The sequence below is a fragment of the Loxodonta africana genome, chromosome 4 (genome assembly GCF_030014295.1).
Source record: "Loxodonta africana isolate mLoxAfr1 chromosome 4, mLoxAfr1.hap2, whole genome shotgun sequence".
NCBI lineage: Eukaryota > Metazoa > Chordata > Mammalia > Proboscidea > Elephantidae > Loxodonta > Loxodonta africana.
Genome location: NC_087345.1, coordinates 8,690,236 through 8,762,324, shown reverse-complemented (window position 1 = coordinate 8,762,324; position 72,089 = coordinate 8,690,236). Strand labels below are relative to the sequence as shown.

At 46.3% G+C, this 72,089-nt stretch overlaps 1 protein-coding gene across 1 annotated transcript; it reads left to right on the top strand.

The window, feature by feature from the left end:
• The first annotated feature begins 30,672 nt into the window (after positions 1 to 30,672).
• PNPLA3 (patatin like phospholipase domain containing 3) lies at positions 30,673 to 66,540 on the top strand. Its single transcript, XM_064284856.1, has 9 exons — positions 30,673 to 30,859; positions 33,565 to 33,797; positions 36,256 to 36,321; positions 43,264 to 43,473; positions 44,960 to 45,020; positions 49,186 to 49,407; positions 59,146 to 59,278; positions 64,434 to 64,538; positions 66,032 to 66,540. Exons 1-9 carry the CDS (start codon positions 30,673 to 30,675, stop codon positions 66,279 to 66,281), a joined length of 1,467 nt encoding a protein of 488 aa, XP_064140926.1. The 3' UTR covers positions 66,282 to 66,540.
• Positions 66,541 to 72,089: the final 5,549 nt, after the last annotated feature.

Sequence of the window (72,089 nt, the reverse complement as noted above, 5' to 3'; positions counted from 1 at the left end):
TCCATCTGTAAAATGGGAATATGCCTTGTCATAGACTGAATTATGTCCTCCCAAAAATGTGTGTATTAACTTGATTAGGCCATGATTCCCAGTATTCTGTTGTTGTCCTCCATCTTGTGATTGTAACTTTATGTTAAAGAGGATTAGGGTGGGAATGTAACACCCATACCAGGTCACATCCCTGATCCAATGTAAAGGGAATTTCCCTAGGGTGTGGCCTGCACCACCTTTCATCTCTCAAGAGATGAAAGGAAAGGGAAGCTGGCAGAGAGTGGGAACCTCATACCACCAAGCAAGCATCCTTTGGACCTGAGGTTCCTGAGCTGAGACGCTCCCAGACCAAGGGAAGACAGATGGCAAGGAATCTTTCTCCAGAGCTGACAGAGAGAGAAAGCCTTCCCCTGGAGCTGATGCCCTGAATTTGGACTTGTAGCCTACTATACAGCGAGAGAATAAATTTCTCTTTGTTAAAGCCATCCACTTGTGGTATTTCTTTTATAGGAGTACTAGATGACTAAGACAGTGGGGCTTGTTGTTTTTGTTGTTGTTAGGTGCAGCTGAGAATTCATATTGTCAGGAGGGATCAGAACCTGGAGAAGGACATCATGCTTGGCAGAGTACAGGTCAGCATGCTTGGTAAAGTGCATGGTCAGTGAAAAAGAGGAAGACCCTCAACGAGGTGGATTGACACAGTGGCTGCAACAATGAGCTCAAGCATAACAATGATTGTAAGGATGGTGCAGGACCAGGAATTGTTTCGTTCTGTTGTGCATAGGGTCGCTATGAGTCGGAACCGACTCGACGGCACCTAACAACAACAACAACAGGTGCAGTTGAGCTTGTTCTGACTCACAGCGATACTACGTGCAACAAACCAAAACATTGCCTGGTCCTGTGCCATCCTCACAATCATTGTTAGGCTTCAGCCCATCATTGTAGCCACTATGCCAATCCCTCTCATTGAGGGTCTTCCTCTTTTTCACTGAGCATCCACTTAACCAAGCATGCTGTCCTTCTCCAGGGCCTGATCCCTCCTGATAACATGTCCAAAGTACTCGAGAGGAAGTCTTCCCATCCTCACTTCTAAGGAGCATTCTGGCTGTACTTCTTCCAAGACAGAGTTGTATATTTTTCTGGCAGTCTTCGCCAACACCATAATTCAATTCTTCTTAGGTTTTCCTTATTCATTGTCCAGCTTTCACATGCATATGAGGCAATTGAAAATACCATGGCTTGGGTCAGGCACACCTTAATCCTCAAAGTGACATCTTTGCTTTTTAATACTCTAAACAGGTCTTTTGCAGCAGATTTGTCCAAAGCAATATGTCATTTGGTTTCTTGACTGCTGCTTCCATGGGCATTGATTATGGATCCAAGTAAAGTGAAATCCTTGACAACTTCAAGGATTTGTGGGGGTGGGATCATGCAAATAAGGTGTATGGAACCCTAATGAGGGGGATTGGTCAGTTTTGCCATCCTGTAAGTCTTAAAATGAGCCATCCCAGAGGCAAAAATGGGGAACTTCACTACCATCAAGAAGAAGAGATGGGAGTGGAGAATGGCCTTTGGACCTGGGGTCCCCGCACTGAGAATCTCCTAGACCCAGAGACAGATAAAGACAGCTGTAACACTGGAGATGGTGCAAGACAGTGAGAAGCTGTGGCAAGCATGGCAGAGAACTGGCAGCAGCAGAACCAAGAGACCAGCAGGAGATGGTGAGCTTCCAGGGCCATGGAGCAAGAAAGCTGAGTGCCTTTGGGCAAGAGGCTTGCTAGCAGAGTGGGGTGCCTCCAGGCACCTGGCGGAACTAGGCTTAGTGACCCATAGCGTTAGAGAGCTGAGCACCTTTGGGCTGAGGCTTACTGGCAGAGTGAGTTGCCTTTGGCCACTTATTGGCAGAGCTAACCAGCTTTGTAACACTTGCCCAAGCAAGACAGAGGCTGAGGGCCAGAGACAGGTCTGCCTTCAGGAATGGCTGAGGAGCTGTCCTGACAGAAGAACTGTGCCCTGAGTCATTCTCGGTCCTGAATTGTAACCTATTACTTCCCTAATAAACCCCATAATAGTGAGTATGGCCTACGAGTTGTGTGTGGCCGTTGCAACGAATTGTTGAACCCAGCAGAGAAGTAAAGAGTGCCATGGAATGACGGCTGGTGTCCGAATTAGTAAAAAGATTGGTGGGTAGAGGCATGCTTCACCTCTACCTCGGAGGAATCAGCCTTGGGCTGATGTCCATGCTGATGATTCTCCCCCATTGTGAAGCTAGATGAAGAGGGCAGACGTTGCCACCAAGCTATTTTTACAATTTGCTTCAGAAGTAGGATTCATTGCAATGGCTCCATACTCATGGAGGCATAGGACTTTGTAAGAGAAAGAATGAAGGGGCACGGGAAGGGAAACTCAGGATTCTTAGATGGTAACTTTGGTTGTTACCTGTAATGGCTGAAATTAAATTAAGAGACGTTATGCTAAAGGGTCGCTATGAGTTGGGGTCAAATCTACTGCAAAGGGTTTGGTTTGGTTTGGTTTTATACTCTAGCTGAAGAGCAAAAAGCCGCATCTGAAGTGGCCTGGGGCAAAAGCCAGGCCAGTTAAACAGGGTGATTGACAGGGGGCCAGGATCTTCCTGTTCCACTCAGCCAGAGGCTCACGGCCATATGCATATGAATGGCAAGACAGTCAAGGTGTGGAGAAGAGCTATGAAACTGGGATGTTTTAAAAAGCGTTTTGTGTTTATCTGAATGTACTATGGATATTGAATGTGTCTCCTACCTAGTGTTGCAAAACAAACCTAAATATATGATGGGAATGAATATGGGGTATTATAGATTACAGAGAGCATGTAATTCTGCTGCCAGCCAACACTTGATTGGATACGTTAAAAGAGGAACTAGGATTTGCTTGGAAGAAACACAGGCTGTTTGTTTCAATCCAGTAACCCTGTGTACAGGGTATTGGGATTTAGGTCGGAAACCTGAACCATACCTCAAACCTTCAGAGTCAGGAAATTTGCATTTGAAGAAAGGACCTGCAGAAAAAAAATGGCTGTTCTGCATTTTGAATTTTGAGAAAGCAAGCAGTTTGCCATTGGGTGCATCCACACAGGACAAGTCAGCGCCCATCAGAAGAACCCCTTCTGGAACTGAAAGTTAAAGGGAGTGTTGTGGATTGAATTGTGTCCTGCCAAAATATCCATCAACTTGCCTAGGCCATGATTCCCAGTACTGTGTGGTTGTCCTCCATTTTGTGATTGATTTTCCTAAATGTTGTGAATCCTAAGCTCTGCCTATGGTTAATGAGGCAAAATTTAAAAAATTAAAAAAATGTTGAAGACGATTAGGGTGGAATGTAACACCTTGCTCAAGTCACATCCCTGAGCCAATGTAAAGGGAGTTTCCCTGGAGTGTGGCCTGCACTACCTTTTATATTACAAGAGATAAAAGGAAAGGGAAGAGAGCAGAGAGTTGGGAAACTCATACTACTGAGAAAGCAGAGCCGGGAGCAGAGCACGTCCTTTGGACCTGGGGTTCCTGCACAGAGAAGCTCCTAGTCCAGGAGAAGATTGACAACAAGGACCTTCCTCCAGAGCCAACAGAGAGAGAAAGCCTTCCCCTGGAGATGATACCCTGAATTTGGACTTCTAGCCTACCAGACTGTGAGAGGATAAATTTCTCTTTGTTAAAGCCATCCACTTGTGGTGTTTCTGTTATAGAGGCCCTAGATGACTAAGACAGGGAGCCAGCGAGTAGACAGCCTGGTATGCTCACCTGAGGTGACCACCTGAGGCCATGAGATAAGTGGAAGTGGGAGCAGTGCAACAATGAAGACATGGGCTGAGTTTGAACATGTTCCATTGTTGCCCACTGACCCAGTCTATGGGGTCTAGGATGAGAGAGAGAGAAAAGAGCTGGCTGGTCTGAAGTGCTGGGAGGCGTGTGAATTTCTGAGCCTACTGGCGGTGCCTGCAGACTTAGCCCATGGGGGCTAGTAATGAGAAAGAGAGAGAGGAGTTGGCTGACTGAAGTGAAGGGAGGTGTGAGGACTGAGTCTATGGCTGGTGGCCATTGACCTTGCCCAAGGGGGCTAGGGATGAGCTGATCAGAACCCAACTGAATGAAAATAAAGAGAGAGAAAGAGAGATGTTTGACACTGTGACCTGGTGTAGGTTGCTGAAATTTGTTGGCTTGCCCTGGAATGGACTTTGTTTATGGATGCAGATGCTCAAAGTTCCAACTGGAATACCAGATTCTTCAGATCAAGGAACATGCTTGTCTCCTCAGAGTACTGGTATTATAAAAAAAAAAAAAATTTGGCACAGGCAATTTAAACATTGGCTATCTAAATGGGGGGAGGATACAGACATGAAGTGGCTCGCTTACACACTTTCATGAGAGTGCCTACATTAAATGAGGAGACAAGGGAGGATCCCCACTGAATAGATTCCTCTATTCCTGATGGGTCTGGGGAAGGAAGGTGGGGAAAGATGTTTATAGGAGTATATGATTCAGTTGTGACTATTGATTGTTAACAGCGTTAATTGTGATTGTAAAAGCTAATTGTAGAAGCTCTAACTGTGAAATAGCGGGCTAAGGGGGAGGCACTGCTGGGCTCCAGTACAGAGGCCAAACAAAAGTCCCTTAAAGGTTTTGCTATGCTGATACCTTGTGAGGCTGAGAGAAAGGAAAAAATTTTTTCAGTTAAAAATTTTTCAGAGGCCAGAAAGGGTGAAGACGAGACAAACTGCTGGAGAGCTTGACCAGATCATATGGATACCAGCAGCGGAGCTGAATGGCTGGTACCTGAGTAACCTCACCCTGAGGACTCTTAGCCCTATGGAAGGACTAACTGTTAGTGACTGCTTTGGATTGGTAAAATGATTGGGAGGGGGAAGTTATCCTCCAAGTATAAAAGAACCATGGCTAGGAAAGCCAGGCGGTGGCCTGCTATGTGATGGATCACTTTTATATGGCCTTTCTTGCCATGGTCTTATTAAAAAAAAAAAAAAAAAAACCCACTGCCATCGAGTCAATTCTGACTCGTAGCGACCCTATAGGACAGAGTAGAACCGCCCCATAGAGTTTCCAAGGAACGCCTGGCAGATTTGAACTGCCAACCTCTACTCCCACCAAGTGACTGGGTGGGGCTATGCAAATAAGCTGCAGGGGCTGAGGAACCCAAGACCCACAGGTCAGATGGCAGGCTGCTGGCTTATGGCTGCAAGGGCTGATGTATCCAAGGTCAGCAGATGAGATGACAGGGTGCTGACCCAAGTCCCAAGAACTGGAGGTCAGATGCTGACCAGCTGAATGCATGATAAAAACAGAGCAAAAGCCAGATTCACCAGAAAATTCACATACATTGGATGCAGACTACAGCCCCAAGGAAACTCCCTTTCAACTGATTGGCTACTCACAGCAGATCTCATCATGGAGGTGATTACATTATATCTCATCATGGAGATGATCACATCATTACATGACTGCCAAACTACAACACAATTGCCAAATCACTGAGTCACGGCCCAGCCAAGGAGATACACAACCTCAATGATCACGCCTTCAAAAAATAAAATACCCCATTGCCCTTTCCTAGGTTTGGGATTCAGACAGTGTTGAATGGGCCACAGAGGCATTTGCTACCATCCACCACCTGCTGGCATTTATAACCCAACTCTCTTGAGTCCTCTCCCTTTGGGGCTCATTCTTCTCTCATTTAATCCTCATAACAACCCTGGGAGGTCAGGTGCTCAAAAGATCTACACTTTACACTGGGGCACAAACAGGTGAAGTAACTTGCCCAAGGTCACACAGCTAGAAAGTAGCCGTGCCACGGATTGAACCCAGGTCATCTGGCTCCAGGGGTCCCTGGGTGATGCAAATGGTTGATCACCTGCAAATGACTGGTTGATCACTTGTCTACTAACCAAAAGCCTGGGAGTTTGATTCCATCCAGAGATGCCTTGAAAGAAGGCCTGGCAATCTAGATCTGAAAGGTCAAAGCCATTGAAAACCCTACGGAGTGACGAAGTCAACATGTCGAAGTAGACAGATACTTCCGGTGAGCCCTCTTACCAACAAAGACCCCCCAAAAACAAGGGAAACGAGTATATTTATGACAAGCTAGGAGCCCTGAGCATCAAAGGCAAGCTTAGAAAACAAACTGAGGGGCAGGGGGAAGAAGAGACGGTTCAGGAGCAGAGAGGTGTTACCGGACCTGAATCGCAAGGAGCCCTCAGGTGCCATTCTGAGAGTGGCAGTGGCGGGCTGATACTAGCGTTTGGCCGCAGTTTCCTCAGGGAGAAGCAGCCAGCCACACAGCCTACTCACACCTCTGGAACCAGAGAAGAACAGTGCTCTCGGCAAAAGCTAAATACTTGAGTATATTTTACCGTGCCTCCCCCCCCCACCCCCGCTCCCAAGCTGGCTTCAGCCGCTGACTTCCCTGGGCCTGAGACAGGCCTGGTTGAGTGCCTAGAGCCATCCTCCCAGCCTTGGTGAAGGAAAAAAATTGCAGCTGGGGGAAAAGATAATTTGCCAGCTCCACTAGCCAGGGGAGCTCAGGACAGAAGTGGCTCCTGCCAGGCATAAATGGTCTGTGCACTTTGAGTACCTATTCCCTCTGCATGGACCTGTGTGGGCCTATTTCAGGAGAATAGGCCCTGTCTGCAGACTCCAACTGTTTCAGCTGTGCAGTGGAGAGGAGGGTGTTTGATCTTCAACATTGCTTTGCCTATTAAGCAAGGTCCTCACCTACCCACATCAGGGGCCTAAGGACTGGTAGCTCCACTCAGGTCACACAGCAACCCATCACAGGGGTCCAAGGATAACTGAAACCTCCCAGTCCTTACAACCAAAAACATTGGTTGCCCATGTTCCACCTCCAGAACAAACCCACCTGCACACTCTAGGGATCAGGGACACAGTTTCCTCAGAGACACATGGGGGACAATTCTCAGCCGCCTGCCTTCTTCACAGTGTGACCCCCTGCTGCAATCAGATACCAGTACATACACCAATCACGCCTGCCCCTCTAAGACTGTAGGACAGAGCCTGCACCACACACTTGATGATCAGCTACCTGGACACCTGAGCTGAATTCATACAAGAAAACTGAATGGACTCCTAGACTGATACACCTGATAACAGCTCTAGCCATCTGGGGACAGGACGTCAGAGCTCCAAAGGTGAAAATAATCAAGCTAGCTCACTCAAGCAGCCCATTTGGGCATATCAAAACAAAAAAAGCAAGAAGCTACGACACAGTAAGCAAACAAAGTAAACTAATACAATAACTTATAGATGGCTAGGAGACAACAGTCAATATCAAGTCACATAAAGAAACAGACTATGATTGCCTCAACAAGCTCTCAAAACAAAGAATCAAGGGATATTCTAGATGAAAGTGCATTCCTGGAATTACCAGAGGCAGACTACAAAAGATTAATATACAGAACCCTTCAAGAAATCAGGAAGGAAATGAGGCAATACACAGAATAAGCCAAGAAACACAGATAAAGCAATTGAAGAAATTAAAAAGATTATTCAGGAACATAATGAAAAATTTAATAAGCTGGAAAAATCCATAGACAGACAGCAATCAGAAATTCAGAAGATTAACTATAAAATTACAGAAGTAGACAACTCAATAGAAAGTCACAGGAGCAGAATTGAGCAGGTGGAAGGCAGAATTTCTGAACTTGAAGATAAATCACTTGGCACTAATATACTTGTAGAAAAATCAGATAAAAGAATTTAAAAAAATGAAGAAACCTTAAAAATCATGTGGGATTCTATCAAGAGAAATAACCTACAAGTGATTGGAGTACCATAACAGGGAGGGATAACAGAAAATTCAGAGAGAATTGTTGAAGATTTGTTGGCAGAAAACTTCCCTGATATCGTGAAAGATGAGAAGATATCTATCCAAGATGCTCACCAAACTCCACATAAGGCAGATGTTAAAAGAAAGTCACCAAGACATATTATAATCAAACTTGCCAAAACCAAAGATAAAGAGAGAATTTTAAGAGCAGCTAGGGATAAACAAAAAGTCACCTATAAAGGAGAGCCAATAAGAATAAGCTCAGACTACTCGGCAGAAACCATGAAGGCAAGAAGGCAATGGGATGACTTATTTAAAAAATTGAAGGAAAAAAATTGCCAGCCAAGAATCATATATCCAGCAAAACTGATTCTTAAATATGAAGGTGAAATTAGGACATTTCCAGATAAACAGAAGTTTAGGGAATTCATAAAAACTAAACCAAAACTACAAGAAATACTGAAGGGAGTTATTTGGTTAGAAAATCAATAATATCAGCTATCAGTCCAAGACTAGAACACTGGGCGGAGCAATCAGAAGTCAACCCAGACAGGGAAATAAAAAAAACAAAGCAAGATTAAAAAAAAAAAAAAAAAAAACCCTCAAAACAGGGTAATAGCCATGCTATTATGTACAAGAAGACAACATTAAAACAATAAAGAGGGACTAAGAAATGTAGCCATAGACCTTCTATATGGAGAGGAAGACAAGGTGATACAAAGAAATAAAAGTCAGGTTTAAATTTAGAAAAATAGAGTGAATAATAAGGTAACCACAAAGGAGACAAACTATCCTACACGTCAAAATAAAATACAAGAAAAAAATAGAGACTCAGCAGAAACGAAATCAACAACAATGAATATGAGGAAAGGACAATATATAATCTACTCAGCACATAAAATTAAGTGGGAAAAAGAACTGTCAACAAGACACAAAAAAAGACATCAAAATGATGGCACAAAATTCATACTTAGCCATAATTACGCTGAATGTAAATGGACTAAATGCACCAATAAAGAGACAGAAAGTGTCAGAATGGATTAAAAAACAAGATCTGTCTATATGCTGCCTACAAGAGACACATCTTAGACTTAGAGATACAAAGAAACTAAAACTCGATGGATGGAAAAAAGTATATCAAGCAAACAACAATCAAAAAAGAGCAGGAGTGGCAATATTAATTTCTGACAAAACAGACTTTAAAGTTGAATCCATCGTAAAGGATAAGGAAGGATACTATATAATGATTGAGGGGACAATATACCAAGAAGATATAACCATATTAAATATTTATGCACCCAATGACAGGGCTACAAGATACATAAAACAAACTCTATCAACATTGAAAAGTGAGATGAGATAGACGACTCCACAATAATAGTAGGAGACTTCAACACACCACTTTCAGTGGAGGACAGGACATCCAGAAAGGAGCTCAATAAAGACACAGAATATTTAAATTCCACAATCAACCAACTTGAACTCATAGACGTGTAAAGAACACTCTACCCAACAGCAACCAAGTATACTTTCTTTTCTAGTGCACATAAAACACTCTCTAGAATAAACAGCATATTAGGTCATAGAGCAAGCCTTAGCAGAATCTAAAACACTAAAATATTACAAAGCATCTTCTCTGATCATAAGGCCATAAAAGTGGAAATGAATAACAGAAAAAGTAGGGAAAAGAAATCGAACACTTGGAAACAGAGCAATACCGTGCTCAAAAAAGACTGGATTATAGAAGACATTAAGGATGGAATAAAGAAATTCATAGAATCCAATGAGAATGAAAACACTTCCTATCAGAACCTTTGGGACACAGCAAAAGCAGTGCTCAGAGGTCAGTTTATATCAACAAATGCACACATACAAAAAGAAAAAAGGGCTAAAATCAAAGAATTATCCCTACAACTTGAACAAATAGAAAGAGAGCAACAAAAGAAACCCTCAGGCACCAAAAGAAAACAAATAATAAAAATTAGAGCAGGACTAAATGAAATAGAATACAGAAAAGCAATTGAAAGAATTTACAAGACCGAAAGTTGGTTCTTTGAAAAAATCAACAAAGTTGATAGACCATTGGCCAAACCAACAAAAGAAAAACAGGAAAGGAAGCAAATAACTCGAATAAGAAATGAGATGGGCCATATTACAACAGACCCAACTGAAATTAAAAGAATCATATCAGATTACTATGAAAAATTGTACTCTAACAAATTTGAAAACCAAGAAGAAATGGATGAATTCCTACAAACACTCTACTTACCTAAACTACCACAAACGGAGGTTATTGTTGTTAGGTGCCATTGAGTCCGTTCCGACTCATAGCAACCCTGTGCACAACGGAACGAAACATTCCCCGGTCCTGAGCCATCCCTACAATCGTTGCTGTGCTTGAGCTCATTGTTGCAGCCACTGTGTCAATCTACCTCATTGAGGATTTTCCTCTTTTCCGCTGACCCTCTACTCTGCCAAATATGATGTTCTTCTCCAGGGACTGATCCCTCCTGACAACATGTCCCAAGTATGTAAGATGCAGTCTCACCATCCTTGCTTCTAAGGAGCATTCTGGTTGTACTTCTTCTAAAACAGATTTGTGTGTTCCTCTGGCAGTCCATGATATATTCAATATTCTTCCCCAACACCACAATTCAAAGGTGTCAATTCTTCTTCGGTCTTCCTTATTCATTGTCCAGCTTTCACATGCATATGATGTGATTGAAAATACCATGGCTTGGGTCAGGCGCACCTTAGAGTCTTCAAGGTGACATCATTGTTCTTCAACACTTTGAAGACGTCCTTTGCAGAAGGTTTACCCAATGCAATGCATCTTTTGATTTATTGACTGCTGCTTCCATGGCTGTGGATTGTGGATCCAAGTAAAATGTAATCCTTAAGAACTTCAATCTTTTCTCTGTTTATCATGATGTTGCACGTTGGTCCAGTTGTTAGGATTTTTGTTTTCTTTATGTTGAGGTGCAATCCATACTGAAGTCTGTGGTTTTGGTCTTCATCAGTAAGTGCTTCAAGTCTTCTTCGCTTTTAGCAAGCAAGGTTGTGTCATCTGCATAACGCAGGTTGTTAATGAGTCTTCCTCCAGTCCTGATGCCCCACTCTTCTTCATATAGTCCAGCTTCTTGGATTATTTGCTCAGCATACACCTTTCCTGACTTTAAATCAATCAGCATCCCCTTGTTCTGGCTGAACAACTGCCTCTTGATCTATGTAAAGATTCCACATGAGCACAATTAAGTGTTCTGGAATTCCCATTCTTCGCAGTGTTATCCCTAATTTGTTATGATCCACACAGTCAAAAGCCTTTGCATAGTCAATAAAACACAGGTAAACACCTTTCTGGTATTCTCTGCTTTCAGCCGGGATCCATCTGACATCAACAATGATATCCCTGGTTCCACCTCCTCTTCTGAATCCGGCCTGAATTTCTGGCAGTTACCTGTTGATATACTGCTGCAGCTGTCTTTGAATGACCTTCAGCAAAATTTTGCTTGTGTGTGATATTAATGATATTGTTCTATAATTTCCACATTCAGTTGGATCACCTTTCTTGGGAATAGGCATAAATATGGATCTCTTGCATTCATCATCAAAAAGAACGTTTCAAGATCTATCCTGAAATACAACGCTGTCAGTGATAGGATAATATCTATACGCCTACAAGGAAGACCAGTTAATATGACTATTATTCAAATTTACTCACCAACCACTAGGGCCAAAGATGAAGAAATAGAAGACTTTTATCAGCTGCTGCAGTCTGAAATTGATTGAACATGCAATCAAGATGCATTGGTAATTCCTGGCAATTGGAATGCAAAAGTTGAAAACAAAGAAGAAGGATCAGCAGTTGGAATATATGGCCTTGGTGATAGAAATGACGCTGGAGATCGAATGATAGAATTTTGCAAGACCAACGACTTCTTCATTGCAAATACCTTCTTTCACCAACATAAACGGCGACTATACACATGGACCTTGCCAAATGGAACACACAGAAATCAAATTGACTATATCTGTGGAAAGAAACGATGGAAAAGCTCAATATCATCAGTCAGAACAAGGTCAGGGGCCGACTGTGGACAGACCATCAACTGCTCGTATGCAAGTTCAAGCTGAAACTGAAGAAAATCAGAGCAAGTCCACGAGAGCCAAAATATGGCCTTGAGTACATCCCACCTGAATTTAGAGACCATCTGAAGAATAGATTTGACGCAATGAACACTAGTGACCGAGGACCAGACAAATTATGGAATGACATCAAGGTCATCACACATGAAGAAAGCAAGAGGTCATTGAAAAGACAGGAAAGAAAGAAAAGTCCAAGATGTATGTCAGAGGAGACTCTGAAATTTGCTCTTGAACGTCGAGCAGCTAAAGCAAAAGGAAGAATTCAGGAAGTAAAAGAAGTGAACAGAAGATTTCAAAGGGTGTCTCAAGAAGACAAAGTAAAGTATTATAATGATATGTGCAAAGAGCTGGAGATGGAAAACCAAAAGGGAAGAACATGCTCTGTGTTTCTCAAGCTGAAAGAACTGAAGAAAAAAATTCAAGCCTCCAGTTGCAATAGTGAAGGATTCTATGCGGAAAATATTAAACAACACAGGAAGCTTCAAAAGAAGATGGAAGGAATACACAGAGTCCTTACACCAAAAAGAATTAGTCAGTGTTCAACCATTTCAAGAGGTGGCATGTGATCAGGAACCGATGGTACTGGAGGAAGGAGTCCAAGCTGCTCCAAAGCATTGGCGAAAAACAAGGCTCCAGGAATTGAAGGAATATCAATTGAGATGTTTCAACAAACAGATGTAGTGCTGGAGGTGCTCACTCGTCTATGCCAAGAAATATGGAAGACAGCTTCCTGGCCAACTGACTGGAAGAGATCCAAACAGAGGTAGAACAACTAAATAGACCCATAACAATAGAAGAGGTTGAAAAGGTAATCAAAAAACTCCCAACAAATAAAAGCCCTGGTCCGGACGGCTTCGCTGCAGAGTTCTACCAAACTTTCAGAGAGGAGTTAACACCAATTCTACTAAAGGTATTTCAGAGCATAGAAAAGGACAGAATACTACCAAACTCATTCTATGAAGCCACCATATCCCTGATACCAAAACCAGGTAAAGACACCACAAAAAAAAGAAAATTATAGACTTATATCCCTCATGAACTTAGATGCAAAAATCCTCAACAAAATTCTAGCCAATAGAATTCAACAACATATCAAAAAATTAATTCACCATGACCAAGTGGGATTCATACCAGGTATGCAGGGATGTTTCAACATTAGAAAAACAATTAATGTAATCCATCACATAAATAAAAGACAAGAATCACATGATTTTATCAATTGATGCAGAAAAGGCATTTGACAAAGTCCAACACTTATTCATGATAAAAACTCTCCGCAAAATAGGAATAGAAGGAAAATTCCTCAACATAATAAAAGGCATTTGTACAAAGCCAATAGCCAACATCATCCTAAATGGAGAGAGCCTGAAAGCTTTCCCCTTGAGAACAGGAACCAGACAAGGATGTCCTTTATCACCACTCTTATTCAACATTGTCTTGGAGGTCCTAGACAGAGAAATTAGGCTAGATAAAGAAATAAAGGGCATCCAGATTGCCAAGGAAGAAGTCAAAGTATCTCCATTTGCAGATGACATGATCTTATACACAGAAAACCCTAAGGAGTCCTCAACAAAACTACTGAAACTAATAGAAGGGTTCAGCAGAGTATCGGGATACAAGACAAACATACAAAAATCAGTTAGATTCCTCTACATCAACAAAAAGAACATCGAAGAGGAAATCACCAAATCAATACCATTTACAATAGCCCCCAAGAAGATAAAATACTTACGAATAAATCTTACCAGAGATGTAAAAGACTTATACAAAGAAAACTACAAAACACTTCTGCAAGAAAACAAAAGAGACCTACATAAGTGGAAAAACATACCTTGCTCATGGATAGGAGGACTTGACATTATAAAAATGTCTATTCTACCAAAAGCAATCTATAGATTTAATGCAATTCCGATCCAAATTCCAAAGACATTCTTTAATGAGATGGAGAAACAAATCACCAACTTCATATGGAAGGGAAAGTTGCCCCGGTTAAGTAAAGCATTACTGAAAAAGAAGACAAAGTGGGAGGCCTTACTCTACCTGATTTTAGAACCTATTATACCGCCACAGTAGTCAAAACAGCCTGGTACTGTTACGACAACAGATATATAGACCAATGGAACAGAATTGAGAATCCAGACATAAGTCCATCTACATATGAGCAGTTGATATTTGACAAAGGCCCCAAAACAGTTAAATGGGGAAAAGACTGTCTTTTTAACAAATGGTGCTGGCAAAACTAGATATCCATCTGCAAAAAAAAATGAAACAAGAACCATACCTCTTCCATGTACAAAAACTAACTCAAAATGGATCAAAGACCTAAATATAAAATCTAAAACAATAAAGATCATGGAAGAAAAAATAGGGACAATGTTAGGGTCCCTAATACATGACATAAACAGTATACAAAACATTACTAACAATACAGAAGAAAAACTATAAAACTGGGAGCTCCTAAAAATCAAACACCTATGCTCATCCAAAGACTTCACCAAAAGAGTAAGATTACCTACAGACTAGGAAAAAGTTTTTAGCTATGACATTTCTGATCAGCACCTGTTCTCTAAAATCTACTTGATACTGCAAAAACTCAACAACAGAAAGACAAATAACCCAATTAAAAAATGTGCAAAAGATATGAACAGACACTTCACTACAGAAGACATTCAGGTGGCTAACAGATTCATGAGGAAATGCTCACGATCATTAGCCATTAGAAAAATGCAAATCAAAACTACAATGAGATTTCATCTCACTCCAACAAGGCTGGCATTAATCCAAAAAAAAAAAAACGCAGAACAATAAATGTTGGGAGAGGCTGTGGAGAGACTGGAACACTTATACACCGCTGGTGGGAATGTAAAATGGTACAATCACTTTGGAAATCGATTTGGCTCTTCCTTAAAAACCTGCAAATAGAGCTACCATATGATCCAGAAATCCCACTCCTTGGAATATATCCTAGAGAAATAAGAGCCTTTACACGAACAGATATATGCACACCCATGTTCACTGCAGCACTGTTTATAATAGCAAAAAGATGGAAGCAACCAAAGTGCCCATCAATGGATGAATGGATAAATAAATAATGGTATATTCACACAATGGAATACTACACATCGATAAAGAACAGTAATGAGTCTGTGAAACATTTCATAATATGGAGGAACCTGGAAGGCATTACGCTGAGTGAAATTAGTCAGTTGCAAAAGGACAAATATTGCATAAGACCACTATTTTAAGAACTTGAGAAATAGTTTAAACAGAGAAGAAAATATTCTTTGATGGTTATGATAGGGGGGAGGAAGAAAGGGTGGGAGAGAGTTATTCACTAATTAGACAGTAGATAAGAACTACTTTAGGTGAGGAGAAAAACAACACACAACACAGGGGAGGTCAGCACAACTGGACTAAACCAGAAGCAAAGATGTTTCCTGAATAAACTGAATGCTCCGAAGGTCAGCGTAGCAGGGGCAGGGGTCTGGGGACCATGGTTTTGGGGAACATCTAAGTCAATTGGCATAATAAAATCTATTAAGAAAACATTCTGCATCCCACTTTGAAGAGTGGCGTCTGGGGTCTTGAACACTAGCAAGCAGCCATCTAAGATGCATCGATGGGTCTCAACCCACCTGGAGCAAAGGAGAATGAAGAACACCAAAGACATAGGTAATTATGAGCCCAAAAGACAGAAAGGGCCACATAAACCAGAGACTACATCAGCCTGAGACCAGAAGAACTAGATGGTGCCTGGCTACAACCGATGACTACCACCACAGGGAACACAACAGAGAAATCCTGAGGGAGCAGGAGAGCAGTGGAGATGCAGACCTCAAATTCTCATGAAAAGACCAGAGTTAATAGTCTGACTGAGACTAGAAGCGCCCTGGTTGTCATGGTCCCCAGACCTTCTGTTAACCCAAGACAGGAACCATTCCTGAAGCCAACTCTTCAGACAGGGATTGGACTGGACAATGGCATAGAAAATGATACTGGTGAAGAATGAGCTTCTTGGATCAAGTAGACACATGAGACTCTGTTGGCATCTCCTGTCTGGAGGGGAGATGAGAGGGTAGAAGGGGTCAGAATCTGGCCAAATGGACACAAAAAGAGAGAGTGGAGGGAGGGAAAGTGCTGTCTTACTAGGGAGAGAACAATTAGGAATATACAGCAAGGTGTATATAAATTTTTGTATGAGACTGACTTGATTTGTAGACTGTCACTTAAAGCACAATTAAAAAAAAAAAAAAAAGAATTGAAGTTGCAGTCTTGAGCCTGAAACATGTAGAGCAGGTCAGTAGGCTGGAAACTCAGGCAGGATTTCTATGTCACAGTCTTGAGGCAGAATTCGTTCTTCTCTGAGAAACCTCCAGTTTTGCTGTTAGCTCCTTCAACTGATTGGATGAGGCCCACCCACACTATTGCGGGTAATCGTCTTAAAGCCAACTGATGGTAAATGCTAACCAACCGACAAAATACCATCACAGCAACATCTAGATCAGTGTTTGACCAAACAGCTAGGCACTGTAGCCCAGCCCAGTGGACATGGAGAATGAGCCTCACACTGAGTTTTCCTTTTCATGGCGCTTATCCTCTCCTGATGGTCTGTAATTTATTCATTCCAGCATGTGTTTGTCTGTCCTCCCCTACTTGACTATAAGCTCCATGGGGCAGGAACCATGTCTGACGTGTTCATATCTGTATCCCCATCACCTAGCGCAGTGCCAGGGACAAAGAAGATGGCCAATAGACATTTATGGACCATCTGATTGAAACCACAAAGTCTTCCAAGGTGCCCGCTGTGTTAGCTCCTACTCAGGGGGCTCCCACTGCCCCTGTACTTCCCTCGGGCCCAGCACCCACAACGTCTGACCCTGTCCCCTCCACAAAGCTGTGGCTTCCTTAAGAGTGGGCCCTTGTCTTATAGAGACACCAGTGAATGCCCCTGGCAAATGCCGTTGGTGCCCTACTGACATCCCTGGAGTCCTCTCTGTCCCGCTGCCCAAAGATGGCTTCCAGTTACTAGCCCACCCTTTACTCAGCCTGATCCACAAAGACAAGTGCTGGGAGGGATGCCCCGGGGAGTAGCCAGTGGCAGGTGAGAGTTGGAGGAGTAATACTGTAGCTACCTGGCCCTCAGGTGGCGTATTCTTTCTCCTAGAGTACACCAGTGGGATTGAGCCCCTTCTGCATACTAAGATATAAGTGTTGGCTTCCTGGGTGGTATAAGCGGTTTGCGATCAGCCGCTAACCTAAAGGTTGGTGTTTCGAACTCACCCAGAGGTGCTACGGAAGAAAGGCCTGCTGACATGCTGCTGGAAAGATTATAGTCATTGTGATGGTTAAGATTGTGTGTCGACTTGGCTTGGCCATGATTCTCAGTGTTTATACGTGATCACTGTCATGATTGAATCTGCTGTGAGTAGCCAATCAGCCGAAAGGGAGTTTCCTCGGCGGTGTGGCCTGCATCCGTTCTGGCTTTTTTGCTCACTCTGGATCCTGCTGCTGACTCCTGTTCATCTGACCTCCAGCTCTTGGGACTTGAGCTATCAGCTTATCTGCAGATCTTGGAATTCGTAGATCTTCACAGCCTAAGAGTGGGAGCTCCACTCTCTCAACCTGCCAGTCTTGGGTCCGCTAGTCCCTGCGGCTACATAAATTGAGAAAAGATTCTATCCTGATACAGTCTTGGGACGTTTCAGCCTCTACAATTGCGTGAGCCATTTCCTTGATACGAATCTCTCTGTATACATATTTATGCGCTTTACTGGTTTTGGTTCTCTGGAGAACCCAGCCTAAGACAGTCAAGGAAACCCGATGGAGCAGTTCTACTTTGTAACACATAGGGTGGCCATGAGTAGGTTTTGGTTTTGATTGGCCTCTTTCCTTCCCTGTCTCACTTTCCCATGCCCCTCCTAATGCCTGCTGGGATCACCTTGCCCTCAAATTGTTGTCTTGGGTCAGCTTCTTGAGTAAGTTACAAAAGGGCAAAGATTGTATAATCCCACTTCTGTGAAATATCTGTCATTGTTGTTAGGTGCTGTCAAGTCAATTTTTGACTCATATCCACCCCATGTGACAGAGTAGAACCACCCCATAGGGCTGGCTAGGCTGTAATCTTTACAAAAGCAGATCACTAGGTCTTTCTATCTCAGAGTCACTGCGTGGGCTCTAACCAACAACCTTTTGGTGAACAGCCAAGTGCTTAACCATTGCACCACCAGGGCTCCTTATGAAATATCTAAAATAGGCAAATGCTTAAAAAACAAAAACCAAACCTGTTGCTGTCGAGTCGATACCGACTCATAGAGACCCTATAGGACAGAGTAGAACTGCCCCATAGAGTTTCCAAGGAGCACCTGGTGGATTTGGACTGCCAAGCTTTCGGTTAACAGCCACAGCACTTAACCAGGGTTTCCAGCAAATGTTTAGCGACCAAATTTATTAGTGGTTACCAGGGACCAGTGGGAGGAGAAAATAGGGAGTCCCTCCTTTGGCACTGAGTTTCTTTTTGTTAAGGATGATAGAAAAATTTGGAAATTGCAATGATGATTGTACAACATTAAATGAATAATTTTTCCTAAGGATCAGCACACAGCTGGTTGCTATGAGGTGGAGGTTAAAGATGTCCCAAATGTCCAGCTTTTCCAAGCTGCTGCCTACTCCATCATCTCTAACATCAACTACTCCCTCTCCCCTCAGTACATTCCTCCCGTCTTTGCGTTCCCTAATTTGCAGCAACGTCTCACAGAACTCACAAACCATATAAAGGAAATGGCTCACACGACTGTGGAGGCTGGCAAGTCCCAAATCTGTGGGTCAGGCATAGGCTTCCCCTGACCCACGTGGCTGCAGGGGCTGACGAACCCAAACCAGCAACTCAGACAACCGGTTACTGGCTCACAAGGCTGCAGAAGCTGGCGAATTAGGTCAGATGATAGCCCGCTGGGCCCATGGGGCTGTGGAGGCTAGCAAATCCCAGAATCAGCAGGTCAGACAGCGGGCTTCTGGCTTTAGCCCCAAAAGCCAGAGGTCGTGTGATCACGAACTAGACGCTGGACCCAGATGCAGAAAGAGAGCCCCACCAGGACACACATATATATTTTAGATGCAGACTATATCCCAGGGAGGGGCGTAACTTGAGTAACGGTGGGACTTGATTCACGCCCTCCTTCAAGGCTGTGACCCAAGACACACACTCTATACTAATCCTGCCTCATCAACACATAGAGGTCAGGATCCATAACACATCAAATGGAGGACAACCATACAATATTGGGAATTGCGGCCTAGCCAAGTTGACACATAACCCCAACCATCACAGCTGCCATATAACTTATTTGCATAATCCCACTTGATGATTGTGTGTGAGTCACAAAGATCATGGGCAGAAGGGCCGTGTTAAGTAATTAATTACACCACAGGCCACCCCCTGGCTCTTCTAGCCATTGACCCTTTCATACTTCAAGGATTAACTTCCCGCCTTTTTTTTTACCCAATCATCTTACCATTCCAAAACGGTCGTCGACAACTAGTCCTTCGGTAGGGCAAAGAGTCCTCAGGGTGAGCTTACTCAGGCACCAGCCATGCAGGTCTGCTGCAGGTGTCCATCTGATCTGGTCAGCTTCTCCGAAAGTCATCTTGGGTTCACACTTTCTGGTCTCCAATAAAATTTAACTGAGAGAAGGTTATTCCCTCGCTCTGAACCTCATGAGGTATCAGCATAGCAAAATCTTTAAGGGGCTTTAGGTTCAGCCACTGTACTCTAGTCCAGCGGTACCTCCCCCTTAGTCCACTTTTTCACACTTACAGCTTCTACAACTATAGACTTTACAATCACAATTAACCCTCTTAACAATCACACTCACAACTGAATCATATAACTCCTATCAGCATCTTCCCCCACCCTCTCTTCCCAAGACCCATCAGGGAAAAAGGAATCTATTAAATGGGGATCCTCCCCTGCCCCCTCATTTAATGTAAGCACACTCATGAAAGTGTATGAGCCAGCCACTTCATGGCCTCATCCTCCCCCCATTTTAGATAGCCAATGTTTAAATTGCCCATCCCTTTATTAAACCAGTACTAAGGATGCAAGCATGTTCGTTGGTCTTGAAGAATCTTCTGTTCCGGTTGGGACTTTAAGCATCTGCATCCATAATCAAAGTCCAGTCCAGACCTAAGCCCCCACTTTATACCCAAGTTAAGAGCTTGGCTGCTAATCAAAAGGTCAGCAGTTCAAATCTACCAGCCGCTCCTTGGAAACCCTACGAGGTAGTTGTACTCTGTCCTAAAGGGTCACTATAAGTCGGAATCCATTCGATGGCAATGGGTAACTGGCTTGAAACAAAAAGACTGTGTTTCTTCCAGGGAAATCCTAGTTCCCCTTTTGGCATATCCTGTTAAGAACTGGCTGAAGGCAGAGTTACAAGCTTTCTGTAATCTATTCATTTCTATCATACATTTAGCTCTCTTTTACAACACTAGGTAGCAGAAACATTCAATATCTACAGTACCTTCAGATAAACACATAATCCTAAACACATAACCCTTTTAAAAACATTCCAGTTGTATCTTCTCTTCTCCACCCCTTGATTATCTTCCCATTCATATGCACATGGCTATCGGCCTCTGGCTGGGTGGAACCAGTACACTCTGGCTCCCTGTCAATTGTCCTGCTTACCTGGCCTGGCTTTTGTCCCCAACTTTTCTCCCCTCAGCTGCAGCATAAATTTCCTTTCAGCCATTGCAGGTAGCAACAACCAAAGTAATCATCTAAGAATGGATAGTTTTACTTTCCAAGCCCCTTTGTTCTTTCTCTTACAAAGTTCCATGATTTTGTAAGTCTAGAGCCATTGCAAAGAATCTTGCACCCGAAGCCAACTGTAAAAACAGCGTGGGAGTGGTGTCTGACCTCCTCTCACCGCACAAGGTGGAAGGAGAATGAAGATCAACAGCCCAAGCCTGACTCCCCTGAGGCAGAAGTCAGACGTTCCTCTTTCCACTGTCTTTGCCAATTCTGACACCAACCATCCCTCCCACAGTACTCTATTTCTGTGGTGGATTTGATAATTCATTGCAATGACCACACAGAACTCACAGACAATACTTACGGTTATAAGGTTTATTAGGGAAGTAATGGGTTACAATTCAGGCTCGAGAACACTCAGGATACAGCTCTTCCATCAGGACAACCTCTTTTCCGCCGTGCTCGCAGGCACGCCCCTTTCTGGCCCTAGGCCTCTGCCCTGCTTGGGCAAGAGTTGCAAAGCTCTTTTAGCTCCTACCAATAAGTTCCCCAGGCATATCAGGTGCTCAGCTTTCTCACTCTGTGGGCCAGGAAGCCTACTGCCCATTCTACTGCCAGTATCTCCTGCCACCACTTCTCACTGTCAAGGTTATAGCATGCTCTCTCTCTCTTCACTGTCTTCAAGGTTACAGCGCTCTCTCTTTCTCCCGCTCTCTCTCTCCCTCCCTCTCTCTCCCACTCTCTCTCTCTCCCTCTTTCTCCCTCCCTCCTCTCCCCTCCTCTCTCCCTCTCTCTCCCTCCCTCTCCCTCTTCCTCTCTCTCTCCCTCTCTCTCTCCCCCTCTCTCCCTCTCTCCCCTCCTCTCTCCCTCCTCTCTCCCTCCCTCTCTCCCTCCCTCTCTTCCTCTCTCCCTCCCTCTCTCCCTCTCTTTCCCCCTCTCTCTCTCCCTCTCTCTCTCCTTCCCTCTCTCCCTCTCTCTCTCCCTCTCCCTCCCTCTCTCCCTCTCTCTCTCCCCCCTCTCTCCCTCTCTCTCCCTCCCTCTCTCTCTCCACCCTCTCTCCCTCTCTCTCTCTCTCTCTCCCTCTCTCTCTCCCTCCCTCTCTCCCTCTCCCTCTCTCTCTCTCCCTCCCCCTCTCTCTCTCTCCCTCCCTCTCTCTCTCTCCCTCCCTCTCTCCTCTCTCTCTCCCCCCCTCCTCCCCCCCTCAGTCTCCTAGTTCCAGGAGCTTCTCATTTTGCTCCTGGCTGTTCTTCCTTGGTGGTGGCAGGATCCTCTCTTTCTATCCTCTGAGATGGCTCATTTCAAGCCCAGCAAGATGGCAAAATGGACCAATCCCCTTGGTGAGTCACAATTACCTTATCTGCACAGTCCCACCCAATCACTTGGGTGGGAGTTACAAGACCATGGCGAGAAAGACCACACAAAAATGATCCATCACACTGCAAACACGATGAATGTAATTAATGTCACTGAATTGTAAAAAATGGCAAAAAAAAAAAAAAAAAAAAAAACCCAGAATGAGTGGCAGTACTAAGATCAGAACACAGGTCTCCTGACTCCTGGCTCAGGTCTTTCCTACCCCCAGAAGAGAGGTCAGTTCCCCTTTTCCAACACTTCCCATCTTTTCACTTTCTTTTTCCTTTTTAACCAAGGCGAGGTTCACATACCATAAAAATTAATCATTTTAAAGTGAACACAGTGTTGTGCAATTACCTCTATCTTATTTCAAAATTTTTCCATCACTCCTTCCAAAAGCACCCTGTATCCATTATCAATCACTCCCCACCTCCACCCCCCTTCCCAGCCCCTGACAAGCACTAACCAGCTTCATGTCTCTATGGATTTACCTATTCTGGACATTTCTTAAAAATGGAGTCATACAATATGTGGCCTTTTATGTCAGGCTTCTTTTACCTAGCATAACATTTTGTTTTTGAGGTTCATCTGTGTTATAACATGTATAAGTACTTCATTCCTTGTTATGGTCAAAAAACATTCATTGCATGTATATACCAAAATGTATTTATCCATTTGTCTTAGTTAACTAGTGCTGCTATAACAGAAATACCACAAGTGAGTGGCTTAATGAAAAGGAACCTATTTTCTTATAGTTTAGGAGCAAAGAAGCCCAAATTTAGGGCATGGCTCTAGGGGAAGGCTTTCTTTTTCTGTTGACTCCGGGGGAAGTCCTTGTCTCTTTTGGCTTCTGTTCCTTGGTTCTTGGCAATCTTCATGTGACATCTATCTTCCCCCCTCTGTGCTTCCTTGCTTCTGTGCCTTATCTGCTCTTTTTATATATCGAAAGTGATTGGCTTAAGACACATCCTACATTGACATGGTCTCATTAACATAATAAAGAAGCCCTATTCCCAAATGGGATTGCTTCTACAGGTACAGGAGTCAGGATTTACAAAACATATTTTCGGGGGACACAGTTCAATCCATAAGACCCTTCATCTGTTGATGGATATTTGGATTGTTTCCATCTTTTGGGCATTCTGAATAATGCTGCAATGAATATACATGTATATGTATTTGTTTGAGTCCCTGCTTTCAATTCTTTTGGATATGTCCTTAGGAGTGAAATTTCTGGGTTTTTGTTTTATGTATTTCTCTTTTAAATCATACAGGAAATAAAAAGAAAAGTTAAAAACAAAATATACTCATATACACCTATGTAGCTTGCTGAAAGTGAAGAGGACCCGAAGTACGTATTAAAGAAGATCAAAGACCACAGCCTTCAGTATGGATTACACCTCAACATAAAGAAAACAAAAATCCTAACAACTGGACCAATAAGCAATATCAAGATAAATGGAGAAAAGATTGACAGTGTCAAGGATTTCATTTTACTTGGATCCGCACTCAACAGCCATGGAAGCCCCAAATGGCTGTCAAGAAATCAAAAGACGCACTGCATTGGGCAAATCTGCTGCAAAGGACCTATTTAAAGAGTTGAAAAATAAAGATGTTACCTTGAAGATTAAGGTGCACCTGACCCAAGCCGTGGTATTTTCAATCACATCACATGCATGTGAAAGCTGGACAATGAATAAGGAAGGCCAAAGAAGAATTGATCCCTTTGAATTGTGGTACTGGCAAAGAATATTGAATATACCACGGACTGCCAAAAGAAGGAACAAATCTGTCTTGGAAGAAGTAGAACCAGAATGCTCCTTAGAAGCAAGGATGGCAAGACTGTGTCTTACATACTTTGGACATGTTGTCAGGAGGGATCAGTCCCTGGAGAAGGACATCATGCTTGGTAAAGAACAGGGCCATTGGAAAAGAGGAAGACCCTGAACGAGGTGGATTGACACAGTGGTTGCAACAACGGACTCAAGCATAACATCGATTATAATGATGGTGCAGGACCCAGCACTGTTTTGTTCTGTTGTGCATAGGGTCATTATGAATTGGAACTGGCTCAACGGCACCTAACAACAACAACAACATACACCTATGTAGTGATTTTTGCTGGAGTTTTTATTTCATCGTATGCCCTCAGTTATTGTCTGGTGTACTTTCATTTCAGCCTGAAGGACTCCCTTTAGAATATCTTATAGGGAAGATCTACTAGCAACAAACTTCTTCAGATTTTGTTTATTTGGGAATATATTGACTTCTTCATTTAGAAGAACAGCTTTACCAGATATAGAACTCTTGATTGACAGTTTTTTTGTTTTGTTTTTTAAGCACATCCAACATGTCATACCACTCCCTTCTGGCCTCCCTGATTTCTGATGAAAATCTCTGTTAATTTTATTGAGGATCCCGTGTGTGTGACAAGTTGCTTCTCTCTTCCTGCTTTCAAGACTCATTTTGTCTCTTGACAATTTCATTATAATGTGTCTTGGTGTGGACCTCTTTGCATTTATCCTTCTTGGAGTTTGTTGAGAGTTTAAATGTTTAGATTAGTGTCTTTTATCAAATTTGGGTAGTTTGTTGGCTGTTATTTCTTCAAATAAGCTTTCTGCCACTTTCTCACCTCTCCTTCTGGGACTCCCATTATGCAGAAGTTAGAATGCTTGATGGTGTTTATTTTTAATTTTTTTTTTCTTTCTGCTCCTCAGGCTGGTTAATTTCAATTGACCTATTTTCAAGTTCACAGGCTCTTTCTTCTTCCAGCTCAAATCAGATATTGGAACCCCTTAGTGAATTGTTCATTTCAGTTATTGTACTTTTCAGCTCCAGAATTTTTGTTTGGTTCCTTTTTTACAATTACTATGTTTTTATTGATATTCTCTATTTTTTCATACATCATTCTCCTGGTTTCCTTTATTTTTTGTCCATGGTTTCTTTTAGCTCTTTGAGCATATTAAAGACAGTTTATTTAAAGTCTTTCTCTAGCAAGTCCAATGTCTGTGCTTCTTTAAAGACAGTTTCTTTTTTCCTTTTTTTCTGTGAACAGGTCATATTTTCTTGCTTTTTTTGTATGCTTCATAGTTTTTTGTTGAAAAATTGACAATTTGAATATTCTAACGTGGTCACTCTGGAAATCAGATTCTTCCCCCTTGTCAGAGTTGCCGCAGGATGTAGCTGATCATTTATTTTGTGACACGTCTCAACTATTTTTGTAAAATCTGTATTCTTTGTCATGTGTGGTCTCTGAAATCTCTATTCTTTAGCTTGTGTTCAGCTAGTGTGTTGACAGAGATTTCCTTGAACACGAAAAGCCAGCAAGCCAGAGAAGAGAAAGGAAAAAATAAAAACAAACCAAACCCTCCCCGCAAAAAACACCTCTCACTGTCTTTGCAGATTGACTTTGTCCTGAGGTATCCTTTCAACCCTTAGCCTGGGTGTTTATAACTCTGCCTTAGCCTCCCATTATGTTTCCACTGAGCCTAGACATGAGCCAAAGGTACAAGCTTAGGGTCCTCTCAAGTGCTTTTTCTGGGCATGCATCTTGTCCTAGACATGCACATGGCTTTCTAAATTCCCCAGTATACAAGGCTAATTTTGAATGCTCTAAATTCCCAGAAGAAAGAACAAATCTGTCTTGGAAGAAGTACAGACAGTATGCTCCTTAGAAGCCAGGATGGTGAGACCATGTCTCACAAACTTTTGACATGTTATCAACTTGACTGGGCCATGATTCTCAGTGGTTTGGCAATTATTATGTAGTTTGGCAGTCAGATGATATTGTGATCACTTCCATGATGAGATTTGATATAATGTGATCACCTCCATGATGGGATCTACTGTGAGTAGCCATTCAGTTGAAAGGGAGTTTCCTTGGGGGCGCAGCCTCCACTGAATATAAGTGGACTTTCTAGCAGGGCTTATGGATGTTTGATGGCTCTGGATCCTGCAGCTGGCTGCTGTTTGTCAACCTCCAGTTCTTGGGACTTGAGCTAGCACCTTCCCTGCTGTCTTGCCTGCTGATCTTGGGATTCACTGATCTTCGCAGCCTGTGAGCAAGAGCCCTGCTGTCTGTCTTGCTGATCTTGGGTTCGCCAGCCCCTGCAGCTACATGAATCAGGAGAAGCCTCTATCCTTACCTATGGACTTGGGACGTTCCAGCCTCTACAACAGTTTGAGCCATTTCCTTGGTATAGATCTCTCTCTCTCTCTATATATATATTTGTGCTTATATATATGGTTGTACTTCTCTACCAGTCTAAGACACCAGGAATCAAAATACTTGGAGAAAATGTGTATAGGACAAGGAATGTCCTGGGCACTGTTTCAGGCATAGGGCAACCTTGAGAAGGATCCTAGCCCGAAGGACCAGTGCCAAAAGGTGGTGTCCTGAGGTCTGGATGGCCCAGGAGAGGTATTCAGAGGTGTGAGAGTAAATTACAGAGCTGAAAATCTTGGCCAAGGACGAGGGCTGAGAGGGTAAGGTGAGACTGAGAACTGTACATACCAGGGTTGCTGAGCTGAGGCAAACAGTGTTGTTTAGGAAATACTGGGAAACATATGTGGAGGTAGAGGTGGACAGAGGTCTAGGGGAGAGATGAAAGTGGTGAGCAAAGGGTCTGTTACGGATTGAATTATGTCCCCCTCAAAAGATATGTCCTAACCCCTGGTACTTGTGAAAGTGACTGGTATTCTTATAAGAAGAGGAGGAGAGAAAATAGAGACCAGGGGCCAAATGTGGCACAGACTATCAATTGCTCATATCCAAATTCAAGTAGAAGCTGAAGAAAATTAAAACAAGTATATGAGAGCCAAAATTGTTGCTGTCGTTGTGTGCCATGAAGTCGGTTCCGACTCATAGCGACCCTGCGTACAATAGAACAAAACACTGCCCAGTTCTACGCCATCCTCACAGTTGTTGTTATGCTTGGGCCCATTGTTGCAGCCACTATGTCAATCCATTTTGTTAAGGGTCTTCTCTTTTTCTCTGACCACCTACTTTACTAAGCATGATGTCCTTCCCCGGGGACTGACCCCTCCTGATAACATAGCCAAAGTATGTAAAAGGAAGTATCACATTCTCACTTCCAAGGAGCATACCAGCTGTACTTCTTCCAAGACAGATTCATATGTTCTTCAAGCAGCCAATGGTATATTCAATATTCTTCACCAACACCACAATTCAAATACATCAGTTCTTCTTCAGTCTTCCTTACTCATTGTCCAGCTTTCACAAGCATATGAGGCCATTGAAAACACCATGGCTTGGGTCAGGTGCACCTTAGTCTTCTAGGTGATATCTTTGCTTTTTAACACTTTGAAGAAGTTTTTTGCAACAGATTTGCCCAATGCAATGCATCGTTTTATTTCTTGACTGCTGCTTCCATGGCTGTTGATTGTGGACCCAAGTAAAATGAAATCCTTGACAAAATCAATCTTTTCTCTGTTTATCACGATGTTGCTTATTGGTCCAGTTGTGAAGATTTTTTACTGTCTTTATTTTGAGATGTAATCCATACTGAAGGCTGTGGTCTTTGATCTTCATCGGTAAGTGCTTCAAGTCCCCATTATTTTCAGCAAACAAGGTTGTGTCATCTGTATAACGCAGGTTGTTAATGAGTCTTCCTCTAATCCTGATGCCCGTTCTTCTTTGTATAGTCTAGTTTCTCAGATTATTTGCTCAGCATACAGATTGAATAAGTATGGTGAAAGGACATAACCTGATGTACACCTTTCCTGACTTTAAACCATACATTATCCCTTTGTTCTGTTCTTAACGATTGCCTCTTGATCTATGTATAGGTTCCTCATGAGCACAGTTACGTGTTCTGGAATTCCCATTCTTCACATTGTTATCCATAACTTGTTATGATCCACACAGTCCAATGCCTTTGCATAGTCAACAAAACACAAGTAAACACCTTTCTGGCCTTCTCTGCTTTCAGCCAGGATCCACCTGACATCAGCAATGATATACTTGATTCCATACCCTCTTTTGAATCTGACTTGAAGTTTTGGCAGTTCCCTGTCAATGTACAGCTGCAGTGGCTGTTGACTGATCTTCAGCAAAATTTTACTTGCATGTGATATTAATGATAAAATACTATTTAATAATTTCCGGGTTTGGTTGGATTGTCTTTCTTTGGAATAGGCACATATATGGATCTATTCCAATAGGTTGTTCATGTAGCTGTCCTCCAAACTTTTTGGCATAAACAGGTGAGCACTTCCAGCACTGCATCCATTTGTTGAAACATCTCAACTGGTATCCAGTCAATTCCTGGAGCCTTGTTTTTCGTCAGTGCCTTCAGTGTAGCTTGGACCTCTTCCTTTAGTACCATTGGTTCCTGATCATATGCTGCCTCCTGAAATGGTTGAAGGTCGACCGACTCTTTTTGGTATAGTGACTGTATGTATTCCATCTACCTTCTTTTGATACTTTCTGGGTCATTTAATATTTTCCTCACTGAATCCTTCAATATTGCAACTCAAGGCTTGAATTTTTCTTCAGTGCTTTCTGCTTGAGAAATACCAAGCTTGTTCTTCCCTTTTGGTTTTCTATCTCCAGATCTTTGCACAAGTCATTATAATACTTTACTTTGTCTTCTCGAGCCACCCTTTGAAATCTTCTGTTCAACTCTTTCACTTCATCATTTCTTCCATTTGCTTTAGCTACTTCACGTCCAAGAGCAAGTTTCGGAGTCTCTGTTGGCACCCATTTCGTTCTTTTCTTTCTTTCCTGTCTTTTTAATGACCTCTTGCTTTCTTCATGTATGATGGCTTTGGTGTCACTCCACGAGGACTAAAATATAACCTTGAGAATATCCCACCTTAACTTAGAGACCATCTCAAGAACAGAGTTGACACATTGAACAATAATGACAGAAGACCAGACAAATTGTGAGACTATTCTTGAGATGGTCTCTAATAAATTGCAAGCAAGCAAGCAGAGATGGGGAAGACAGATGCCGTGCCACATGAAGATCACCAAGGAGACAAGAAACAGAGGCTGCAAAGATCAGCCTCCACCAAACTGTATCCAGCACAAGTAGATGGCGCCCGGCTACCACCACTGACTGCTCTCACAGGGATCATAATAGAGGGTCCCAGGCAGAGCTGGAGAGAAATGTAGAACAAGATTCTAACTCACAAAAAAAGATCAGACTTACTGGCCTGACAGAGACTGGAGAAACCCTTAGAGTATGGCACCCAGACACCCTTATGGCTCAGTAATGAAATCACTCTTGAGGTTCACCCTTCAGCGAAAGATTAGACAGGCACATAAAACAAAATGAGATTAAAGAGGCATGCCAGCCCAGGGGCAAGGACTAGAAGGCAGGATGGGACAGGAAAACTAGTGATTGGGAACCCAAGATTGAGAAGTGAGAGTGTTGACACGTTGTGGGGTTGGTAACCAATGTCACAAAATAATATGTGTACTAATTGTTTAGTGAGAAGCTAGTTTGTTGTGTAAACCTTCATCTAAAGTACAATAACAAAAAGAAAGAAAGAAAAAATATATACATACCCAGGGTGTTCTTCGGCTTGCGGGGTACTATTTAACTGCAAACAGAAAGAAACAAACAAAAAACAGAAGCTGAAAAGAGACAAGGGCCTTCTCCCAGGGCCAACAGTTTATTCAGCGGATGCCCTGAATTCAGACTTCTATGCTCCCAACCTGTGAGAAAATAAATATCTGTCGGGTAAAGCCACCCATTCATTTGGTTAAAACCCACCCCTACTACTCATCAGCTGAATAACTTGGGGCCAGTGACTAATCTCCGGTTGAGGTCCGCTGTGAGGGTGGCTCCGGAAATGCTCTGTGCAGTGGGGGACGCAGAGGCCAGGTAACAGCTGGGCACCATCTGCTCCTGAGCCTGGACAGCTCTAGCGTTCCTGCAACCCCTGGCCCCAGCACCTGGCGTTCACCATGTTCACTTATAAGTGACACTTTACAACGGAAACTTAGGGGCATTATCATAAAGGAGAAATCCCTACCACTTACCATGAATGGAAGGCAATCCTACAAATAAATACAAGAAAGCAAAGACATTCAATTTCACTTAGATAACTGCTGTATGTTCAAGGCCTGCTCCCCGGTTGTAAAAAGGCAGGTTATTAACTATCAGAGGGGTGAAGGACCTAGTGGCACCAACTGAGAATTTCTCACTGATTTAAGGAAAAGGAAAAGAAAAGGGAATCTTTCCTCTTTGGCACAGGCATTATCTTTGCATTTAGGAGGGCGAGGGGCTCCTCCTTCCTCGCCTTCGGCCCCGCCCCCGCCCTCGGTGCTGTCCGCCTCTCCCCGGCCTCGCCCCCCAAGCATCGGCCCCGTCCTTCCCCTTGATCCCGCCCTCCCCGCCCCGGACACGCCCCCATACATCGGCCCCGCCTCGGCCCCGCCCACGGCCCCCGAAGGCCTGCCCACTGGGTCCCGGGCTGGCTTATTTGCATGGCCTGAGCCGGCGGAGGCGGGGCCAGCCGGGAGAGGTCACGCAGGTTGTCCCTCGGCCGCCGTGCGGGTGCCGGGCGGAGAGCGCGCGGGGACGCCTGGCTGAGCGGAGGCGCACCTGGACCCCCGACCCGCCGCCGCCATGTACGACCCTGAGCGCGGCTGGAGCCTGTCCTTCGTGGGCTGCGGCTTCCTGGGCTTCTACCACGTTGGGGCGACCCGCTGCCTGAGCGAGCGCGCCCCGCACCTTCTCCGCGACGCCCGCATGTTCTTCGGCTGCTCGGCCGGCTCGCTGCACATAGCCTCCTTCCTCGCCGGGGTCCCGCTGGGTGAGTCCGGGCTCCGCAGGGCTCCGCTTGGAGCGCGCCCCCGGACCGGGGAGGGCGACCCCTGGGGGCGCGGGGACGCCCGGGGAGCCGGCATTGGAGACGGGCGCGGGCTCGCTGCACATAGCCTCCTTCCTCGCCGGGGTCCCGCTGGGTGAATCCGGGCTCCGCAGGGCTCCAGTTGGAGCGCGCCCCCGGACCGGGGAGGGAGACCCCTGGGGGCGCGGGGACGCCCGGGGAGACGGCATTGGAGACGGGCGCGGGCTCGCTGCACATAGCCTCCTTCCTCGCCGGGGTCCCCCTGGGTGAATCCGGGCTCCGCAGGGCTCCAGTTGGAGCGCGCCCCCGGACCGGGGAGGGCGACCCCTGGGGGCGCGGGGACGCCCGGGGAGCCGGTATTGGAGACGGGCGCGGGCTCGCTGCACATAGCCTCCTTCCTCGCCGGGGTCCCGCTGGGTGAGTCCGGGCTCCGCAGGGCTCCGCTTGGAGCGCGCCCCCGGGCCGGGGAGGGCGACCCCTGGGGGCGCGGGGACGCCCGGGGAGCCGGCATCGGAGACGGGGGCGGGGTGTATCCCCGAGGCTCCCCGCCCGGCACAGAGGCCCTTCCAGGGGCGTCCTCGCGGCCCGCACGGGGGGCTCTGTCGTTGGCACGGCAGGGGGCGCGCCTGGGGCGGGAGGCTCTTTTGGGCTTGGGGTCCCCGAGCGGTCGGGACCGGAGTAGAGGCTCCTGAAGTGCTAGACGCTCGCGCACCCCCCAACTTCGGGCTTGAAGGGAGACCCTCGTCCCCCGCCCGGGACAGAGCAGGGTCTTCCCCTACTGACCAGGAGGAGGGAGTGGAGCGTGGGAGGCGGAAGGTGGGGCGCAGCATTGGGTCTGGAGGCACTGGGAGGGCTGATCTACCCAAACTGGTAGAATGATTATTTGCCTTTGCCGAGAGGACTGGAGACAGGCCCGCTCTGCGCGCGCCTGGTGGCGACCCTCCAGGGCAGAGCTGCTGCTGGTTCAGGAGTCGCCCTCACTACCAGGGTGTTACGTGTGCTGAGGCGAAAGTAGGAGGGAAAGTTGTTTTCGTCCTTCTCGTGTGTGTGGGGACCCTTCCTGGGAGCTGGAGTGGATCGTTTTCCTCCAGGAAGCGGGCAGGAGGGCATTCCCCCATTCTCTCCTCTAGTCTTACTGACCTGCGCCAGCACCCCGCCCCCCATCAGGTGCCGCTGAAAGTGAGACCCTGCAGGGGGCTGGGGTGGAGCTCCCTGGCCCGCACCCCAGGGTGTGGCACCCTCTCCAGGGGAAGATGTGCACATATGCCAGGGCCTCGAGTTCTGAGCCAGGGAGCAGCCTGGTTCCAGTGACGGCCTGGGGCACTTGGCACCTGTAGGTCCCCACGCAAGAAGATAACACTTCTTATCGGCCCCATTATCTGGGCTTTCTTCTGCCCCGTGACTGCTCTGTTGGGCAACAGTGCTGCCATATCAGCGATGTTGCTCCAGGTGGTCAGGATCCCCTGCTGGTAGGCAGGGTCATTCCATTGGGCAAGACCAGTGAGCAGATCCTGGGCTGACCCGGAGGTGGGGACTGGCAGAGAGGCCTGCCCTCCTCAGCAGGGGGAGAGGAGCAAAGGGCAGGAAGTGTCACCTCTGGGGGGATTACACCGGCCTTGTGGTTTTAGCAAAGGTAAAAGCCAGCATTTGTGTCCGCAGGTGACCCTTGGGCACTGCGTGGACCGATGTTTAATTTAGATGAGATTCAAGTGCACTGCCACTCTGAGACTGAAGTGTCCAACCGGTGTAGACGGGGCTCTTAGCCGAGCAGAGCCCAGGTGCAGCCTGGAGCTGTGCCCTGCAGGCCAGGCGGGAGGCTCAGGGACCACCAAGTCTGGAAAGTGGATCTGGGGGTTTTGGCAGGAGCTCCTCCCCAAACCCTCTGCTCTCCCATCTCAAATGGGATGTGCCCTTGGTGGCACTTGGGTGCAGTAGAGGAGCATTCCCAGAAACTGTGGCTTCAGCACAGTCCCTTAAAGCACGTCCGAGGCAGCTTTGCCTGTGTGCAGTTTGCCCTTTGAGCTAGTGGTACCACGTGCAGCGGGAGAGCTGGGGCTGAGGTCAGAGCTGGCTCAGGACTGGCTGTGACCCAGGGTTTATGGCCGGTCAGGTCTCCGGCTGGGCATGCCAGTGGTCCGGAATGCCAGGGCAGAGCAGCTCAGCCAGAGGGGGCAGGCAGTGAGTGAGGTCAGGCACCCATGAAGGGTGTGTGTGCCTACTGTCGTTGGTTTTCGCTGCCGCGGGGCCGGCCCCTTGGGTGGGCTCTAACCGTGAACCTTTCCTTTAGCAGCCAAGCGCTTAAATGTTGCACCACCAAGGCTCCTTAGGTAAAATTAATATTAATAATATATTTTATTTAACCCAATATATCCAAAATATTGTTTTTCACATCTAATATACACGTCAATATCCAACATGATTAATGAGGTATTTTACTTTTTTTTTGTACTAAGCCTTTGAAATTGGTGCGTGTTTGCATATCTCAAAGCAGACCAGCCAAACTACAAGGGCTCAATGGCCACATGTGGCCACTGGCTACTGTACCGGACAGTTCGGGCCTGTGGAAAGGTTGGCAGCTTCCTTGCTGTCTGGTTTCCGGTCTGGCCAAAAAGCATTCGCTGTCTCCGCGATGCGGTACATTTGTTTGTACCTTTGTCTCTCACCCCCAGACAGGACTATCCAGGTCCTCATGGACCTCGGCCGGGCCATCAGGAGACAGAAACTTGGACTCCTGCAGCCGTCCTTCAGCTTTAACAAGTACCTCCGAGACAGACTCCACAGAGAGTTCCCGGCCAACATCCACCAGCTCGTCTCAGGCAAAATTAGCATCTCTCTCACCAGGGTGTCTGACGGGAAGAACGTGCTGGTGTCTGACTTTCAGTCTAAAGAAGAAGTCGTGGACGTAAGGAGTTTACTTACCTGGGTGTTGTCACATCAGAAAAGGTGTCCTGCATTGGAAGCCACACGGACAGGCCACCTGCCCCGTCTCTTAAGGTGCAGAAAAGTGTTGCAGGGGCGCTGGCTTGCCTCCTGTCCAGAGCAGTGTAAACTCCTTGTGCGTCAGGAGCCCTGGTTTGCAGCATCTGTAAACCCTGAGTATTCCAGGGCAGTCTCAAGTTCAAGGATTCCTACTCATTCCTCAAGGCTGGGCTCATGACCGCTGCCTCCAGGGAACCATTTTGGTGTGTGGCCCTCACCCCGACACATACTATACATCCGTAATGAGGACACCTGGAGGGAAGCTCCCTAGGCTGGGAACATGTCTCATTTGCCTCTGTCTTCAGGGTCTAACAAATGGCGATATCGAGATGCTATTTGTCTTAGTAGAAAGCCCGGTGGCCTACTGGTTAAGAGCGCCAGCTGCTAACCAAAAGGTCGGCAGTTTGAATTCACCAGGCGCTCCTTGGAAACCCTATGGGGCAGCTCTACTCTGTCCTGTAGGGTCGCTCTGAGTCAGGATCGACCTGATGGCAAAGGGTTTGGTTTTTTTTTTTTTTTTTGGATTTGTCTTAGTCTCCTAGAGCTGCCATAACAAAATACCACAAAGTGAGCACCTTGAAAGAACAGACATTTATTGTTTCACAGTTTTGGATGTGGGAGTCCAAATCCAGGGCCTCAGCAGGGCTCTGCTCTCTCCCTATCTGACTGCTCTAGCCGAAGATCCTTCCGTGTCTCTTTGGGCTTCTGGTGGCCCCAGGAGTTTCTTGGCACTCCTTTGCCTGTAGATGGAGCCTCACTGATGTCGTCTCCCTGTGTGTACATGACTCTGCCTGTTCTTCCTTTCACAAGACACTAAACCCATTGCCGTCGAGTCAATGCCAACTCATAGCGACCCCATAGGACAGGCCCCATAGGGCTTCCAAGGCTGTAATCGGACAATATTTTGTTGTGATCTATAGGGTTTTCATGGGCTAATTTTAGGATGTAGATCTCCAGGTCTTTCTTCCGAGTCTGTCTTAATCTGGAAGCACACTGAAACCTGTCTACCAGGGGTGACCCTGCTGGTATTTGAAATACTGGTGGCGTAGCTTCCAACATCACAGCAGGCATGCAGGCCACCACAGTATGACGCACTGACAGGCAGTGGACTCCAGTATGACCTAGTTTAATTTAATGGATCATGAAGGAAAGACCCTATTTCCAAACAAGGTCATCTTCATAGGTACAAGGGTTAGGACTTCAACATAACTTTTGGGGGAACACAGTTGAATGCATAATTGAATTTATTTTGGCTGACACTTTTCATAAAAGTTCCTGGGATGAACAACTTAATTCCACTTAACCCAGGTCTGTACAAGACCCCGGCCTGGCACACACAACCGGCAGCCCCACAACATCTCGGCAGCCAGTTCCATTCTCTGTTTAACCTTGTTTCTGAAAGCTCGTCCTGGATAGCCAACACTGGTTCCATATGACTGTCTCTCAGTGAATCAGGATCCCGCCCTGCTTTATTCTCTAGCATGATGCTACTCAAAGTGTGGTCCCCGGACCGACAGCATCAGCATCACCTGGGAGGGTGCCAGAGTGCGGACTCTCTGGCCCCGTCCCATCACCCATCTGCTGCTTCAGAATCTCGGGGTGGGGCCTAGAATCGGTGTGGCTCAGGTGATTCTGATGGACACCAGCATTTGAGAAGCACCTGATGTAGCCCGGTCCCACTCAGTCAGTGAGTCAACAGCTCTTGGCCCTTCTTCCAAGGCCAGTGTGGCTCTCATTGGGAGGCAGGAACAGGAAGTCCGCAGATGCTGACATTAAGGAACTCATGCTGGAGGTAAGATCCATTCACCCAAAATACCAGTGTGCTCATTGGTTCCTCATTCACTTAGCCTATTTGTTAAAGCACCTACTCTGTGCAAAGAGAATGTCCAGCTTTGCTGTCCAGATGATTTGTAGAAGGCCTACAAGGGGCCAAGTCCCCGGATGGTGCAGTCGGTTGACTACTAACCTGAAGGTTGGTGGTTCAAACCCAACCAGAGATGCCTTGGAAGAAAGGCCTGGGGATCTGCTTCTGAAAGACCATAACCTTGAAAACCTTCTGGTGTGCAACTCTACTTTTCACACGTGGGGTCTCCATGCACTGGAATTGACTCGACAGCAACTGGCTTTGGTTTTTTGTAAGGGACCAAAGCAAAACCCATTGCCATCGAGTTGATTCTGACTTGTAGTGTGACCTCATAGGACAGAGTAGAACTGCCTTCTAGGGTTTCCAAGGAGCAGCTGGTGGATTCGAACTGCCGACCTTTTGGTTAGCAGCTGAACTCTTAGCCACTGCGCCACCGGGGCTCCTATAAGCGCCCAGCGAGGGATAAAGGCAGGCAGGTGGTCCTGAACTGTGGTTTCATTTCCTTTTGTCTTCACAGGCCTTGCTTTGTTCCTGCTTCATCCCTTTCTTATCTGGCTTAATCCCTCCTACCTTCCGAGGCGAGGTAAGTGTGCTTTCTGGCCATTGCCAGTGCCGAGGTGGTCGGTTGGGGGGTGGCCTTGGCGATTCTGTGGTAGAATTCTCACCTTCCACGCAGGAAACCCAGGTCGGATTCCTGGCCAACGCATCTCACGGGCGGCCAGCACCTGTCTGTCAGTGGAGGCTTGCGTGTTGCTATAACGCTGAACAGGTTTCAGCGGAGCTTCCAGACTAAGATGGGCCAGGAAGAAAGGCCTGGTGATTTACTTCCAAAAAACCAGACAGCGAAGGCCTGGTGGGTCACAACAGTCTGAGCCTGTTGTGTATGGGGTCACGATGAGTCTGGGTTACTCAATGGCCGCTAACCCCAAGCGCCAAGGTGGGGAACTTTGTTGTAACAGTGACAGGTGCAGCCCTTCCTGTAAGCTCCAGGTTTGGACACCTGGGACCGTGTCTAAACACAGAGCAGCCACTACCGGCCCCCCTTCCAGGCTGCCCTGCACCAAAGCGTCTCGTGTAATTAATCACCCCGCGGTCTGCAAGGTGAGCTGACGGTTTACTTCAGCTTCACGGGAGACTCAAGGTAGGTTCTGAGCGGCCCAGTTAAAGTATAAAACGCTTACAAATTTGTTACTTCTCTAAAAAAAAGTCGAGCTTTATTCTTAGGGAAAAACGTAACAGCCGTAGATGTTCTAAACCAAAAATTCTGCGAGTCTGGCCTAAACACAGGCTTCGGTTTGGTTTGGTTTTGCCATCTCGTGGTGCAGGAGATAAAGTTCAGGCCCTAAACTATCAGCATTTTAGGGAAATGTTTAAACTTAGGGGAACAGTGGCAGAATAGCTGCTGAAACCCTGATGCTGTGTGCCGTAGAGTCTGACTCAGAGCCACCCCGGTGACACGGGAGGCCTGCCCATAAGCTTTCCCAAGCTGTCATCTTTATAGAAGCCGATCACCAGGTCTTTTCTCCTGTGGAGTGGCTGGTGGATTCCAACTGCCCACCTTTCGGTTGGCAGCACAGTCACAGAGCCAAGTTGCGGGGAGAACCTACATTTCGGGAGCATCTGCTGTAAGCCGGGCCCTGCATATGCATTGTCTTATTAATCCTCCCAACTCAAGGGAGAGGAGACTACTGGTCCTGGTGACAGGTAAGGACACTGAGAATCAGAGGCAGAGTGACTCACCCAGGGCTATCTCCAGGAAGATGTGGCATAGCTTGGTCCCCCTGTAGGCCAGCTCTCCTTGTCCCTGGGGGGTCAGAGCCCAGCACAGGGCTCCACAGGGCCACTCAGGGTCTGAGCATGGAGTGACCACAGCACACTTTGGTTTATGGTGTGGCCACATCTTGGCCTGGCTCGGGCTGGACCCCTTATCATGCCAGCGGCCTCATACAGGTGTTTTCACCTCCCCAAAAGCTTGGCAGTGGGCCCCAGCAGCATCAGAGTGACAACCCCTGACTCCCCAGCACACAGTCTGGCTTCTCCTCCAGACTGAGCGTTTCAGTCCCTTCTGGGACTGTGCCCTTTGAGACCCTGGCTTTGGTCAGACACTGCTTACAGCACTGGGGATTGGTTCAGCTCCAGAGATGTGTGTATGATGGGTTCCTGAGCTGGCCCTGGGGTGGGGAACCACAAGTTGAGGTGTCTGTTATGGAGGCCGGAGGACCAGTGTTGGGTCTGTGTTGGCTCCTTGGAGCAGTCTTCTCAAGTGGTGGCTGTCCACCAGGAATGATTCTGTCCCCCTTGCTTCCCCCGGGGCAACGTCAGGAGACATTTCGTTTGTCGCAGATAGAAGAGGACAATGCTATGGGCAGTTAGGGGCACTGCTCCGCATCCTACAATACGCAGGACAGCCCCCCTCAACAAAAACTCATCCTGCCCAAATGTCAGTAGTGCCAAAGTTGAGAAACCTTTTTCTGGGGATGTTGTTATTGTTGGGTGCCATAGAGTCAATTCTGAATCATGGTGACCCCATGTGACAGAGGAGAATGGCACCAAGGGTTTTCTAGGCTGTAATCTTTACAGTGTTCCACTGCAATTCATAAGGTTTTCACTGGCTACTACTTTTCAGAAGTAGACTGCCAGGTCCTTCTTCCTAGTCTGTCTTAGTCTGGAAGCTCAGCTGAAACCTGTCCTCCATGGGTGACCCTGCTGGTATCTGAATACCAATGGCCTAGCTTCCAGCATCACAGCAACACGCAAGACCCCATAGTACGACCAACTGACAGACACGGCTCAAGAAGACAAAGTAAAGCATCGTAATGACATGTGTAAAGAGCAGGAGATGGAAAACCAAAAGGGAAGAACATGCTCAGTGTTTCTCAAGCTGAAAGAACTGAAGAAAAAAATTCAAGCTTCGAGTTGCAATAGTGAAGGATTCTATGGGGAAAATATTAAACAACACAGGAAGCTTCAAAAGAAGGTGGAAGGAATACACAGAGTCATTATACCAAAAAGAATTAGTCGATGTTCAACCATTTCAAGAGGTAGCACATGATCAGGAACTGATGGTACTGAAGGGAGAAGTCCAAGCTGCTCAGAAGGCATTAGTGAAAAACAAGGCTCCAGGAATTGATGGAATATCAACTGAGATGTTTCAACAAGCAGATGCAGCGCTGGAGGTGCTCACTCGTCTATGCCAAGAGATATGGAAGACAGCTCCCTGGCCAACTGACTGGAAGAGATCCATATTTATGCCTATTCCCAAGAAAGGTGCTCCAACCAAATGTGGAAATTATAGAACAATATCATTAATATCACACGCAAGCAAAATTTTGCTGAAGATCATTCAAAAACAGCTGCAGCAGTATATCGACAGGGAACTGCCAGAAATTCAGGCCAGTTTCAGAAGAGGACGTGCAACCAGGGATATCATCGCTGATGTCAGATGGATCCTGGCTGAAAGCAGAGAATACCAGAAGGATATTTACCTGTGTTTTATTGACTATGCAAAGGCATTGGACTGTGTGGATCATAACAAACTACGGATAGCACTGCGAAGAATGGGAATTCCAGAACACTTAATTGTGCTCATGAGGAACCTTTACATAGATCGAGAGGCAGTTGTTTGGACAGAACAAGGGGATACTGATTGGTTTAAAGTCAGGAAAGGTGTGCATCAGGGTTGCATTCTTTCACCATACATATTCAATCTGTATGCTGAGCAAATAATCCGAGAAGCTGGACTATATGAAGAAGAACGGGGCATCAGGATTGGAGGAAGACTCATGAACAACCTGCGTTATGCAGATGACACAACCTTGCTTGCTGAAAGTGAAGAGGACTTGAGGCACTTACTAATGAAGATCAAAGACCACAGCCTTCAGTATGGATTGCACCTCAACATAAAGAAAACAAAAATCCTCACAACTGGACCAATGAGCAACATCATGATAAACGGAGAAAAGATTGAAGTTGTCAAGGATTTCATTTTACTTGGATCCACAATCAGCAGCCATGGAAGCAGCAGTCAAGAAATCAAAAGACGGATTGCATTGGGTAAATCTGCTGCAAAGGACCTCTTTAGAGTGTTGAAGAGCAAAGATGTCACCTTAAAGACTAAGATGCACCTGACCCGAGCCATGGTATTTTCAATCACATCGTATGCATGTGAAAGCTGGACAATGAATAACGAAGACTGAAGTAGAATTGACTCCTTTGAATTGTGGTGTTGGCGAAGAATATTGAATATACCGTGAACTGCCAAAAGAATGAACAAATCTGTCTTGGAGGAAGTGCGGCCAGAATGCTCCTTAGAAGCAAGGATGGCGAGACTGCGTCTTACGTACTTTGGACATGTTGTCAGGAGGGATCAGTCCCTGGAGAAGGACACCATGCTTGGCAGAGTACAGGGTCAGTGGAAAAGAGGAAGACCCTCAATTAAGTGGATTGACACAGTGGCTGCAACAATGAGCTTAAGCGTAACAACGATTGTAAGGATGGCGCAGGACCGGGCAGTGTTTCGTTCTGTTGTGCATGGGGTCGCTAGGAGTCAGAAGTGACTCGATGGCACCTAACAACAACTACAACAACAACAACGTTTACAGAAGCAGATTGTCAGATGTTTCTCTCACGGAGCCGTTGGGTGGATTCCAACCTCCAATCTTTCGGGTAGCAGCTGAGCACTTATCTGTCACACCACCAGGGCTCCCTCTTCTAGGGAGGGAAGCCATGGCATCCCAACATCACAAGTCCCCTTAGAGTTCTCTCCGTTCACTCTTTCAGAGCGGTACCATCCTTGCATTGACTGAGCAGATTACAAAGAGGCATTGAACACACAGCCCCCCTTGCACCCCAGAGCAACCCCTTAACACATTGCCATCCTGGTTTGCAGATGAGGAAACTGAGGCCTAGAGTGATGAAAGGGTCAGCCCAAATTTATACAGCCTCTATTTTCAGCCACACCTAGAACTGAATCCCCTCTCTACCATGTAGTAGCCAGGCCCCTGGACAAGTTTCTTAACCTCTCTGTAGATGGATTTGCAAAACATGGGTTAATAGACCTGCCATGTCACAGGATTGTTGAGGGGAGTGTATGAGATAATGCAGGTGAAGTGCCAAGCAGAGCCTGGTACACGTCCGTATTTGCTAAATGTGGGCTGTTATATTCTTATTGTAGAGGGGTTCTGGTGGCGCAGTGGTTAAAGTACTTGGCTGTGACCGAAAGGTTGGCGGTTCGAACCCACCAGCCGCTGTGCAGGAGAAACATGTGGCAGTCTGCTTCCATAAAGATCACAGCCTAGGAAACCCCATGGGGCAGTTCTACTCTGCCCTACAGGGTGGCTATGAGTCCAGTCAACTCACTGGCAGGGGACATATTCTTATCATTTATCTGTTCGTGTTACTCCCATGCTGCTCCAGCTGTAGCCAAGGCAGTCACCCACTCAGTATACTCAGTAAAGCTGCAGAAAATTAGAACACATGATTCTCAAGATTCCATGGAACAAACTCAAAATGTGACTGTAGAGAAGTTCACCATGGGAGGGAAAGTTTCACACAGCAGACGGTAACTTGACTTCAGACTATCCTTGAGTGAAAAACAGTCAACCTGTTTTCTGCCTCTTTAAACCCGTTGCCGTCGAGTTGGTTCCAACTCATAGCGACCCTATAGGACAGAGTAGAACTGCCCCATAGGGTTTCCAAGGAGCAGTTGGTGGTTTTGAACTGCTGACCTTTTGTTTAGCAGCCGAGCTTTTAACCACTGTGCCACCAGGGCTCTTAGTGTTTGCAAAAGATTTCCGTTCTTGCCCTCTTATGCCAGTGAGGTTTTGATGTTCTCCTACATCTCCTGTAAAAATTGTGTGGATACGATTTTGGAAATGTGTCTGTGTGTACATCTGATAACATTTGCACTCCAGGCGAGAATCTTCTGCTGGCTTAAGCATGGCTGAACCCAGCCGGACCCACTGTCAGTCAACTTGATTCTGACTCACGTGTTTCCGAGTAGCAGTGTGTGTGCTTCAGAGGGTTTTGTGGCTGTAATCTTTATAGAGGCAGGTTGCCAGGCTTTTCTTCTGTGGCACCCCTGGGGGGGTTCGAACCACCTACCTTTAGGTTAGTAGCTGAACACAAATTGTGTGTGGCACCCAGGGACCTTAATTCTTTTCTGGGTTGTTATAGGCCAAGCTGGGCCCTGAAATTCCTCCATTTCGAAAGACAATGAGGAAAGTCTGCCCGCCTCTGACAGCTGGGTTGCAGGGGCTGTGGTTGGGAAACCATGCTAGGCACCAGCTTCAGAGGCAGAAGTGCCATCCAGATGTAGCAAACCCTGCCTGTCCTTGGCCGTAAGATGTAGATGAGGAAAAACTCACCCCCAAAGTCATCTGGCCCAAATGCCACTTGGTTGTAGGATAAGAGGACATCTTCCAAGGGCCATCTGGTTCCCAGGTTCACTACTTCCTTTATGTCCCAAAAGAAGTTAAGGGTAGGGTGTCGGTTTTCTCATTTCCATGGTATGGAGGGGAACAGGCTTGCAGAGGTCAAGCCTCTTGTCCAAGATTTCCCAGCCAGCAAAGGGGTCTGGATTTGAACTCAGGACCATTTGTGTCCTTTAGGATAGGGACTGGGTCTATGTCCCACTCTGTCCCCAGTGCCCACAGGACCCCTAGTTTATATGGTGCCTTTATGCAGAGTGCGCCTATGAGCACCCGTGTGGGCTTAGGGCTCGGCCAGCAGAGCACGGACTGGAGCCCCAGCCTCCACCTGCCTTGTGCCCTGCACAAACTACACAACAGGACGTGGTAGCCCTGTGTGCCAGTAGAGAGCCCAGCCTAGCACACAGATGCTCAGCAAGGATTTGTTGAAAGGTTGAGTAACATGATTGACTCCTGTCTTAGTTATCTAGTGCTACTGCAACAGAAATGCCACAAGCGGATGGCTTTTTATTCTCTCACAGTCTAGGAAGCTAGAAGTCTGAGTTCAGGGTGCCAGCTCCAGGAGAAGGCTTTCTGTCTCTGTCAGCTCTGGAGGAAGGTCCTTGTCATCAACCTTCCCCTGGTCTGGGGGCTTCTCAGCGCAGGGACCCTGGGCCCAAAGGCCTCTCTCAGCTCCAGGCACTGCTTTCTTAGTGGTAGGAGGTCCCCCTGTCTCTCTGCTCACTTCTCTCTTTTATATCTCAAAAGAGATTGACTCAAGATACAACCTAATCTTGTAAATTGAGTCCTGCCTCATTAACATAACTGCCTCTAATCCTGCCTCATTAACATCATAGAGGTAGGATTTACAAAAACACACAGGAAAATCACACCAGATGACAAAATGGTGGCCGATGGATCACACAATACTGGGAATCATGGCCTAGCCAAGTTGATGCACATTTTTGGGGGACACAGTTCAATCCATAACAGTTTCAAGGCCCCTGCCTCCCACCAAATCAACCTGCTTGCACTCTGAGAAGCCCCTTCCCACAGTTTGAAAAACACATAAAGCGCTAGCTATTGATATTCCATTTTCTTATTTCCTCCCTTAAAAGCGGTACATGGATGGAGGAGCGAGTAACAACATGCCCTTCGCTGATGACAAAACAACCATCACCGTGTCCCCCTACTTCGGGGAGCATGACATCTGCCCCAAAGTCAAGTCCTCGAACTTTCTTTACGTGAACTTCACCATGCTGAGTCTCCGCCTCTGCTCGGCAAATGCCTACCTTCTAGTCAGGACAATCCACCCCGGAGAGCCTAAGGTGAGGGCTGGGTGTGTGTCTCAGGGGTGCAGTCCTTTTGCCTTCCTGCTCGCCAGGAGATACTGGTTGTTCGCTATACAGACGCACAAACAGAAACAGATCCCGTGGTTGAAAAGCTAAAGTGAAAGAAGAGTGGTTTGTTCCAGGAGCTCTGTGGCTCTCGACCCTGCCGTATGTGGGATCATCTGGAGCTTCTCAACAGCACTGCTGACCCTCAGCCTCCCTGCTAGACTCTGAAATTTAACTGGCCAGGGTGCAGCTTGGGCTTTAGGGTTTTTTTATGTATTACTCGGATAATTCTTGTTTGCAGCCATGGTCAAGAACCCTCACACCAGGTGGTTTAACCTTTTTTGATTGTCATTTTAGTGGTGCAGATGGTTAAGCACTCGATCACATGCTGAAAGGTTGGCAGTTCAAACCCACTACCCAGAGGTGCCTCAGGAGACAGGCCTGACCTTCTGCTTCCGAGAGATCACAGCTTTGAAAGCCCCGTGGAGCAGTTCTACTCTGCACATGCGGGGTGGCCAGGAGCCAGAGTCAGCTGGAGCGCGACTAACACCACCAGCACTCCAACACGCAGTAGGGGATCTGTAGACTGTGTCCACCACCAGTCTGCGTTCCTGGGGAGAAGGAAGGTTGTATACTGTCCTGCACACCCCCAGTCCGAGCTCCTGCAGAGGGAGAAGGCTGTGTAGAAAGAATTCGTTTTCACGTGTAGTTCATGGAAATCAGGGTCTGAAAGGACCGTGCTTGGTCAGCGGTTGGAATCCACCGCAGGAGAAAGATGTGGCCGTCCGTCGGCTTCCGTGAAGATTACAGCCTTGGAAACCCTGTGGGGCAGTTCTACTCTGTCCTGTAGGGTCACTGTGAGTCGGAGTTGACTCGAAGACCGTGGGTTTTACTCCAGAGTTGTTGGCCTTGCCCTCGGTGAGCAGAGGAGAAGAACTGTAAGCAGATGGCGAGAGGAGGCAGTTAAAAAAACAACAGTTGCCGTCTAGTGCATTCCAACTCATGGCGACGCCACATGTGGTGGACTAGAAGTGCCCCCCACAGGGTTTTCAGTGGCTGATTTTGGGGAAGTAGATCACCAGACCTTTTTTTTGAGGCACCTCTGGGTTCACTCGAACCTCCAACCTTTGGTTTAGCAGCCAAGCATGTTCACTGTTTGTACCCCCCAGGCAGCTAAATAACAGGACACAGTGATCACCAGAAGAGAGCTGGATGAGTGTGAGTGAGGGCTTGTCCCAAGGACCAGGGAAGGCACCTGTCATGTGGGGACAAAGCACCATTTGAGCTGAGTTCTGCAGGATGAGGGGCAATGTCTCCTGGGAGGATGGAGCCCTTTGTTCAGCCTTGTGCTTGGCACACAGCAGGGGGCTTAGAGCCTGAAGGATTCTTCCGTCCATCTCTGCTTTCTTCAGGTGACGTTGAAGTCAGTGGAGTGTAGCAGTTCTTCCCTGCAGCAACTTCTTTGATTTGCTTACAGGTGCTTGGAGAGATATGCCTTCGAGGATATTTAGACACTGTCAGATTCTTGGAAGAGAAGGGTATGTACCGGGCAGGGACCAAACCTATGCTTTTAACAGGCTTTGTTGTTAGCAGTCTTGATCAACGGAAGACTTCATCTTGGTTCTATCGTCCAGTGCTCAGGTTCTGTCGTCCAGTGCTCAACCCTTTCACATGCATCTTGCTCAATCTGCTTGTTAGCCCTGTAAGAGGAAAATGTGGAATATTTTATAGATGAGGACACTGAGGCCTGAAGAAGGCGACAAGGACCACACACCCCTGGGGGGCAGAGTGGGCTTGGTGCCCAGGAAGTCCTGACTCAAGGGCTCCTTCTCCTTCCATCATGTCCCTTTGTCTGAAGGCAGTGAAACATTGTTTTGTTTTGTTTTTCCTTTAGAACTGTTGTGAGCCTTGAGTTTAACACGGGCTGAGGTTTCTGGGACCATTGCCCCGTGTGAAGCAACCAGAATAGTTGTCTCCTTCACGGAGGGCGAGAAGTCTATCACCGAACCACCATTGCTCCAGTGGCTATCCTTGGCTTTTCTGGGCTTGTAGATGCATCTGCCTGCATCTTCACATGGTGGCTTCCTTTGTGTGTATGGGGGTGTGTGTGTGTGTGTGTCTTCCCTTTTTATAAGACACGACACAGAAAGGTTTAAATTTTGGATCCACCTTGCTATGACCTCATTAGTGTAACAAAAGAAAACCCCTTATTTCCAGACAGGGTCACATTCACAGTTGCATTGTTGTTGTGTGTCGTTGAGTCGATCCCAACTCATAGCAACCCGATGGGACAGAGTAACTGCCCCATAGGGTTTCCCAGACCATAATCTTTATGGGAGCTGATTGCCTGGTCTTTTCTCCAACGGAGCCGCTGGGTGAGTTCAAACCAGCGACTCTTGGGTTAGCAGCTGAGTGCCTAACCATTGCACCACCAGGGCTCCTTTCATAGGTATACCCAAACCCATTGCCATCAAGTCGATTTTGACTCATCACGACCCTACAGAACAGAGTAGAACTGCCCCGTAGAGTTTCCAAAGAGCGTGTGGTGGATTTAAACTGCTAACCTTCTGGTTGGCAGCTGTAGCCCTTAACCACTACGCCACCATGGTTTCCTTCACAGGTATAGGGGTTCAGATTTCAACATGTGTTTTTTTTCTTTTTTTGGCAGGGTAACACAATGCAATCCATAGCAACTATGTTTCTAAAAGTTGGTTGAATTATTGGTTGATTTACTGATCCTCTGAATTCATCTTGTGGAGCCCTGGTGGCGTGGTGGTTAAAGCACTCGGCTGCTGATGGAAAGGTCAGGCGTCAGAGCCCAGCAGCCACTCCCCAGGAGAAAAGTGTGGCAGTCTGCTTCTGTAAAGATTACAGCCTTGGAAAGCCCCTGTGGAAGCTCTACTCTGTCCTATAGGGTCAGGATGAGTCGGAATCGACTTGATGGCAGTGGGTTTGGTGGGTGGAATTAGTCTTTGGCCACTAAAAGGAAGCAGTGTGGCTAAAAGGACCTGATGTTTCCTGGGGAGAGGGCAGTGAGCGGGCAGGTGCGGCCCCATCCGTGTTCCTGGAGCTCGTCATCTTGGAGAGGTGGCAGGTCAGGGATAGAAGAGTGACCATGTGATGAGTACCTGGGCAGGAAAATACAGGGCGGCTGTAGGATCACTTGGGGGACCCCAAAAGCAGGGGGCTTCCAGGAGGGCGTGAAGTCCAAGTTGAGACTTTGGGGGTGAATGGGAGAGTGCCAGGAATGGGGAAGTGAGGGTGAGGCCCTCTGGAGGACCAGAAGGAGGTCGGTGTGGCTGGAGAGGCAGGCATGGAGCAGGCAGCCTGAGAGGTGGGCAGAGAGGAGCTGGCAGGGATGGCAGTAAGTGAAATCGGGGGGTAGGTAGGGCCTGTGGACATGGTGGGGGGTTTGTATCCCACGAACGTGGAGTGAGGGGACTCAGAGGAGGGCCCTGGGAGGCCCCTCTGGCTGCAGGGCAGAGAGCAGGGGCAGAGGGGACACCAGCACCCTGGAGGCTGGGAGGAAGCTGGAGGCACAGGCCAGGGTGGCAGCAGCGAGGGTGGTGAGAGGAGAACAGATTCACGTGGGCCTGAGGGGACGCGAGTTGGCAACAGCTGGAGAATCTGGCAGAGGAAGACTCCAGGATGAAGTCCAGGCTTCCGGCTTCAGCAGCTGGGGGGCGAGCTGGGAGTGCTGCTCGCTGGTTTAGGGTCCTCGGGACAGAGCGGGTTCGGCAGGAAACTGGAGCACCTGCACTGGACACGTGGGTGCGGGGTGCCCCAGGGGTGTTCTTGTGCTTTCGTGTCTGGAGTTCTAGAGAGCAGTTGGGCTAGGGATAAGATTTGGGGGTGATCTGTGAAAAGCTGATGGCAGACCCCGTAGGAGCAGATGCAGAAGGCATTACTTTGAGCTCAGCTCTGCTGTTTCCTAGGTCAGTGACCTTGGACAAGCCACTTTCTCTCTTTGGCATTGGTTTCCATATCTATAGCAAGGGGACTTTGGAGTGGTCAGTGGGAGAATTCTCACCTTCTGTGCAGGAAACCCAGGCTCAGTGCCCGGCCAGTGAGCCACCTGTCAGTGGAGGCTCACAGGTTGCTATGATGCTGGACAGGTTTCAGCAGAGCTTCCAGACTAAGATGGACTAGGAAGAAAGGCCTGGCAATCTACTTCCAAAAATCAGTTAATGTAAATCCTATGGAGCCCAGTGGTCTGATCCCATTGTGTGTGGAGTCTCCATGAGTCGAGGGCTAACTCGACTGCAGCTAACAACAACAACCAAACCCATTGCCATTGAGTCGACTCCAACTCATAGCGACTCTATAGGACAGAGTAGAACAGCCCGATAGGGTTTCCAAGGCTGTTATCTTTATGGAAGCAGATGGCCACATCATTCTGTGGGGTGGCTGGTGGGTTCAAACCACTGACCTTTCAGTTAGCAGCCAAGCACTTAACCACAGCACTACCAGGCTCCTTACAACAACAACAGGTAATTCCTGAGTAAATCCTAAAGACTGCTCTGGGGCTGAGCTACTTAGCGCCCCAGCTGGGCTTGGGTGTAAAGAGCTACGCAGGATCGGCAGCTGGGCTGGCCATCCTGGTGCTGTGCAGAGGACACGAGAGGGGTCCAGTGCTGTTTCGATGTAGCATCCCCCTGGAAGCCAATCTTTAAAGGTACCTAAGGGAAAGGAAACCCTGGTGGCGTAGCGGTTAAGTGCTACGGCTGCTAACCACGAGTTTAGCAGTTCGAATCTGACAGGCGCGCCTTGGAAACTCTATGGGGCAGTTCTACTCTGTCCTGTAGGGTTGCTATGAGTCGGAATCGACTCAACGGCAGCGGGTTTTTTTTTTGGGGGTAAGGGAAAGGTATGTCTCTGAGGGTGAGGAATGTGTCCATGGGGGACTGGAAAGATCTAGGGGGAAGCATAAAAGTGAGATGTCACTCAGGAGCTGGGGAGGCATTCAGGAGCCCGGTCAAAGCCAGGAGACTGCCGCCCAGGGGGTGTCTTGGCCTTGACGTGGCCTCTCAGATGTGGAGAAAGCCATTGCCTGGTCTTCGTTACCTGATATTAGAAGCAAAGTATTGACCGGGCACGGACGTGGGCATCTGTAAATGCCCGTCCCCCTCAACCCAGATTGGGAGCAGCAACTACCCACTGGTGTTGGCCACTGAGCACACCCCCAATCTAGGCAGTGCCTGGAGCTACCCAGGACCCCCACGGTGTGATGGGACAGAGTAGCACCTTTGACCTGGGATCACATCCCAGCTCTGCCACTTACTAGCTGTGTGGCCTTGGGGAAATCACTTTACATCTCTGTGCTCTGATTCCTCAGCTGACAAATGGGGGGCCATGACAGTAGTCACCACTGAACAGCTGCTGTGAGCCTCAGGGCCTGGAGCTTGACCAGTGACCCAGCTATCCTAAATAAATTCTAGTCCCTGTCCTTCAACCCCAGGAACCCAGACGTGGGTGTGGAGCCCACACAGCTAGTAAGTGATTAAGCCAGGAGCTGAGCTCACGTCTGTCCAGCTTCAAAGACCCACACTTCCTTCTGGAAGACAGATGCCTCCCTTTGTTTCAGCCTGTCATAGCCTGTGGTTTCCCTGGTGGCTGTGCCTACCTTCTCATTCTGGGCATGGGTGTGTGATGACCCCTGCTTCCCAGATTAGCTCACAGGTCTCTTCTCCCGTGCCTTCACAGGCATCTGTAAGAGGCCTGGACCGTGCCTGAATTTAGCCTCAGAAGACAGGGATTCAGAGGCCCGCACCAACTGCTGGGAGAACATGAGCCTGGAGCCTCCCCGGGAGGTGGTTGCCTTGGAGACGAAGCCTGAGGAAGATGAGCTACTGGACCACCTCCGCCTCAGCATCCTGCCCTGGGATGAGAGCATCCTGGAGACCCTGTCCCCCAAGCTCCTAATAGGTACCCACTCCTCGGGGGTAGAGAGGCGCTGAGGAGGTGGGTTGATTTCCTAGGGCTTCCTAATACCACAAATGGGGTGGCCTAAGACAACAGAAATTTATCTTCTTAGTTCTGGAGGCTAGAAGCCCAAATTCAGGGTGTCCGCAGGGCTGTGCTCTCTCCAAAGGCTCAAGGGGAAAACCTTTCCTGGTCTTTTCCAGCTTCTGGTGGCTTGGCTTGTGGCTTGTGGCTGCATTACTCCAGTGTCCGCCTCTGTCTTCGCATGGCCGTCCTTCCTCTGGGTCTGTCTCTGTCTTTCTCCTCTTTTATAAGGACACCACTCAGGTGGAATTAGGACCCCCCCGCTCCAGGATGACCCCATGTTAACTGAGTTAATTACATCTGCAAAAACCCTATTTGCAAATAACACCATCTTCCCAGGTACCGGGGTTAGGACTTGAACACACTTTTCTGGGGACACAGATCAATCCATGTTGCTTTCTGTGAATGTTTGGAAGAGTTAAAGGGCTTCTTGCCTTGCATGTTATGCTGCCAGGTGGGAAGAGGTGGGCAGAAGCCACCTGGCACAGGCCGAATCCCGGGCCACCACCTTCCACCCGGAACAGGCTGGGTCCCTGGCCACCGCCTCCCAGCCCAGGCTTCCCACCTGGCACAGGCCGGGTCCTGGGCCACCACCTCCATCCGGAACAGGCCGGTCCCTGGCCACCAACTCCCAGCACGGGCTTCCCACTTGGCACAGGCCGGGTGCCAGGCCACCACCTCCCACCCAGAATAAGCCGGGTCCCTGGCCACCACCTCCCAGCACAGGCCTCCCACCTGTCCAGGTGCCTTGCTGAGCTCCCTTCCCATGGGCCACGACCAGAAGGGAAACAGCCTCTAGCTGAGCGGTCCCAGGTCAGTGTCCACTCCCCTGACTCCAGCCGTCGGCTCTGCTCCCGTCTGACTGTCCCCTGACACTGACTTGGGCGCTCTGCTGCTAGGACTTAACACGTTCCTCTGGGCACCTCTGCAGCCACCATTCTTTCTGCTGCCCCCTCTCAAAGTCTCCTTTCTCATGATGCTGCTTCCACTTCCCCTTCTCCAAACCCAAAGCTTGAATCTCCACAGAAAAGTGGTGCATTCTAGAATGTCACCCAATTTGGGATGGATGGATAGAAGAATCCCAGGCCAGCTTCTTTGTCTGTCTGGCATTTGGAGAAGGTCACTGGTGAGTTGAGCACAACCCCTCACCCCCGAGCCACTAACACGCCAGCAGATGAGCACCAGCAGCTGTCCAGGGATACGACTTGACGACCACTGTCCAGGGATACGACGTGCGGGGTCATGAGAGGGTCATTGGAGAAGGAAATAAAAGGCTGGAAGGAGATCGAAACCCTTTCAGGGATGCAAGGAGAAGCTCATCAAGCAGGTGGTATTTGTGAGAGTCCTTGAGTATCCATGGAGTCCCCGGGTGGTGCAAACACTTAATGCACTCGGCTGCTAGTCAAAAGGGTGGAGGTTCGAGTCCACCCAGAGGCACCTCAGGAGAAAGGCCTGGCGATCTACTTCTTAAAAATCAGCCATCGGAAACCGTACAGAACACAGTTCTTCTCTGACACACGTGCGGTTGTCATGAGTCGGAGTCGACTCAACAGCAGCTGGTTTTGGCTTGCTTTATCTGGGAGAGAAGTTGGAAAACTCCTCCAAAATATTTTTCGATGACTGGGGGCCAAGATGGCTGACTAGGTAGAAGCTACCTCGGATCCCTCTTGCAACAAAGACTCAGAAAAACAAGTGAATCGATAACATACACGACAATCTACGAACCCTGACCATCAAACACAGATCTAAAGAGTTGACCTGAGTGACACAGACTGAGAACGAGCAACCACGGGGAAGCAATGACCGTTTTCGGAGCCTGGAGCGAGCGTCCCAGTCAGGAAACCTTGGCGCTGGGCGTCCCAGTCAGAAAACCTTGGCGCTGGGCTTTGGACTGGGCACAGGGGAGCTGAGCACAACATCCTGAGATGGCACAAACACAGGGCGCAGCCGTAGCCCCCAGAAGTGACCTTGGGGGAAGCCCAGCCAGTGCACGCAGGCAGCGCAGCGATGCGGCTGACAGAAGGAAAAGTCACCAGGAGGCAGTGACTGGTTTTGGAGCTGGGAGTGCAGCGTCCCAGCTGGGGAACCTTGGCGCTGGGCTTTGGACTGGGAGCAGAGGAACTAACCACGGCTCCTGAGTCAGCGCAAGCACAGGACACGGGCCTGACCCTCGGGGGCAATCTCTACCCAGCCAGCGCACACAGTCAACGTGGCCCTCGGGAATCTCAGATAAAACAGTCATCCCAAGCAAGATAAGTAACTTTGTCTATATTCCGGGGTGCTACTCTCTCCTATTTATCTGAACCTTCCCCTCCCCTTCCCAGGCAGCTTCATTAACGTTGGAATTTCCTGAGCCAGAGAGTGAAGTGTGCTGCGGGTTTTCTTTCCTTTTTTTTTTTTTTTGGGTCTTTTCCTAACCCATTCTCCTGGCCTGAGAGAAGCAGCTACAAAAAACCCAGGGACCAAAAATCCGTCCCTAATTGGACTAAAAACACAGAACCAGCTCCAGCCAAACATATGTGATCCACAGTCTTGGGCTTTCATCCCTACAGGGAACAAGGTGGCTATTATAATGCAAAGGCATTTCTGATAGGGATCTGACTGTAATTGTTTTAGTGGATTACTGGAAAGACAAGTTTCCCAGGTCTGATATCTCTGCGTATTCAACAGAGCCCTCACTGACCCACAACAGGGAACTGAGGGCTGAAGCTCCCCCCAGACCACCTAGCCTCCTGCCTTAGGGGTCTAAGGAGGGTGACACCTACCAGTCTGTAGAGGTACTTGCATTGGGGGCCTAAGGTACAGCTGCAGAGCCCACCCACCAAAGTGCTTTAGGAATAGAGACACACCTACCTCACTGGCACTTGGGGGTAGCCTGTCAGCATCCTGCCTCCCCCCAGAGTGTGAACCCCAGCTGCTACTAGAATCTAATACACAAAACTATCACCGCTACTTCTTTAGGTGGATAGGTGACGGTGTGCATCACACACTTGATGACCCAAAATCAGATTCTACTCAAGAATAGTGAATGGACTCAGGCATATATATCTGGTAACAGCCCAAACCAGCTGGTAATAGGTCATAAGTGACTCAAGGGCTACAATAATCAAGACAGCGCAATCTAGTAGCCCATCCACGTATACTGAAAGAAAACAAAACAAGATAAGACTCAGTGAGCAAATATAGAATAAATCACTACAATATCTTAGTGATGGCTCAGAGACAGCAGTCGATATCAAACCACATAAAGAAGCAGACCATGACTGCTTCTACAACTCCCCAAACTAAAGAATCAAAATCTTTCCCAAATGAAGATACAATCCTGGAATTGCCAGATGCAGAATATAAAAAACTAATTTACAGAATGCTTCAGGACATCAGGGATGACCTCAGAAATGAAATAAAGCAATCTATAGAAAAAGCCAAGGAACACACTGATAAAGCAGTTGAAGAACTCAAAAAGATTACTCAAGAACATAGTGGAAAAATTAATTAGCTGCGAGAATCCATAGAGAGACAGCATGCAGAAATCCAAAAGATTAACAATAAAATTACAGAATTAGACAACTCAATAGGAAGTCAGAAGAGCAGACTCAAGCAATTGGAATGCAGGGTGGGGGATCTGGAGGACCAGGGAATTGACATCAATATAGCTGAAAAAAAAATCAGATAAATGAATTTAAAAAAATGAAGAAACCCTAAGAATCATGTGGGACTCTATCAAGAATAACTTGCGTGTGATTGGAGTCCCAGAACAGGGAGGGATAACAGAAAATACAGAGAGAATAGCTGAAGATCTGCTGGCAGAAAACTTCCCTGACATCATGAAAGACGAAAGGATATCTATCCAAGATGCTCATCGAACCCCATTTAAGATTGATCCAAAAAGAAAAACACCAAGACATATTATCATCAAACTTGCCAAAACCAAAGATAAAGAAAAAATTTTAAAAGCAGCCAGGGATAAAAGAAAGGTCTTCTACAAAGGAGAATCAATAAGAATAAGTTCACACTACTCAGCAGAAACCATGCAGTCAAGAAGGCAATGGGATGACATATATAGAGCACTGAAGGAGAAAAACTGCCAGCCAAGGATCATATATCCAGCAAAACTCTCTCTAAAATATGAAGGTGAAATTTAAACATTTACAGATAAACACAAGCTTAGAGAATTTTCAAAAACCAAACCAAAGCTACAAGAAATACTAAAGGAAATTGTTTGGTCAGAAAACCAATAGTATCAGATACCAGCACAACATAAGGTCAAAGAACAGAACATCCTGATATCAACTCAAATAGGGAAATCACAAAAACAAATTAAGATTAATTTTAAAAAGAAAAAAACGCTCAAAACAGGTAATCATTGAAGTCAATATGTAAAAGATCACAATAATCAAAAAGAGGGACTAAATACAGGTGGCAGAGAACTGCCATATGGAGGGAGAAACAAGGTGATATAGGACAATACAAGTTAGCTTTTTACTTAGAAAAATAGGGGTAAATATTAAGGTAACCACAAAAGGGTCTAACAATTCCATAACTCAAAATAAAAGCCAAGAAAAACGTAACGACTCAGCAAACACAAAGTCAAATACTATGAAAATGAGGAACACACAATTTACAAAGAAAAACGTCTTAGCACAAAAAAGTAAGTGGAAAAATGAAATTGTCAACAACACACACAAAAAGGCATCAAAATGACAGCACTAAACACATACTTATCTATAATTACGCTGAATGTAAATGGACTAAATGCACCAATAAAGAGACAGAGAGTCTCAGACTGGATAAAGAAACACGATCCATCTATATGCTGCCTACAAGAGACACACCTTAGACTTAGAGACACAAACAAACTAAAACTCAAAGGATGGAAAAAAATATATCAAGGAAACAACAATCAAAAAAGAACAGGAGTAGCAATATTAATATCTGACAAAATAGACTTTAAAGTTAAATCCACCACAAAGGATAAAGAAGGACACTACATAATGATTAAAGGGACAATTGACCAGGAAGATATAACCATATTAAATATTTATGCACCCAATGACAGGGCTGCAAGATACATAAAACAAACTTTAACAGAACTGAAAAGTGAGAGAGACACCTCCACAATTATAGTAGGAGACTTCAACACACCACTTTCAGAGAAGGACAGGACTTCCAGTAAGAAGCTCAATAGAGACACGGAAGACCTAATTGCTACAATCAACCAACTTGACCTCATAGACTTACACAGAACACTTCACCCAACTGCTGCAAAGTATACTTTTTTTTCTAGCACACATGGAACATTCTCTAGATCACATATTAGGTCATAAAACAAACCTTTGCAGAATCCAAAACATCACAATACTACAAAGCATCTTCTCAGACCATAAGGCCATAAAAGTGGAAATCAATAACAGAAAAACTAGGGAAAAGAAATCAAATACTTGGAAACTGAACAATACCCTGCTGAAAAAAGACTGGGTTATAGAAGACATTAAGGAGGGAATAAAGAAATTCATAGAATGCAATGAGAATGAAAACACTTCCTATCAAAACCTCTGGGACACAGCAAAAGCAGTGCTCAGAGGTCAATTTATATCGATAAATGCACATATACAAAAAGAAGAAAGGGCCAAAATCAGAGAACTGTCCCTACAACTTGAACAAATAGAAAGTGAGCAACAAAAGAATCCATCAGGCACCAGAAGAAAACAAATAATAAAAATTAGAGCTGAACTAAATGAATTAGAGAACAGAAAAACAATTGAAAGAATTAACAAAGCCAAAAGCTGGTTCCTTGAAAAAATTAACAAAATTGATAAACCATTGGCCAGACTGACTAAAGAAATACAGGAAAGGAAACAAATAACCCGAATAAGAAACGAGATGGGCCATATCACAACAGACCCAACTGAAATTAAAAGAATCATATCAGATTATTATGAAAAATTGTACTCTAACAAATTTGCAAACCTAGAACAAATGGATGAATTCCTAGAAAAACACTACCTACCTAAGCTAACACAATCAGAAGTAGAACAACTAAATAGACCCATAACAAAAAAAAGAGATTGAAAAGGTAATCAAAAAACTCCCAATAAAAAAAAGCCCTGGCCCAGATGGCTTTACTGCAGAGTTCTACCAAACTTTCAGAGAAGAGTTAACACCACTACTACTAAAGGTATTTCAGAGCATAGAAAATGACAGAATACTACCTAACTCATTCTATGAAGCCACCATATCCCTGATACCAAAACCAGGTAAAGACATCACAAAAAAAGAAAATTACAGACCTATAGCCCTTATGAACATAGATGCAAAAATCCTCAACGAAATTCTAGCCAATAGAATTCAACAACATATGAAAAAAATAATTCACCATGACCAACTGGGATTTATATCAGGTATGCAAGGCTGGTTTAATATTAGAAAAACCATTAATGTAATCCACCATATAAATAAAACAAAAGACAAAAACCACATGATCTTATCAATGGATGCAGAAAAGGCATTTGACAAAGTCCAACACCCATTTATGATAAAAACTCTCACCAAAATAGGAATTGAAGGAAAATTCCTCAACATAATAAAGGGCATCTATGCAAAGCCAACAGCCAACATCACTCTAAATGGAGAGAGTCTGAAAGCATTTCCCTTGAGAAGGGGAGCCAGACAAGGATGCCCTTTATCACCGCTCTTATTCAACATTGTGCTAGAGGTCCTAGCCAGAGCAATTAGGCTAGACAAAGAAATAAAGGGCATCCGGATTGGCAAGGAGGAAGTAAAATTATCTCTATTTGCAGATGACATGATCTTATACACAGAAAACCCTAAGGAATCCTCCAGAAAACTACTGAAACTAATAGAAGAGTTTGGCAGAGTCTCAGGTTATAAGATAAACATACAAAAATCACTTGGATTCCTCTACATCAACAAAAAGAACATCGAAGAGGAAATCACCAAATCAATACCATTCACAGTAGCCCCCAAGAAGATAAAAGACTTAGGAATAAATCTTACCAAAGATGTAAAAGACCTATACAAAGAAAACTACAAAGTACTACTGCAAGAAACTAAAAAGGACATACTTAAGTGGAAAAACATACCTTGCTCATGGATAGGAAGACTTTTCATAGTAAAAATGTCTATTCTACCAGAAGCCATCTATACATACAATACACTTCCGATCCAAATTCCAATGGCATTTTTTAAAGTGATGGAGAAACAAATCACCAACTTCATAGGGAAGGGAAAGAAGCCCCGGATAAGTAAAGCATTACTGAGAAAGAAGACGAAAGTGGGAGGCCTCACTCTACCTGATTTTAGAACATATTACACAGCCACAGTAGTCAAAACAGCCTGGTACTGGTACAACAACAGGCACATTGACCAATGGAACAGAATTGAGAACCCAGATATAAATCCATCCACATATGAGCAGCTGATATTTGACAAAGGCCCAGTGTCAGTTAATTGGGGAAGAGATAGTCTTTTTAACAAATGGTGCTGGCATAACTGGATATCCATTTGCAAAAAAAAATGAACAGGATCCATACCTCACACCATGCACAAAAACTAACTCCAAGTGGATCAAAGACCTAAACATAAAGACTAAAACGATAAAGATAATGGAAGAAAAAATAGGGACAACGTTAGGAGCCCTAATACAAGGCATAAACAGAATACAAAACATTACCAAAAATGACAAAGAGAAACCAGATAACTGGGAGCTCCTAAAAATCAAACACCTATGCTCATCTAAAGACTTCACCAAAAGAGTAAAAAGACCACCTACAGACTGAGAAAGAATTTTCAGCTATGACATCTCCGACCAGCGCCTGATCTGGAAAATCTATATGATTCTGTTAAAACTCAACCACAAAAAGACAACCCAATCAAGAAGTGGGCAAAGGATATGAACATGCGCTTCACTAAAGAAGATATTCAGGCAGCTAACAGATACATGAGAAAATGCTCTCGATCATTAGCCATTAGAGAAATGCAAATTAAAACTACGGTGAGATTCCATCTCACTCCAACAAGGCTGGCATTAATCCAAAAAACACAAAATAACAAATGTTGGAGAGGCTGGGGAGAGATTGGAACGCTTATACAGTGCTGGTGGGAATGTAAAATGGTACAACCACTTTGGAAATCTATCTGGCGTTTTCTTAAAAAGTTAGAAATGGAACTACCATACAACCCAGAAATCCCACTCCTCGGAATATACCCTAGAGAAATAAGAGCCTTTACACGAACAGACATATGCACACCCATGTTTATTGCAGCTCTGTTTACAATAGCAAAAAGCTGGAAGCAACCAAGGTGTCCATCAACGGATGAATAGTTGAATAAATTGTGGTATATTCACACAATGGAATACCACGCATCGATAAAGAACAGTGACGAGTCTGTCAAACATTTCATAACATGGAGGAACCTGGAAGGCATTTTGCTGAGTGAAATGAGTCAGATGCAAACGGACAAATATTGTATAAGACCACTATTATAAGATCTTGAGAAATAATATCAACTGAGAAGAACACATACTTTTGTGGCCACGGGGGGGGGGAGGGAGGGAGCGTGGGAGAGGGTTATTTACTGATTAGTTAGTAGATAAGAACTACTTTAGGGTAGGGAAGGACAATACTCAATACATGGAAGGTCAGCTCAACTGGACTGGACCAAAAGCAGAGAAGTTTCTGGGATAAACTGAATGCTTCAGAGGTCAGCAGAGCAAGGGCAGGGGTTTGGGGACTATGGCTTAAGGGGACTTCTAAGTCAATTGGCAAAATAATGCTATTATGAAAACATTCTGCATCCCACTTTGAAATGTTGCGTCTGGGGTCTTAAATGCTAACAAGTGGCCATCTAAGATGCATCAATTGGTCTCAACCCACCTGGATCAAAGGAGAATGAAGAACACCAAGGTCACACAATAACTATGAGCCCAAGAGACAGAAAGGGCCACATGAACCAGAGACTTACATCATCCTGAGACCAGAAGAACTAGATGGTGCCCGGCCACAACCGATGACTGCCCTGACAGGGAGCACCACAGAGAACCCCTGAGGGAGCAGGAGATCAGTGGGATGCAGACCCCAAATTCTCATAAAAAGACCAGACTTAATGGTCTGACTGAGACTAGAGGAATCCCGGCAGTCATGGTCCCCAGACCTTCTGTTGACCGAGGACAGGAACCATCCCCGAAGACAACTCATCAGACATGGAAGGGACTGGACAATGGGTTGGAGAGAGATGCTGGCGAAGAGTGAGCTACTTGTATCAGGTGGACACTTGAGACTGTGGCGGCATCTCCTGTCTTGAGGGAAGATAGGAGGGTAGAGAGGGTTAGAAACTGGCAAAATTGTCATGAAAGGAGAGACTGGAAGGAGGGAGTAGGCTGACTCATTAGGGGGAGAGTAAATGGGAGTAAGGAGTAAGGTATATATAAGTTTATATGTGACAGACTTACTTGATTTGTAAACATTCACTTGAAGCTCAATAAAAATTATTAAAAAAAAATTTTTTTGATGTAAAAGAGCTGTCCTTGGAAACCCAGGGTCTTTCATAGATATCGCAAGCAGCACAGGCTAAGGTGGTTTGGTTTTAACGCTGGTGGGAGAGACTTCTTACACAGAGCGGGCCGTTTCTATTTTTCAGCAGTGCGTGAAGCCATTAAAGACAGAGGTGGATACATGAGCAAGATCTGCAGCTTTATGCCCATAAGGATAATATCCTACCTGATGCTGCCCTGTACCCTGCCCGTGGAGACTGCTGTCACTGTGCTTCGGAGGTGAGGCCTTACATCGCTTGGTCTCTTCCTCATGGGCCTGGGGTGAGATTCAGTGAGATGATACCTGGGAGGCCCTCCGCCCAGGGCCCGGCTGCATGGACAGCAGACAGACAGGATCCCTGCCCTCCAGAAGTTCTTATCAATACAGAATGCCCCAACAATTGCCCTCCTGTCTTCATGCGTGTACCTGTAACCAGGTGCAAGCTCAGATACTCACCTGGTGACTCTGACAGCTGGCAGTAGCCTCACTCAGTATCTGCTCCAGCCCTCCTTATCACATGGGGAAACTGAGGCCCAGAGAGGTAGGGGTCACAGCTCTGAGGTCATAGAGCCAGGTAGTGGGAGGGCCAGGCCTGGAAGCAGGGCCACAGGTCTGTTCCCTGCTGCCCACCCAGCGTTTTTTTTTTTTTTAAATGGTTTTGTTGTTGTTAGGTGCTGTCGAGTCGGTTCCCACTCGTAGCGATCCTGTGTGTGACAGAATGAGACACTGCCTGGTCCTGCACCGTCCTCACAATCATTGTTATGCTTGAGCCCATTGTTGCAGCCACTCTGTCAATCCATCTTGTTGAAGGTCTTCCCCTTTTTGATGACCCTCTATTTTACTAAGTAAGATATCCTTCTCCAGGGACTGGTCCCTCCTGATAACATGCCCAGAGTGTGTGAAACAAGTCTCACCATCCTTACTTCCAAGGAACACCTGGGCAGTATTTCTTCCAAGACAGATTTGTTTGTTCTCCTAGCAGTCCATGGTATACACAGTATTCTTCGCCATCATCATAATTCAAAGGCATCGATTGTTCTTTGGTCTTCCTTACTCACTGTCCAGCTTTTGCATGCATGTGAAGTGGCTGAAAACACCATGACTTGGGTCAGGCACACCTCTAGTCCTCAAAGTGACTCTATAGTTTTGGCTTTTCCAGAATGTTACAGAGTTGGAATGTGGCCTTTTGGACTGGCTTCTTTCACTTAGCAATACGCATTTAAGGTTTCTCCATGTCTTTTTGTGACTTGATAGCTCATTTTATTGCTGAATACTGTTCTGTTGTGTGCCCGCTACCCTTTTAAATCACGTGTGCATAGTGCAGGGTAGCCGTGGTTTATATGATCCGTAGTCAGCAGTCACCTCTTCCGTTTCTTCTTGGCTCGATGTTTCTGTTTGTCTTCGTCTTTCTCTTTCGTGCTACTTGTTCTCCTCAAGTGCCTGGCTGTCCTTGTTTCACACATGGACTCAAAGGGCTGTGGGGCTAGGCTCCTTTGCTGGGGTGAGAATCCGACTGGCTTTGAGCCAGGTCTCTTCTTTCCAGGGAGCTCAGGTGAGAAGGGGTAGGTGTGTCACCTGGCAGAGTTCCCTTTGGTGGGAGTGGTTAGACAGTGGCTGACAGGAAGGAGGTCTCTTTAGGGGTGCCACCTCCCTATTAGAAGCTTTTCCAGCCCCCAGAGTGTTGGTTGGTTCCTCTGGAGGAGAACTATTAGGCTTTGGTGTGGCCAAGCGTCCTTTTTCTGCCTGCTTCATTGACAGCCTCCTCGCCCCCCTTGTCTGTAGTCCAGTAATCCATGAAAATCTCTGCTCAGCAGTCATCCCCTGCCCGACCCACCTCCTTCCTCCTTACTCTTACAGATTTATCACTTCTTGTTAGCTGCCATTGGCTCAACTCCAACTCATGGCGAACCCATGCGAGCAGAGTAGAACTGCTACATAGGGTTTTCAAGGCCCTGACCTTCCGGATGAATCTTGGCTAAAAGCAGAAGATACCAGAAAGATGTGGTGTTGTTAGATGCTGTCTTGCGGGTTCCGACTTATAGTGACCCTATGTACAACAGAATGAAACACTGCCCAGTCCTGCACCATCCTCACAACCGTTGTCATGCTTGAGACCATTGTCGCAGCCACTGTGTCAGTCCATCTTCTTGAGGGTCTTCCTCTTTTTCACTGGCTCTCCGCTTTACCAAGCGTGATGTAGAAAGATGTGTACCTGTGTTTTATTGACTACGCAAAGGCATTCAACTGTTTGGATCGTGAAAAATTATGGATAACATTGCAAAGAATGGAAATTGCGGAACACTTAATGGTGCTCATGCCAAACCTGTGTATAGACCAAGAGGCAGTCGTTTGAGCTGAACAGGGGTATTATGGATTGAATTGTGTCCTCCCAAAATACGTGTTGTAAATCCTACCCTCCATGCCTGTGGCTATAATCCCATTCGGGGTTGTCTTTGTTATGTTGATGAACGGGATTAGTGTAGGGTGTGTCTTGAGTCAATCTCTTTTGAGATATAAAAGATTAAATGCAAGCTAGCAAGCAGAGATGGGGGAAGAGAGATATCAAGCCACACGAAGATCGCCCAGGAACAGAAGCTCAAAGAGACATGGACCTTCCTCCAGAGCCAGCAGAGACAGAAAGCCTTCCCCTAGAGCTGGCACCCTCAATTCAGACTTCTAGCCTCCTGAACTAAGAGAAAATAAATTTCTGTTTGTTAAAGCCACCCCCTTGTGGTATTTCTGTTACAGCAGCACTAGATAACTAAGACAAGTGGTTTAAAGTCAAAGAAGCTGTGCATCAGGGTTGTATCCTTTCCCCATACCTATCTAATCTGTATGCTGAGAAAGCAATCTGAGAAACTGGACTCTATGAAGAAGAACGGGGTATCAGGATTGGGGGAAGACTCATTAACAACCTGCGTTATGCAGATGACACAACAGTGCTTGCTGAAAGTGAAGAGAACTTGAAGCACTTACTGATGAAAATCAAAGACCACAGCCTTCAGTATGGATTACACCTCAACATGAAGAAAAGAAAAATCCTCAAACTGGACCAATAAGCATTATCGTGATAAATGGAGAAAATATTGATGTTGTCAAGGAGTTCATTTTACTTGGATCCACAATCAACACCCACGGAAGCAGCAGTCAAGAAATCAAACAATGCAGTACATTGGGCAAATCTGCTGCAAAAGACTTCTTTAAAGTGTTGAAAAGCAAAGATGTCACTTTGAGGACTAAGGTGTGCCTGATCTAAGCCAAGGTGTTTTCAATTGTCTCATATGCATGTGAAAGCTGGACAATGAATAAGGAAGACTGAAGAAGAATTAATGCCTTTGAATTGTGGTGTTGGTGAAGAATATTGAATATGCCATGGACTGCCAGAAGAACAAACAAATCTGTCTTGGAGGAAGGATAGCCCGGAGGCTCTTCAGAGGCGTGGATGGTGAGACTTTGTCTCACGTACTTTGGACATGTTATCAGGAAGGATCAGTCCCTGGAGAAGATCATCATGCTTGGTAAGGTAGAGAGTCAGCGAAAAAGAGGAAGACCCTCAATGAGATGGACTGACACAGTGGCTGCAGCAATGCGCTCAAGCATAACAACAATTCTGAGGATGGCGCAGGACCAGGTAGTGTTTCCTTCTGTTGGACATGGGGTCGCTATGAGTTTGAACCATCTTGCCGGTACCTAACAACAGCCTTTTGGAAGCAGATGACCAGGCATGTCTTTGACTCACCTCTGGATAGATTTGAACTGCCAAACTTTCAGTTGGTAGTCGAGCGCCTAACCATTTGTACCACTCAGGGACTCCTCACTTCTTGTAGGGCTGTACTTTGATTTCAGGGTTTTATTCATGCTGGGAGGAGGCATGCCCTCGTCTGCACTCTGGAATCCTGGGCGTTTGTTCACCTCAGCTTCCTCCAGTTCTCCTTTGATGTTTGTGTTCTCTCTAGTGGGCACGTTAGTCTGGCATAGACTTCTGTTGGTCTTTGAGAGTCCAACCCACCCTTAAAGTCCAGTCCAGTGCTGTTCTCAGTGAGCCTCCCCGACCCCTTGTCTCCCCACACTCCCATCGCCCTGGGTTGAGGTTGGATTCGGCATTTATGGAAGCCTGTGATGTGGGGTCCTTTTTATGGCTGGGAGGCTGGGTGTCTGTGGACAGTGGTGGTCAGCCCTTCTCTGTGGCCTCCTCTGCTGGGCTCACACACAACCTAGTGGTCTAGTGTCTTGGCCACAAGATATGTTCTGTCAGCTGACATCTTGGGACAGGTGGAACCCAGGGAACCCAAGGCCTTTCCTCCTATTCCCATGTAAATCCCTTGACGTTTCCTGGATCAAAAGCAGCCTCGCTTTCCTGATACCTGCTCCAACCTGGTGAATCTGAGAAACATCACCCTGAGTGAAGTCAGACAGACACGGAAAGGACAAACTGCGTACGGTCCCACAGAGATGGAACATCTAGGATAAGCAAATGCAGAGACCAGAGGAGATTAGTGGCGGGGGGGGCAGGGAGGGAGGGGGACAGGAGGCCTCGGTGCTAACAGACACTGAGCCCTGTGGTCGTGTAATTTGGGAACAGGTAAGGGTGATGGTGGAGCAACATGACGTCACTCAACTGTGCACGTGACGATTGCTGCAATGTCAAATATCATACGTATCTGTTGTTGGGCACTGCCAAGTGGATTCTGACTCGCAGCGACCCCATGTGACAGAGTAGAACCGCACCATGGGGTTTTCTAGGCTGTGATCTTTACAGGAACAGATCGCAAACCCGCCTTCTGGGAGCTCTCAAATCGGAGTCTGAAGTGACGCTGGCAGCTTACCGGGGCGAAGGGGGTTGTAGGCTACTTGCTTTGGGTTTTGTTTTTGTTTTGTTCTTTTTGTTTTTTGACTTGTCTTTATGCTGTTATGGAGAACGTTCGCGTGTGTGTGTGTGTGTGTGTGTGTGTGTGTTCTGTCTTTGTGTGTGTCTATATGTTGTATGTCTTTGTTATATGTGTCATCTGTGTGTCCATGTATGTGTTGTGTGTTTTGTGTTATGTGTCTATGTGTTGTGTATTTGTGTGTTGTACGTTGTGTCTGTTGTGTTTGTGTGTGTTATGTATTTGTGTGTTATATATGCTGTGTCTGTGTGTGTTGTGTGTCTATGTGTGTATTGTGTCTCTGTGTGTTGTATGTGTGCCTTATGGGGTTATATGTGTTGTGTGTGTGTCTATATGTTGTGTTGTGTGTCTGTGTGTATTGTGTGTCTGTGTGTTGTATGTGTTGTGTCTGTATGTCTATTATGTGTGTTTGTGTGTCTTTGTATTACATGTGTCTGTGCATCTATCCGTGTGTGTTGTGTGTTGTCTGTGCATCTGTGTGCTGATGGTCTTGGCTTCATTCCTGCAGTCTGGCAGTGTGGCCTTCGGATATTTATGACAACCTGCGGTGGCTGTGGTGGGTGACCTCCCGAGTCTGTTTTCGGCTGGTGGAGTGTCTGCTCCCCACTTCCAGGTAAATATTTTGCCTGTGGATGTGTGAGCCAGGTGGGTACCCCTCTCATCTGATCAGACCACATGCAGTATTCCAAAAACATTCTGCTGAGCGCCAGGTAGGTGGCAAAGGTCCTCTCCACTGGTGGAGGGAGGCCCTGTCTAGGGGGCAGCTGAGTGAATCAATGTCACAGGATGTCTGTGAGAATTGTCATTGGGATCCGCACAGGGTGCAGTGGGGCCTGGAGGAGAGGGCTGGGAAGCCTTCCTGGAGGAGGCATCTGTTGGAGCCCAATTCGGATGGCAGAGGAAGAGAGAGCTAGATGATCAAGCAGCTCAGGCAGAGGGGAAAAGGGGCAGGGTGAACTCGGAGGGTCAGAAGGCTTGTGGTTTGAAGGAGCCCTGGGTGCTGCAGCAGAGGAGGGAGCAGGGCGTGGGGGAAAGAGAGGGAGATGAGGGAAGAGGGAGAGGCTGGAACCAGGCAGGGCTTCTCAGAGCGTGTCTGCGGGTGTACGTGCATGTGTATGCGTGCGCACACATGTGCATGTGTGTACGCGTATGCGCGTGCACGTGTGTGTGCGTGCGTGTGTATGTGTGCATGTGTGTAGGGGTGCCTGTTAATGCAGACTCCGGGTTCCACCTCGGACTTACTAAACCACAGTCTCTGGGGGGGAATTTGGCAACCTGCACGGTTAACAAACAGCCAGGTGACGCGTCTGCACGCTGAGCTCTGAAACTGTGGATCCAGCACACGAAGGGCCTGTTCCAGCTACAGACTGCCCCTTCTCCTGAAAACCAGTGCCTTGGTTTGCTCTCCTGCTCAGCAGGCTGGGCTCATCTCCACAGGGCTCTGTGAGGCCTCATGAGGGCCCCTCACCCAGCACCTCTCACGTGGGGGCTGTCTAGAGATGGGCCTTGCTGTTGATGCTACTGGCAGACATGCAACGACTAACGTAGACGAGTGTAGGGTCTAACTGCACTGGGCAGGTGACCGCCAGGGCCATGTGAAGGGTGGGTCACAACAGGGTCACCAGCGAGAGGGCTGCTGCAGTGGCCCAGGCGAGATGGAGAAGGGCTGGTCTCACAGGACCGGTGGGACAGGCTCCGGACAGAAGGAGGTGTGAGTACAAGCCCTGGGCCTGCCTGCGTTCTGAGGGCTGAGGACAGCAGGCAGGAGAGGAGCCCTGGCGCCTGGTGGATGGTGTGTAGGCCACAGGGGGCACCCTGGCAGCATGCTGGTACATGTGGAGGAAACCAAAGGGCCATGTTAGGGTCCCTTTGATGGGAGACCATGTGCGGGCCAGTGGGAGATATCCAGGCGGCAGGGGGATAGCAGGCGTGGAGGCCTGGGATGGTGTCCTCACATGGAGGCTGGAGGAAGCAGGGCCCTGACCGTGCACAGTGCTGTACCCAGCACCCAGCAAGCCGGCTGGCAGTGCAGTCCACCCCTGCTGTGGCTGAGGCCCCCTGAACGGCAAGAACGACCGCTAAGCCAGTTCTCTCCGTATGTTTCAGATCCCTAGCTCCAGCAAGCAGCCCACAAGCTTTCCCTCCCAAACCTGAGCCCGGCGGACACTGCTGGCCTTCCCACTCCTCCATGGACCTGCATGACCACCCTATGGACTGTCCTGTAGGGGCCAAAGCCAGGGCCGCCCAGCGCTCCATCCTCAAGTCCAGCCTGACCTTCTTCTCTGGCAACCAAGCACCTTCTGGGGCAGGGGGGGACTCTACCTTCCCTGCTTGTCCAGCAGACAGTAGTCTCTGAGTCATTCCAAGAGACAAGTTCAAGAAATTCTTTCCAAGGTGCTCAACCTTCCAACCTGGGGCAGTTACCTCCTCAGGCCACTGGCTGATCCGCTTATGACATACAGAATTCCGGCCTCTACACTAAAATTACGTTGTTGTTGTTAGCTGCTATCAAGTCAGCCCCTGACTCATGGGGACCCCGTGCATGCACAAAGAAATCAGACCGTTTGTGATCCACAGGTTTTCCCTGGCTGATTTTTGGAGCTAGATCACCAGGCCTTTCTTCCTAGTCTGTCTTAGTCTGGAAGCTTCACTGAAACCTATTCAGCATGACAGCAGCGCCCAAGCCTCCACCGACAGACGGGCGGGGGCTGCACACGAGGTGCAACAGCCCCCAAGAAGCAAAAATACTTGGGAATAAGACTAACTGGAGGCATAAAAGACCTATACAAAGAAAACTACAAGACCCTACTGTAAGAAACCAAAGAGACCTACCTAAGTGGAAAAAGAGAACTTGCTCACGGATAGGAAGACTTACCATTGTGAAAGTTCTACCCAAGGCAGTCTGCAGATAAATGCAATCCTGATCCAAATGCCAATGGCATTTTTTAAAGAGATGGAGAAACAAATCACCAACTTCATACGGAACGGAAGAGGCCCCAGATAAGTAAAGCGTTACTGAAGAAGAAGAAGGTGGGAGGACTCACACTACCTGATTTTTAGAACCTATTATACTTCCACAGTAGTCAAAACAGCCTGGTACTGGCGCAAAACCAGATACGTAGACCAGTGGAACAGAATTGAGAATCCAGACATAAATCCATCCACCTATGAGCAGCTGATATTTGACAAAGGCCCAAAGTCAGTTAAATGGGGAAAAGACAGTCTCTTTAACAAATGGTGCTGGCAGAACTAGATATCCATCTGCAAAAAAATGAAACAAGACCCATACCTCACACTATGCACAAAAACTAACTCAAAATGCATCAAAGACCTAAATATAAAATCTAAAATGATAAAGATCATGGAAGAAAAAATAGCGACAATGCTAGGAGCCCTAATACATGGCATAAACACTATATAAAACATTACTAACAATGTACAAACACCAGAAGAGAAACTAGGTAACTGGGAGCTCCTAAAAATCAAACACCTGTGCTCATCCAAAGACTTCACCAAAAGAGTAAAAAGATTACCTACAGACTGGGAAAAAGTTTTTGGTTATAACAAATCCGAACAGCATCTAATCTCTAAAGTCTACAAGATACTGCAAAACCTGAACACCAAAAAAACAAATAACCCAATTAAAAAATGGACAAAGGATATGAACAGACACTTCACTGAAGAAGACATTCAGGTAGCTAACAGATACATGAGAAAATGCTCACGATCATTAGCCATTAGAGAAATGTAAATCAGAACTACATTGAGATTCCATCTCACTCCAACAAGGCTGGCATTAATCCAAAAAACACAAAATAATAACTGTTGGAGAGGCTGTGGGAGACTGGAACACTTATACACTGCTGGTGGGAATGTAAAATGGTTCAACCACTTTGGAAATCGATTTGGCGCTTCCTTAAAATGCTAGAAATATAACTACCATAGGATTCGGCAATCCCACTCCTTGGAATATATCCTAGAGAAATAAGAGGCTTTACATGAACAGATACATGAACACCCATGTTCACTGCAGCACTGTTTACAATAGCAAAAAGATGGAAGCACCGAAGGTGCCCATCAATGGATGAATGGATAAACAAATTATGGTATATTCACACAATGGAATACTATGCACCAATAAAGAACAACGATGAATCCATGAGACATTTTACAACATGGATGAATCTGGAAGGCATTATGCTGAGTGAAATCAGTTAGTTGCAAAAGGACAAATATTGTATAAGACCACTGTTATAAGAACTCAAGAAAAGGTTTAAACACAGAAGAAAACATTCTTTGATGGTTACGAGGATGGAGAGGGAGGGAAAGGGGTATTCACTAACTAGACAGTACACAATTATTTTAGGTGAAGGCAAGGACAACACACAATACAGGGCAAGGCAGCACAACTGGACTAAATGAAAAGCTAAGAAGTTTCCTGAATACAACCAAACACTTTGAGAGACAGAGTAGCAGGGGCAGGGGTCTGGGGACCATGGTTTCAGGGGACATCTAGGTCACTGGGCATAACAAAGTTTATTAAGAAAACATTCTGCATCCTACTTTGGTGAGTGGCGTCTGGGGTCTTAAAAGCTAGCAATGGGCCATCTAAGATGCATCAGTTGGTCTCAACCTACCTGGATCAAAGGAGAATGAAGAACACAAAAGACACTAGGAAAATATGAGCCCAAGAGAAAGAAAGAGCCACATAAACCAGAAACTCCATAAGCCTGAGACCAGAAGAACTAGATGGTGCCCGGCTACCACCAATGACTACCCTGACAGGGAACACAACAAAGAATCCCTGATGGAGCAGGAGAGCAGTGGGATGCAGACCTCAAATTCTAGTAAAAAGACCAGACTTAATGGTCTGAGACTAGAGGGACCCCAGAGGTCATGGCCCCGGGACTCTCTGTTAGCCCAAAACTAAAACCATTCTCGAAGTCAACTCTTCAAAGATTAGACTGGACTATAAGTCCTAAGATGACACTGGTGAGGAGTGTGCTTCTTAGCTCAAGTAGACACATGAGACTATGTGGGCAGTCCCTGTCTGCAGGCGAAATGAGAAGGCAGAGGGGGACCGGACATGGTTGAATGGACACGTGAAATACAGGGTAGAGAGAAGGAGTGTGCTGTCACATTGCAGGGAGAACAACTAGGGTCACATAACAATGTGTGTATAAGTTTTTGTATGAGAAACTGACTTGAATTGTAAACTTTTACATACAGCACACATACTCTAAAAAAAAAAATGTACCTTTTACAACCAGCTAAAATATTTGATAAAGAGTTTTCATAAAAATGTAAGGGAATTTTATCATCTGCTGAATGGTTAAAGAGCTCGGCTGCTAACCGAATGTTGGCAGTTGGAACTCACCAGCTGCTATGCAGAAAGATGTGGCAGTCTGTTCCCATAAAGATTACAGCCTTTGAAACCCTATGGGGCAGTTCCACTCTGTCCTGTAGGGCTGCTGTGAGTTGAAATCAACTCAACGGCAGTGCGTCTGGTTTTTTGGGTTTTGGTTAAATATGTGTCCTGTCAATCAGTGAAATGTTAATAATGTTAATCAAATAAGCCTTAAAAAAATAGTAAGCAGAGCAGCCATCCTGACTCCCCAAACTGGAGCCAACTACAACAGAAGCCTCGGCCTTCCTTAAGCTTGAAGCCCTGCAAGTTGAACTTGGCTTATATTCCTTAGTATATGTGTATATCTGTATGTGCGTATATATAGAAAAAAGACTGGAAGGATACATACCAAAATATTTACAGTGGCTGTCATGACGTGATAATTCATTGTGCTTATATATGTTTTCCAAATTTCTGTGATCAACACATCTTAATTTTATAAATAGAAAAAAACTTATAACTAAATGGGCACACCAGCCCAGGGGCAAGGATGAGAAGGCAGGAGGGGACAGGAAAGCTGGTAATGGGGAAACCAAGGTCAAGAACGGGGAGTGTTGACATGTTGTGGGGCTAGCAACCAATGTCACAAAACAATATGTATATTAATTGTTTAATGAGACACTAGTTTGCTCTGTAAGTCTTCACCTAAGTACATTAGAAAAAATTTAAAAAGCAAAGAAGTCATAATACATGTTATTTTTAAAGAGCTTTCCCTATCTCTGTGTCTCTTCTGAGGAACCACAGTGTTATGGATTGAATTAAAAATCAGGTCAGTTGCCCCTGAGTCAGTGTCAGCTCATGGCGACCCCACGTGTGCCCGAGCAGAACTGAGCTCCACAGGGTTTTAAATGGCTGACTTTTTGGACATAGATCAGCAGGCCTTTCTCCTGAATCACCTCTGGGTGGACTTGAACCTCCAACCTTTCGGTTAGCAGCCAAGCACATAACCATTTGTACCACCTAGGTACTCTGGATTGAATTGTGTCCCCTCAAAAGATGCTGAAGTCCTAACACCTGTACCTGTGAACATGATCTTGTTTGCAAATAATGTCTTTCAAGACGGTATCAGTTAATAGGAGTGTTATGGATTAAATTGTGTCCCCCCAAAATGTGTGTCAACTTGCCTAGGACATGATTCCTAGTATTGTGAGGCTGCCCACCATTTTGTGATCTGATGTGATTTTCCTATGTGTTGTAAATCCTACCCCTATGAAACAGGATTAGAGGCAGGTATGTTACTGAGGCAGGACTCAATCTACAGCATTAGCTTGTATCTTGAGTCAACCTCTTTTGAGATATAAAAGAGAAGTGTGCAGAGAGGAGAGGGACCTCGTTACCACCAAGCAAGAAGAGCCAGGAACAGAGCATGTCCTTTGGACCTGGGGTCTCTGCACTGAGAAGCTCCTAGACCAGGGAAAGATTGAGGACAAGGACCTTCCCCCAGAGTTGATAGAGAAAGCCTTCCCCTGGAGCTGGTGCCCTGAATTTGGACTTCTAGCCTCCTAAACTGTGAGAGAATAAATTTCCCTTTGTTAAAGCCATCCACTTGTGCTTCCGTTATGGCAGCACTAGATGGCTAAGACAAGGAGGTCACATGGAGCAGGATGGGTCCTATCCAATCTGAGTGGTATCCTTATAAAAGAGGAGAAGACACAGAGAAGACAAGCCATGTGACGATACATCTCAAGCCAAAGGAAGGAATGCCTGAAGCTAGCAGAAAATGGGAGAAAGGATCCCCTTTTAGAGACTTTTGGAGGGAGTATGGCTCTGCTGACACCCTGGACTCAGATTTCTGGATCCCAGAGCTGTCGAAACAAAAAACCTGATCAACAAATTAAGTAGAGTTAAAAGGCTTCATTGGGCAGGGGAAAAAAACTGTTGGAGGGCAGGGAGAACACCTCCAAAGGAAGGAGACGGTCACATTAAAATTTCTATCAGCTTATATACAGTGCAAAGAATACTGAATATATCATGGACTGGCAGAACGAACAAATCAGTCCTGGAGGAAGTACAGCCAGAATGCTCCTTAGAAACAAGGACGATGAGACTTTGTCTTACATACTTTGGACATGTTATTAGGAGGCACAAGTCCCTGGAGTGGGACATCATGCTTGGTAGAGGGTCAGTGAAAAAGAAGGACCTTCAATGAGATGGATTGACACAGCGGTTACAACAATGGGCTGAAGCATAACAACGATTGTGAAGATGGCACAAGACCAGGCACTGTTTCCTTACGTTGTACATAGGGTCGCTGTCATGGATGAATTGTGTCCCCCAAAAATGTGTCAACTTGGTTAGGCCATGATTCCCAGTATCGTGTGGTTGTCCTCCATTTTGTGATTGTAACTTTATGTTAAAGAGCATTAGGGTGGGACGTAACACCCTTGCTCAGGTCACATCCCTGATCCAATGTAAGGAGATTTTCCCTGGGATGTCGCCTACACCACCTTTTATCTCTCAAGAGATGAAAGGGAAGTGAGCAGGGCGGGGGGGGGACCTCATCCCACCAAGAAAGCAGTGCCGGGACTAAGTGCATCCTTTGGACCCCGGGTTCCTGTGCAGAGAAGCTCCTTGTCCAGAAGATTGATGACAAGGACCTTCCTCCAGTGCTGACAGAGAGAGAAAGCCTTACCCTGAAGCTGACGCCCTGAATTTGGACTTCTAGCTTACTAGACTGTGAGACAACAAATTTCTCTATGTTGAAGCCATCCACTTGTGGTACTTTTGTGGCAGCAGTGCTAAATTACTAAGACAGTC

Excerpts from the sequence above, each read along its gene's own strand:
- PNPLA3 (XM_064284856.1), top strand. The coding sequence starts at position 30,673 with ATGTACGACCCTGAGCGCGGCTGGAGCCTGTCCTTCGTGGGCTGCGGC. Across the intron at positions 30,860-33,564 it reads CCTCGCCGGGGTCCCGCTGG|ACAGGACTATCCAGGTCCTC; the intron begins GTGAGTCCGGGC and ends TCTCACCCCCAG. Across the intron at positions 59,279-64,433 it reads GCTGTCACTGTGCTTCGGAG|TCTGGCAGTGTGGCCTTCGG; the intron begins GTGAGGCCTTAC and ends TCATTCCTGCAG.